Raw genomic sequence first — 67,848 nt, 5'->3', positions numbered from 1 at the left:
AATATATTTTGTGCCAAACATGAGTGAGAGAACCCTGGTGGAACTGGAACAAGAACGGAAGGAAAGTGCACTAGCATAGTTAACACTTGGGGACAGGAAACACGACAATACAATTACAAACTAGTTTTTTCTTCATTTCCAAATTCCAATATCCATCATTTTCTCTTATATAGCCACTCGTGAATATACGCACCAACTCAACCTGATTTTCCAAGTTTCGTGGTTCATGTTGGCCGTTTCAATTTGCCCATAATATATTGGCTTGCGCATGAAGGTTTTGAATTATATGTTTGTAGGTTTCTGTTGCGGCTGCTTTTATTTCACTTTGAAAAGATCATATTAAAATGTACATTGGAAAGACCAATGCTCCACTTGGAAAACACCTTGTTCAACGTACTAACCTTAAAGATTGTATGTTCGTCGGTGCCAATTTCGTTTAAGAACAAAAAGTAAGCCAAGTACAGTATAAAAAAGAGGTGGCTGTGGAGTTGTTCGTCGCTTTCGCTAAGAGATGCATTGAAAGAGTGACATTGATCAGTTTCTCGAATTTTTTTGTCCAAACTAGATAGGTCAATGCATGGAAAGATAAATGCAACATTAGATGCTTTTATATAATAAAAATTCTTCTCATCAGTCACTATTCACCATCTCACATCTCGCACCCTATAAAAAACATCCTCACTTCCTATAAAAAAGTTATAGGTGCGGGGTGTATGATATGAACAGTTGTTGATTTGTAACAAAACTCTATATATAATCTATATTATCCTAAAATCTTACACGTTAAATATCAAGGGTGCATTTGTTTCACTAAAAAAAGATAATTTTTTTATATTTAGATGCGCTCGAAACAATAAGCGAAACAATAAGTAAATGGACGATTTCAATAAGTAAAGAAGTAAATTATCTAATTTGATTATGTAATTACAAAGATCTCTAGTATGCATTGACATAATGATCATGGAAGAAAAAAAAAAAACAATACCATCTTTAATGAAGGAATTGTTTCTCTATCTCTTCTGCTACATCCGGCCGGATTGAAGTTACTCTTGTTTTTAACAATTGGACTGAGGGAGGTGTACTGTGACAAACAAAACAAAACAAAAAGCAGGAGGATTAGGCATGAAAATTCAGACTTCTTTGATTGCCACATGGCATATAGCATAGCGCATATGGTCTATCGCATTCGCTGGGAGTAGACGCCGGGAAGATACTGCCACCGCCGGATCGGATCATGTATATATCTATCCACCTTTTTGGTATGACCAAAAAGTAGTGTTCATTTAATTTTTGTTTTTAGTTTATGATAATATCTTATTAAACCAACTTTTTATAAGGAGTATTGCTATGTATGACATTTATACTATGTTTTCATATGATTATATTAAAATTAATGTAGTATTTTTATTATTCTCAGTTCATTTTTCATTTATTCAAGTCCAAGATGTGCAAATTCTTTAAAAAAAATAAGTCCCCGTTGAAAAAAATTCATTTTTTATAGTATGTCTCATTTTTTTTTTTTTTTCAAAGGGTTCACTCTAGACTTGTATTTAATATTGTTCTACGTTAATAACAACATTACCTTCCCTCCTCATGTATATGCCAAATTAGTTCAATCCTTTATTTCTTTAAGTCATAAAAAAGAAAATGTAAATTGCTTAATAAAATCCATAAAATATTGATGAACCCAATCTTTTATTGTATATGTCTTCAAATTTAGATAAGAACTCAAGAATCTTAATCCTACGTTAACAACCACTATAAAAACATTTAAATTTATAGAATTCCCATTCTACTACTCTCTCTCTCTCTCTCTCTCTCTCTCTCTCTCTCTCAATACGTATCCATATTTTAGTCCTTGAAAAAAGAGGGTTTAATTGCTGCATGCAATGGAAGGAAACGACTCAAGGAATGACACTTCCACCACCAAGCAGAGCGGTGGTTCAAGTATAACTACCAAATGCAATCGAAAGGTTGGAGAAGGCCTTGAAAAGGCAAAAGCCAAGGCTTCCCATGGCAAGAAAATGGTGGAGGAACTTTGCACTATATATGGTAATTTTTCTTATTATCTAACTTAAATAATCAAACTTTACTATTAATTTGTGGGCAAAAATAAAAGTAAGAATTGCATATTTCTACATTAGAAAAGTGCTATAGATATAAATAAATTTCACAAAAATAAATTTATAAACTAGCTTGATTTCATGTGATCCGTTAGATCTACTTTACAATAAAAATAAATTTGCAATCTCACATCGCTCATCAAATTATGTCAATTTATAAATTTATTTTAATGCAGTTGATCTTTTGGGTCAAAAATATCGCTTCTGACATAATTCTCCTACTACATTTTAAGTTAAAAAGAAGGCGAAGCAAGGGGTTTCCTCGAGTATTCGATGGATGAAGAAGAAGTATCATAAAACTACCCAGAACTCAGATGGCCAGAAGCACTAAATTTGTCACCTGCAGCTTCTACTTTGGGTCAAGTGGGCCGAAGTAAGTTATGATAATGGGTCAGTCCAGTTATATAATTGAGTTCAATTGTCCAGTTAAGTTTTGGTGACCCATGTAACCCCAGTCCATTTATTATTTTAACTTGGTACTTGCAAATTAGCTTCAAATTTGAGCAATATTATTTGAAAAAATCTATACAACCTCTTACTATTCATACAAACTCCACATATCACATTTTTTTAATTTTATTATTTTTTTTCTTTTATCAAATATTTAATATATGAATAATAAATAGAAAAATTAAATTAGTTTAAAAAGAATAAACTTGAAAAAAAATATTTAAAAATTTAAAAGAATGCGGTGTATAGAGGTTGGGGAGGTTGTGTAGCATTGCTCATATTATTTCTTCGTTCGAAATTTTGTCTCTTTCAATCACATTAATTAATGTGATACATTTTAAATGTTTGACATAAGAATTTAATTATATTGTGTTAAATCAATTGGAGTGGATGTGGATGAAGATAATACATTTAAAATAAAGAGTAACATTATTTGTCATGACCTGAGGATAAATGGAAGATGGGAATGGGAGTATACAAGTTTGTAAAGGGAAGTGCAGTGGCAGTGGATCGAAGTGAAGAACAGACGAGTGCAAGGGAGCATGTGGGAAGCACATGTTCATTAATTGGGGGGAAATTACTTAAGGACCCTTTCATTGTAACGGAATAAACTGTCATAGTAAGTTGTATAAAAGGGATGTCATTCCTATTGCTATAAATATGTGACTCAACAATCAGGAAGTGAAGTGCCTTCTGAGGGAAGGCACGAACGTTTTCACAATTAGGAGTTACAACCCCTGGAAGTGATGAAATTAGACAATGACATATATAAGAGAAAGCGACCAAGCAACGGATGACGGATAATGTTCTGGCATCTGATTCACGATTCAAGGAGAAGGGAATGGCTTTTTTCCTCCAATTGCTAGCTTTGCCTCTCCTCCCGTGTCTGCTTCCTGGTATTCTTCTTTTATCATACTAAAGAAAATTCATCAATGCAATTTGCATTCTTGGAGGCCCTGATTCCTCGAAAATCAGAAGTATTCTTGAGTTCTTATTTTGACATTTTCTTTCTTTCTTTACAATTTTTCTTTCTTATTTGCGATTTGGATTAATTATGGGTTGAGGGAGTAGCAACGAATGCACTGGTTCTTAACAAAGTCGCATTAGAGCAGTTCTTTCTTGGAGAAATGGCAGACATAACACTTTATAAATATTTGGAAAAGATGATGCTTGGGTTGAAGCAGCACCAAGAACAACAAGAGAAAATGGTGGAGGATCATCAAGGGGTGTTGGATGAATTAGTTTCAAAATGGATTTGTTGTTGGAAGTAGTTAATGGAGGTAGAGTTGCATCTCAAAATGATCACGTGAGGGGCCAAGGGGGAAGTTTTTAATGTTGAAAATTCAGGTATGACATGGATGATGTAGTTCAGATCTATAAAGTTGGATTTTCCTAGGTTAGATGGAGAAAATCCTACAGGTTAAATTTATAAAGCAAACCACTACTTTGCTTTGAATCCTATACCTAATGGACAGAAGATATGGATGTCATCTTTTTATATGGAAGGAAGTGCTCTAGTAGGGGTGTAAAAAAAAAAAAACCAGTGAACCGGTAAACAGGACTGGACCGAACCGGTGGGTTTAGTCTTGTGCCAAGTTTGGTTCGGTCTGGTACCAGTTTTATTTTTCTTAAAACCGGTCAAAATCAGTCCGGTTCTGATTTTTCTTTTTCTAAAACCGGATCAGACCGAACTGGACCGGTTTATATATATATATATTATAATTTTTTATATTGTATATAATTTTATATATAATATATAATTATATATAAAATAGTTTTGTATTATATGATAAATTACTAATTGATATAATATTAAATTTTAAAATCTTATATTAGTATAGTCTATTGCATTAATAGTTACACTAATATTATATCACTATATATTATAATATACTACAATATATTATCACTATAGTATTATATACTATAATATACTATTATATATATTATATAATATATAATATAGTATATTAAAACCGAAAAACTGGACCGGAACCGATAAAACTGGAAGTACCGGTTTAGGGGGTAAACAGTGTGGAATCAGTTTTTGAAAATGTAAAACTGGTGCATACCGGTTCGGTTCCAAATTTTGTCCAAAATCGAAACAAACCGAACCGGTTACACCCCTATGCTCTAGTATGGTTTCAAGATTTTGAAGAAATTGGAACTTTTCGTTCTTAGGATTATTTTATAGAGACGTTGCAAATCAAGTTTGAGAGTTCATCTTATGATGACCCAATGGAAGCAATCACAAAGCTGAGGCAAACCACTATAGCAGTAGCCTATAAGTCACAATTCAAGGTTTTGTCAAACAGGTTAAGGAGTTTGTCTCAGTTTTACAAACTGGGTTGCTTCCTCAGTAGACTCAAAGATGAAATCAAATTGTCTATTCATATGTTGCATCCCAACAATTTGAATTCAGCTTTTGGGTTGGCAAAGATTCAAGAGGAGTATGTCACATGCCTTCGTAGCAGTAGCATAGCAAGGGGAAGTCACGTTCCATTTCTTCCATTGTTAGTAAGAGGTTCCAATTCATCTGCTAATGTCAACAAAAAGAATGTTGTTCAAGGCTATAGGGGTAATAATTTCAAAAGCTCCCTTCCTATCCAGAGGGCCAGTCATATAGAAATGAATGGGAGAAAAGAGAGAGGATTACGTTATTATTGTGATGAAAAGTGGAATCATAACCATCATTGTAAAAAAAACTAGAATTTATCTCATGAAGGGGATGGATTTGTTTTCTAATATTGAGTATAAAGAGGAGGAAATTGTTGATGAAGTAGAGGGAATTGAAGATTTTAGTAGTAAAAGTGGGGAGAAACTCCAGGAGTTTCTTTACATATAATAGTAGGAGCCTTGAGCCCAAGAACTTGAATGGGTAGGCACAAGGCTATTCAGTGGTAATCTTGCTGGATACAGGAAGTACTCATAACTTCCTGGATCCTTTGATAGCCAAGAAAGCAAGGTTACACATTACTATGGGACAACTTAGTGAAGTTTGAGTAGCTAATGGTGATCAAATGAGAAGTGAGGGAGTGATAGAGAAGGTGAATTTCAAGGTGCAAGGAAATCAATTTGTTACAGATTTTTTCTTCTTACCTTTGGAAGGTTGTGATGTCTTGTTGGGCATGCAATGGCTGAGAACTTTGGGGCTTGTATTATCGGATGTTAATTCCCTCACTATGTCCTTTAAGAATGACAAGCATTCAGTTATTCTAAAGGGATTGAATCCAAGCTGTTCTGAGTTAATGCAGGATATTAAAATCTATCAGCTTACAACAGTAGAGAGAAAGGGAATGTTTTTACAGATTATATAGCAAGATCAAGGTAGGGAAGTGAGGAACATTGATTAGAGCATATAAGATGTACTGAAACAATACAGGGTTTTTAAAGAGCCAAAAGAGTTGGCTCCAAGGAAGAGTAGATCAAACCATCAGATTAACTTGAAAGAAAGGGTAGTTCCAATATCTATAAGACCATACAAATATCCCTTCTATTGAAAGTCATATATTGAGAAGATTGTACATGAATGCTTGAGGCTAGGGTGATTAGAAGCATCCAATCTCACTTCTCTTTTCCTATGTTGCTAGTGAGGAAAACTGATAGCACATGGCGTATGTGTATTAATTATAAAGCCCTGAATCAAGACATTATTAAAGATAAGTTTCCAATTCTTGTGATTGATAACATTTTAGATGAATTGTTTGGAGCCACAATATTCTCAAAATTGGATTTGAGATTTGGTTATCACCAGATTAGAGTAAGAGAATGGGACATTAAAAAAAAACAGCATTTAGAATTCACCAAGAGCACTATGAGTTCTTAGTTATACTTTTTGGCTTAACTAATGCCCCTGCCACATTCCAAGCACTCATGAATGAAGTTTTCCAACCTTTTTATATAAATTTGTAATTATATTATTTGATGACATACTAGTTTACAGTAAGTCCAAAGAAGAGCACTTAAAAACTCTTTATATGGTGTTGGAGACCTTAGCTAAACACACTTTATTTGCTAAGAAGAGCAAGTGCAAGTTTGGATGTGCTGAAATCGATTATTTGGGTCATTTGGTCTCTATTGAAGAAGTTAAGGTAGATCCTTCTAAACTTAAAGCTATGGTAGAGTGGTCATTGCCTAAATCCATTAAATCCTTGAGGGGATTTTTTTGGATTGACTGGTTATTATAGAAAGTTCATAAAAATTTATGGACTTATTGCTGCACCTTTAACTGCTTTACTGAAAAAAGATGCATTTTTTTGGAGTGTGAAAGCTTCTACAGCCTTTGAGGCATTGGAATAGGCTATGATTAGTGCACCTGTATTAGCTTTGCCAAATTTTGTGAGACCATTTATAATTGAATGTGATGCATCTGATTTGGGGGTTGGGGCAGTTTTGATGCAAGGAAGAAGGCCTTTAACTTACTTTAGTCAAGTCTTGAAGGGAAAGGCTTTGGATCTATCAACTTATGAAAAATAGTTAATTTCTCTTGTATATGTTGTGAAGAAATGAAGACCATACTTGTTGGGAAGAACCTTCTCTATTAAGACTAATTAGTAGAGTCTTAAATTCTTACTTGAGAAGAAGATTGGAACACCCTCACAAAAGAAGTGGATTAACAAATTGCTTGGGTATGACTTAACTATTGAGTACAAAAAAAGCAAAAAAAAAAAAAAAAAAAAAAAAAAAATGTGGTTGCATATGCCTTATCGAGGAGACATGAGGTAACTCAGTTGGAACGTCCTACAATTCATGGCGTTATAGTGCTGGATCCTATCTGGTTGGAACAACTTAAAAGTTCTTATATGCAGGATGTGGAAATTGCTTACATTTGTAAAAGATAGATCTTAAAAACAGTACAATTTTTTTTTTTTTAAATTAGTCATTATTTGGGCAGTAAAGTGAAAAACTCAGTAATTGATCTAGGATTTATATTATACGTGTAATTCTCTTATTCAATTGATGAACTTCAAAATATATAGAATAAGTTTTTTTTAGGGTTCTCAATATATATTAATGATAGGAGGAAGTAATCAGAGGCTGCTTTCTTATCTAGGCCGTGTGACTGTAGCAACACCCTACTTATTGAGAATCGGATATGATGAGGGGCATATTCATCCTTGAATTCCAATATTAATAAAGTTGTTTCTTTTTCTATATCCACTATTTTTATGTAGTTACCTATTTATAGTCTTTTGGGGTTTTCATAAATCATGATAAGATGAAATATTGTCATGTTCGTGTCGTTTAGACCTTTTATAGATTGGTACTTATGATTTAAAAAGTTCTAAACCTGTCCTGGTTGATACCTTAAATTGATCAAATTTTTAAATGGAAAATTATTAGATGAACTCAGAGTATAGATGATTAGTCAATACTCTAATACTATAATAACATGTCGTGTACGTATAAAAAATTGATTATCCAAGCATCAATTTTTATTGACATAGCATCCTATGATAGGATGATTGTAGTACCACATGTCTGTATTTCGAGAATACCTAATAATTACTATCTTTAAAACTTCGTTAATTCAGCGACAAAAAATATTATTATGACACATAATTGTCACATTATAACCAATTAAAAGAGAATATGTGTCATATTTATATACAATCAGCTTATTAGAAGTGATAAAAAAATAAATGCACAACCAACAAATCCAATCTGCATAAATATCAAAAATCATAAAACTAAATAAAAAATGGACACCCCCGCTTGGTGGCCACCCAAGGCACCCCCAAGGGCGGCTTGATCATCATGTGGACCATCTAAGGGGTCATGTGCGAATGTGGTCCGCCCACTAGGTTGACACCCCGCAGTGGCTCCTTGTAAGTTGCCTAAAGAAATGCGGGCAATTGACTTGAAGGGCTGGAGAGATGGCAACATAGGGAGGGACTTTGACTTATGCGGAGGGGGTGAACCAAAGGGTTACGTTCCTGGAAAATCTTTCCTACCTATTTCTATGGGAGTGATTGTAGAGAGTTTAGAGAGGACTAAAGAGATTGTGTTTAGGTCTATTATAAAAGATTTTTCATCCAAAATCCGAGAACGTAGGCTTTAGTGTCGAACTACGTAAATCATTTTGTACCTTATTTCTACCATTTGTTTTTATCGTGCAAGCCATGAATGTCTACCACCAAGCACCACCACATAGAGAGGAGATCTAGGGTCATTCTACAGTAGTACTACTGTTGGGTCTCCATAGTCAAAAATAAAGTGCACTAACAGACGGAAACATGCATGATATGCATCTAACCATTTATATACTAAGGTCGATACAATATATATATAAGTGCCTTTCCAAACACATCTAGTCAAATGCAAGAGTTACGTACCTCAATAAATTAAGCTTACCTAGAATGATCAATGGTCGAGGCGGCCTATACTCATGTTGAATGCTTGACACCCTATGATCTACTTCATATATCTCCATGACATTGAGACTTCATTCAATCAAGAAGAATAATATAATGGAAACATTGATGGCAATCAAGACGTGGAATTAGACTGTAGCTAATTTGATCATCATATTCTTGGTGAATGCATGCATGGGGGCCGGGCAAAATATATATGTATGAGATCAAATGCATGGGTTAATCGATCTCTTAGAAAATGTTTGGAATTATGCAGTACTCCCAAATGAATCTTATTATATGTAGCTTATAAATATTCTCAGCTTGTTCGATTCTTTCTCTACAAATTAATTTATTGTAACTGCATATATTTAATTTTTAACATTAATTTCTTTTGTTCTGTACTACGTACGTACGTACGTAGTGCTTCAACGTACAATATTTGATCAATACCTAGAGTACTCCATATATATTTATTATTTATCTGTAATCTATATATATATATATATATTCAAACAACCTGTATACAATTATATATATATATATATACTAGCGGTAGTGTAACGTCCAAGGGACGTTTGCCAATTTTTTTTTTTTTTTTTTTTTTTTTTTTTTTTTTTTAGCGTAGTGATTAAGGAAGTGTTTTTTAATGATGTTGTAAATTTTTTATTTTTTTAAAAAATGTTTATGATGATTAAAAATATACATAAAAAAAGAAAAGAAAAATAAAAAAGTAAAATACATATTCAGGACACATTTTCAGGCTACTTTTTCGATAGCTGTAGCAGTTTCTTTTAGTTAATTAAGAATATTATCATATTTAAATTATGTTAAAATTTTAATTATTTATATGGTTTTACTTTTTTAAAAATATTTAACAAAATTTCATCATTTATTTAATGATGAAAGATTAGTATTTTATAAATTAAATTTGATAGTTTATTTATGATATGATATTTATATGTTAAGTATATATTTTAAATTAATTTAAATCAGTATTTAAATTTTCATCATTGGATCTAATTTGGAGAGTTATGATGAAATGTTAGGTTTAAATTCCAAAAAGTTTTCTTTTCCCCTTACTTGCAATATATAAATTGTAGAATTCAACCATACTAATCAATGACCCGGAGAGCACTAAAAGAATACAGAGTCTTTTATTTCTATATTGTTCTCACATTTTTTCATCACTAAAGTAAGTCTCTTCTATTTTGAAAAATTAAAAAATATTATAATGGTAGAAAATCATTTTATTTAAATGATTTTAATTTTAATTAATTAAAAATATTATGAGATTTAAATTATATTAAAAATTCTAATTATTTATATGATTTTACTCTTTTAAAAATATTTAACAAAACTCTTATCATTTATTTAATGATAAAATATTAATGTGTGGTTTGCTTGCCATTTAATTTTAGTCAGTGCTAGAATGACTGTTTAGTTACTTGTCACGTTAAATATGGAAGGTAGACATCAACTAACAAACTATTTGTGATTGTTTTAATAGCCTGCTCTTTATCTTGAATCCAGTATACATAAAGTGTGGGTGTAAACCTGAAAGGGTATTTTGTGTTTTGAGTTTGGACCAAACAATTCTAATAATATCATTAACTGAAGAGTGTATTGTACATTGACAAGGCATTAACTAACTGAAGAGTCTTTTGATTCTACTACCTTTCATCAAGTTATGTTAATAATTTAAAGTTCCTATTAGAAATATATATAATATTTAGACAGTCTTATACACTATATAGTGTTCAACATATTTTTCAAAAGACCTAATAATCTGATATTAGGTCTTTCAAAAAATAGGAATTTACTATTATTAATTAAAATAAGAATTTTTTTTTACACAGTATTAATTTTTTTTTAGTGATTTTATACCCTTTTTTTTTTCCTCACGGTTTTTCTCCTCTGGTGCCCCGATTCATCCAACGGACCGATGTGTTTCAGCCCAGCCCAGCGCCGCCGTACGCCGGCCAGCCTCACCGCCACCACCGGCAAGTCGCCCTCACGCCGACGACCAACGCAGCAACCACGGATGTCCCCCACGCGCAGCCGTCTCTCCCCCGCGGAAACCCATCCGAAATGGATTTCTCCCATTTCTGTCAACGTGGGCCGTCGTACGCGGCCATCCAGGCCACCTCACCTCCACCACTTCACACCGGCGACAACCTCCACCAGACCCAGCCACCACGAACTTCCCTTTCTCTCTCCGTCGCACACTACGATTCGCACACACACGGCAACCTCTCTCTCTCGCTCTCTTCAAACCAAAGCAAACGAAGAACAAAGAAAACACAAAACAGAGATGCCAAAATAATTCTAAAACGAAGAAGAAATTATACAGGGAAGAAGGGAAACGAAGAAGAAAAATAAGAAGAATTGCCGAGAAGAATATGCGAGAAATATGCGAGAAAAAGAAAAACAAACAGCACTGGAAAAATACAGAAAGAAGATGTAGAAGTACAAATAGAATAATTTTGCATACCAACGGCGAGAAGAATCCTCAAACAGCACTGCAAATTTTTTTTCTTCTTTCACCTGAGTTTGAAAAGTCTGCAAATGCTTGAAAACCACGAGATGTATATACACTCCATCCCTTCTATCGATAGCTTAGATATTTCCAACCGCCACACAATATTGCTAATCAGATGTTGGTACTCAACGAAGAATAAAATTGTGACTGAAGTCGGTGGCTAATCAGAGGAAGAAGGACTGCTCGGTGGCTAATTAGATGTTGCTAACCAGAGACGAAGACGAAGTCGGTGGACGTAAGATATACTGTTTACGGTTACTGTTCATTACTGTAGATGTTATAGGCACTTTTAAGATATAGGCAGATATATTTCGAAGAAGGTATGACAATATTGGCCGACGTCATGATCATGATCCCAAAATTAAACCATGGTGGATTATGATCTCTAGATATGATCTAGAAGCTTATCATGTAGTTTTGATTTTTGTGTGTGTTTATTTTATTTTTAGTGCTTGGTCTTATTATAAGATTGGTAGGTGGGAGCTAGGTGTATTTTGACCAACCAAAAACCACGCGGATGAGCCTTGAAAATCCAGATGATCAACTATACATGTTAACGACTTTTTTGATACATGATTAATAGACAATATATAAATAATTAGCCCGAGAATCATCGCCAAAGAAGTTTTCTCATTTCTGGATGATTCCAGAAGCTCCTGATCATGATGTAATTAATTAGCAATATATTACCCTTATGCATATTGATTAAGCCTCGTTTGTTTTTACAGATGATATGAGATAATATGAGTTGAGATTAAAGTTAAAAGTTGAATAAAATATTGTTAGAATATATTTTTTTACTATTATTTTTGTTTTGAGATTTGATAAAGTTGAATTGTTTATTTTATTTTGTATGTGAATTTGAGAAATTTATAATGATTAAATGAGATGAGTTGAGAGGAATTGTGAAAACAAACAAGACCAAGTTTTTTGGATACAGGCTTTAGTCTTATCCTCTTGATCAAATAATATTTGAGAAATGAATTTATTTATTTATTTATGTATTAATTATTATTTTATGTCGAAAGAATAATAGTTATAAGAAGATCATCATGTTGAATAACATTAATGCTTTTAAAGCCACATATGTTTAAAGAATACGTGACAATTAATACAAAAATTATGTTTTTTTCTCTATGATCATGATTCTTTTAAAAATAGAAGGTTGTCGACCTGGCCGCTTCTCCGCCTCATGCAAATGGATCCTATATACGCTCTAGCTCGAGATTAATAGCTAGGGTTTTTTTTTTTTTTCTCTTTATTATGTAAATGCATCGTGATTCTTTTCCAGCAAATTGACGAAATGGATTGAAAAAGTGAATTAACGTGAGATCATAACAACATTAAAAAATATATATAGGAAGAAAAGAGTAAATGAAATTGATGACCACGTACGTACATGATATTTTTGTTATTCTAAGAACAAAGAACAATTCAAGAAGAGTTTTCCATGTCCATCAAGGGAAAAGAAGTAAGCGAGGCTCGATGTTGACTTCTCGTATAGCCTTCAATTCGCATGCCCATTTTTCAACAAGACAACAACCATGGCATTGCCTTCCCCTCCCCACGCGTCAATATATATATATATATATATATATATATATATATATATATATATATGTGTGTGTAGGTTGATACAATCATAGATTCCCATTCCACTTCTCCTATATATTTCACTCAGAAACCATTTTGTACGTGCTCCTTATTCACAAATTAATCTCGCATTTTAGATCATAAAAAAGAAAGAAGAAGAGGGGTTTGCTTGCTTGCTTTCTGCAATAATTAATGGAAGGAAACGACTCATACGGGGCATCATGGGCAGAACAGTATGACTCCTCCGGCAACCCAGAGCCGGCCTTTGCAGGCGCCACCACAACAGCCACCAAGACGGGCGGCAATTCGAGTAGTAAAACTGCAAAGTACAAACACATGGTTGGAGAAGGCCTCGGAAAGACCAAAGCCGTAGCTTTCATCGGCGCCAAGAAGGTCAAGGATGGGACTTCCTCTGGCCTTCGATGGATCAAGGACAAGTATCATAAAACTACCCAGAAGCACTGACTAATAAAATTATATTCATCTCATCATGATCTCTCCTATATATGTGTGTGTGTCCCTAGCTAGCTTCTTTAATTTCATTCATTCAGTTGTTGTTTCTTTCTTATATTCATTTTTTTGTATATATATATATATATATATATATATATATATATATATGTGTGTGTGTGTGTGTGTAGCTACATATGTATTATACAATAAAAGTGACTATCGGCATGTGAATAGGAATCTACAGTAATTTTGTTTGACACTTTTTATTCCGGTTATATCCCTATATATGTGATTGAGTATAATTACAGTTGTGCCCCTAATGATCTGTTCTGATCCCCCTCGCTCTTTGAGTCTTTTCCCTCGATATCTTTGTCTCTCTCTAATCGAAATGGCAAAATGCACATGCCCTCCTTGCAACCCAGCCACGCCAACGTCGACAGTGCCACCTCCACCGTTGCGCCTCACCGGTGACAACTCATCCTCCCTTTTTTGCCTCGGCCTCAGACCCTCTCTCTCTCTCTCTCTCTCTCTCTCTCTCTCTCTCTCTCTCTCTCTCCCCTCATCTCTTGTTTCTCTCCCTCCTAATCTCCTCATTGCCCATTGTCATTGCAGTCTACCAGCCACCTCCGCTACCATGCCTCGCCAATCGACTACCTTTTCTCATCCTTCTCAATTCCTTTATTTGTATCTCCCGATCTCTCTCTCTCTCTCTCTTTCCACATTTATCTATGATAATTTTTTTATGTGATTTTTATCACTTTTTTATTTATGAAAAATATCATTTTCCCTTCAATACTAGTGATTTTATTTTATTTCTATATATTTTTATTTATTTTCTTGGATTTGAAAGAATGAGAAGATTTAGTGCAAAAAGAGAGCATTTTGGTACAAAAAAAGAGAATACGGATCCAAACCGATGAGTGGCAGCGAGATCTGAAGAGAGCCGATAAGATTTGAGCTAAGAGCCTTGTCCCGTGGGCAGCAAAGAGATTTCTCTCGTCCAAATGTGAGAAGACTTACTTCTTGGTAGGCGATGAGCCTTGTACCATGAGAAGCAAAGAGAATAATCATTCATTTTGGTAGGCGAGGAGACCCAATGACGATCAGAATAGGCGAGAAGACTTGGCGACCAATCTAACCGATCAAAGACCAACATCGTGGGCAACACCAGCAAAGGCGAGCAGCTTTACCGCTCGGTAGGTTGGCGAGAGGAGTCTTTCCACTCGGTAGGCAAGAAGAGGGTCATGTGGTCTTTGTGACCTCCACGCCCGTTCATTTGTGACCTCCACGCCCGCCAGATATATTCAGCGCACACATCATCTACCTAATGGGATCTTCCCGAGTCTCGTAATCAATTTATTGACTACCAAATCCTCTCGAACTCTGCAATTCAAGCTGCATATAACTGAATCTTCCATTTTAGATAATTCATTTATTCTTGGGATAATTTCTTTTTATGTAAACATCTATCTTTAGAAATTATTTTCTAGATTTTTAGGCTAGATTGTAGCCGCAATTATCTTGTTTCCAGATTTGAATTTCGACATTTATTTAGTCCCGACTTGTGGGACGAATAGGGAATCTGGGTTCGTAATCTTAGTTTTAGTTTTGAGTTTTCGAGAGTCTAAGTTTAGGTTTCGATAGTTCAAATTTTATTATTTGAGTTTCTTTCAAGGAGGCAGATCTAGGGGAGCAGAAACTAATTTTATTTTCTAGAGTTTTGATGCAACCTAGCATTGAACACATAGTTTATATTCCAATTTATTTTATTTTCAACATTTCCATGATTGAGTGTTTATTCCTTGTTCTTAATGCTTACAATTTTCTAACTAACTATTGTTCGATCTTTTGAATTGCAATGAGACCGAAAGGTGATTTGTGATTAAAGTTTTAGGATTAAACACCATTAGTTGAGCGAAAGTAGAGATGCTTTACTGCGACTAGTGTGATTTTCAAGAAAAATTCAAAGAACTTAATGAGTTTCCAATTAGTTAAATTCACATCGAGGTATGAAATTATTAGTTGGAGATATTTTTGGTATTATTTGAGAGAAAAAAAAATATTGAATAGTTAAGGGATTTTTATCATTAACTTGGGATAATTGAGATTCTATAACAAGAAAGAATAAATTATGTGAGATTTGTTAGGTAAAATCAAACGCTCTAGATCTATTCTTATTATCTTTAAAATCTTAATTTTGATGCTTTTGTCTTCAGTTTAATTTAGATAATCCATTTTTCAAATTTCGGTTTTCTAAATAGTAATTAATTTAGTCAATTTCAATAATCAATAGCATAATTATTCCCTGTGGGTTCGATATCCATTTTCTTTAAAACATTTTACTAGTTGTTACGATTATGTGCACTAGCAACTATATTTTTATGCGAACACTCTATTTCTCTCATTTCTTGGTCGCTGCTAACCATCGCATGCAACGCCTCCATATGCAACCCAACGCACGACTACTACACTGCAAGCTGCCGATATTTTTCCCTTCGGCAGAACCCCTCTCTCTCTCTAGATTTCTCCTTCTCCCTCCCAATCTCCTCAGCCATGTCAGCACCACCACGGCCAGCTGCACCGCTGCAACCCACCTTAAATCGCCCTCACCCACAGCCACACCCACGGCACCTAGTGGAGAACCACCATAACCCTCCTCCAAACAACCCTTGCTTAGCCCAGCTCAACCACCATTAGGCCAGCCCCTTGTGTCTCGTTGTTGTTGGTGGACCCTCGGCGAGATGGCGATGGTGGAGGTTGTTCTTTGTTTGACCAGCCATAGCTTGATCCACTGACAGAGGGGGAGAGAGAGAGAGAGAGAGAGAGAGAGAGAGATTTATGGTTTTATGTATAAACGGCGTCGCATAGGATGAAGGGGTTGGGCTTGTGTGAAATTTCGGGGGTGGTTTAGCTTTTGTTGTTAAGTTTTGGGCTTCCCATATGGAAAAATAATATCACTTTAAAAAGTGGCCCTTGTAAAAAAATTATCCTAAAAAATACTAACTCTTCGTAAAGTTTTTATGAAAAATACTGAAGTCTTAAGAAATAAACTTTAATCTTGCACAGTATGTTATTTTCTTCAGTTTTAAACTTTGTTATTATTGAATTTATTTGTTACATTTTAGTATTAGACATTATATAACTTTTGCTTCTGAGTATTTTACATGTGATTAGTTAAAAGTTTAGATTAAAAAGTGCCCCTATTTTATTAATGTTTTTTAAAAAAATATTATTAAAAATTAACTTATATAAATCCATGACTTTTTTTTTTTTTAACTTTGTTTGATTATTTTTCTTCATTTCCTCATATCTCATTGCCTATCAATTTTATTCTTCATATTTTTACAAGTGGGAATACATGCATGCCCTTACTGGTGTGTGTGTGTATGTGGCTTTCCTGCCACACCCTTTCAAATATATTATATATATATATTTATTTTAATAATTTTATATTTATATTAAAAACTCTGGATAATTAAAATAAAGATACTACTTATTTAAAAATCAACAGTTACATTCATTGATGGAAGGAAACAACACTTAGAAAACAGTTGATAAAGGTCTTGGCCTATCTATATGTAAAGGCATGTAATTCTCCATCAGTCACATTCATTAATGTAAATAAAGATAGGCTGAAAACCCTACCAAATACTCTCTTTTAGAAATCTATGATGGTTCCCAATCCAAAAACAATCAATTCCTGCGAATACTTTATTAACGATAACCAGAGGTAAGTGTTTTAACGATAATTTTATTATTAGATATTCTCCCAAATCTTACAATAGTTGTATCAAAGAAAACTCTTGTGCTAAGTTGTTTAGTATGAATTTCGATTGTTATGTGAATTGTTTGTTGGAATACATCTTTGGATATCTGGAATTGTTTTTAAGACATAAAGGGTTGGAGGGGGCAACTAGAGATGGCTTCCCTACCAGAAAGTGACCGTAGTAGCACCCAACCCACTAGGGAGCCAGACACGAGGGGCCTAGATGGCGAGAACCACAGGCACTCCCTACATGTCAGACTTGAGGCATAGCCTAACCCTAGCCCCATGAGGGCATCAATGGTCCATGAGCCAATGGGTCATCAATAATCTTGAGCGCTTCCCGTTGCGGGATTAGACTCCAGGACTGTTATGTATATAAATGTAGCTTAAATTTGTAATGTGTAATATCGTGGCAATTTGAGGAACCAAGTCCCTCCACACACTAAATTTGTATAAACTTCTGCATTGAATTCATTAAGAATACGACAGGAAATAAATACAAGTGCAAAGGAACTAAAATGGGCTCCACTAGCACAAACACATCGTGGCCCATTCTAGCCCATGTGACACTGATAACACCCAAATTGACTCAGTCTAATACAAATTGCAAGCCAGTCCACTACTTGAACGTAAAAGACAGAAATAACCTTAGACAATATAATTAAAGACATAATACATGTATGTCCTAAACAAACCCTAGCTTTAGACATCACCCTACAACCACGCCGCACATAATAACACTCTCCCCCTTAAAAGATCTTGCCCACAAGATCGAGATATCATCGTTTCATCACCGTGAGGTCGTTCCACATCACATCCTCTACCGTCGCACCCTTCCACTGGATCATCACTTCTACGCCAGCACTACGGCCTTTCTTCAAGAGTTTTCTCTGCAACACACATTCTGGTTCGGGTGTCGGGAGTGACTTGAGGGAGGGATCGGCTGGACCTGAGCCCTGAGCTTCCTTTTGAGACAAGATACATGGAAAATATGAAAGATTTGAGAATCTTTGGGTAAATCGAGCCTATAGGAGACAATTCCCACTCTTTGAAGGATTTGAAAGGGTCCATTTTACAGTGGTAAAAGCTTCAAATTCTTCCTCATGGCAACTAATATTTGACGATGCGGCCTCAATCTTAGGGATACCCACTCCTTTTCTTTGAACTCTCTATCTGGTCTCTTAAGATCTGCATAATATTTCATCTTGTTTTGTGCTTTGTGTAGGTTTTCACGAACTAGCTTGGTAATGAAGTCTCAGCTTCGCAGCTCCTCTTCCACTGCTTGTACACTAGTTGACCTTGGCTCATAGGGCAGCAACCTTGGTGGGGATTGTCCATAGACAGTCGCAAATGGTGAGATCTGTGTTGAATTATGTCTTGATGTATTGTAAACATACTCGGCCAATGAGAACCACTTTGACCAATCTCTGGGCCTGTCACTAGAGAAACATCGTAAGTAGCATTCAAGACTTTTGTTGGTTACCAATTTTTGTCCACTTGTTTGAGGATGGTAAACAGAGCTCAAAAGGAGATATGTACCACATATCCGAAACAGCTCTTTCTAGAATTGACTAGTAAAAACTGGGTCCTTATCACTTAAAATTGTTTGTGGCATCCCATGTAATCTAAATAAATTATTCATGAATATTCTTGCTACTGAAAGTGTTGTGTAAGGGTGCGTGAGGGACATGAAATTGGCGTATTTGCTCAATCTGTCCACCACTATCATTATCACAGTACATCCCCTTGATGGTGGCAGTCTTTCTATAAAATCCATGCTAATATCCACCTAATTTTTTTCTAGTATTAGAAAGGGTTGAAGCAACCCTACTAGATAGAGGGTTTCAACCTTATTCTTCTGGCAAACATCACACTACCTGATAAAGGCTCGAACATCACTGTGCTGACTAGACCAGTAAAACTCTCTTTTAACCCTTGCATATGTTTTGTACTCCTGTGTAGCCATCTAATGAACTGTCATGGAACTGTTGCAAGATCTACTGTTGAGAAGGCACTAGGGTTCCTAAATGCAACCTACCATTGTAAAAGCATAGCTCATTGCGGAATTGGTACAAAAACGAGTCCAAGGTCCCTTAATGGTAATGGTTAACAAGCTCCTGCAACAGGGGGTTTTGGGGGTAAGACTTCCTCAAGTCCTCCATCCATTTTGTTTGCATCATACTAATTGCTTGTACTGCCATGGTTGTTGGTTTGGATTGAGTGTGTGAGTTGGTTTGGTTGTTGGTTGGCCTGGTGTAGTTGTGATCTAGTTGTGATGGTGAAGTTATGGTTTTTGGAGTTAGTTTGGGATTTTCTATGTAAGGGAGTCGGGATAAAACACCAACCACTATATTTGTTCTGTCACTCTTGTGTTCAACTGTAAAATCGTAACCAAACAATTTTGAGACCCACTTTTGTTGGGCTAGAGTCCCAATCCATTGCTCCAATAAATACTTCAAGGCCCGCTAATCAGTGAGTACCTTGAAAATCGGGAAAGCAACATTCAAACGTTATAAAGACAATGATATATGCTTATTCTGCAAGAAAAAATGGCATAAAAAGAAGATTGGATAAGTATAAATCATGGCTTGAAAATAAAGATAATCTCAATTCTCTTGTGTGCTATGAGTACAATTTTGTAGACTCTCATCATAATACATGTTAGATTGATTTGGGTACCTCAATTCATGTTGTCAATATCATGCAAGAGTTTCTCAGCCTAAGGAAATTGATGGAAAGTAAACAAGGCATCTACTCAAGAAATGGGATGTGTTCGCATGTCAAAGCTGTAAGAACTTTTAGACTTATTTTAAATAATGGTTATATTTTGGATCTTGAAAACACATTTTATGTACCTTCATTTTCTAGAAACTTGGTCTCTATATCTAGATTAGTACTTTTGGGATTTAAATTTAATTTTGTGAATTCAAATGTTTATGCATTTAAAAACTCTACATTTGTAGGCTCTGGGACCTTGATTAATGGTTTGTATAAATTAAATTTAGATTCTTCTTTTAAAAATAGTTTATTAACTCTACATGATGATGTTGGCACTAAACGTAATATTATTGATGAGTTTTCCTCTATATTATGGCATAGGAAATTGGGACATATCTCCATAGAGAGAATTAAAAGATTAGTTAATGATGGAGTCTTAAAGACTTAAGACTTCTCAAATCCTGGAACTTGTGTGGATTGCATAAAAGGTAAGCAAACTAACAAAACCAGTAAAGGTGCCAAAAGGAGTGAGGAAGTTCTTGGGATCATACACACTGACATCTGTGGACCATTTAGTACCCATTGTTTGAATGGTCAGAGATATTTTATCTCATTTATTGGTGATTATTCATGATTTATAGATCTTTACCTCCTTTTTGATAAATCTGAAGCACTAGATGCTTTTAGAATATATAAAAAGGAAGCAGAGAGATAATTAGAAAAGAAAATAAAGATCGTAAGATTTGACAGGAGTGGAGAATATTATGGTAGATATACATGGCAGCGACCAGGTCCATTTGCAAATTTTCTCAAGGAAGAAGGCATTATTGCTTAGTATAGAATGCCAGGTTCATCTCACCAAAATGATGTTGTTAAATGGCGAAACCATACTCTTATGGATATGGTAAGAAGTATGCTCAGTAATTATAATATTCTTCTATATTTGTGGAGTGAGGCCCTAAAAATTGCAGTGTGTATCTTAAATAGGGTTCCATCTAAGATTGTTTCCAAAATACCATTTGAATTATGGAAATGATGGAAACCTAGTTTAAGACATGCGCATATCAAGTTGTCAAGTTGAAGTTAGGGTCTATAATCCACTACTAAAGAAATTGGATCCAAGGATATTCAGTGGTTATTTCATTGGCTATGCAAAAAATTCTAGGGGCTACAGATTTTATTGTTCCTCACATACACCTAGAATTGTAGAAGCCAAAAATGCAAAATTTATTGAGAGTTTTGGAATAAGTGGGAGTAATGTTCCTCGAAAGATAGAGTGGGAGGAAACACGAAATTTGGATATTACATCTGTGAGTGAAAATGAAATGATTATCATTCAAGAAAATCAATCTGATATCCTTGACGATCAACCAATTCAAGAACCACCAACAACTCATGAGGAACATACCAACTTTGACTCTACAGTCCAACATCCACATAATATGGATGAAATGTAGAATTAAGAAGATCCTCTAGAACAAGGAAGCATGTTATTTCTTATGATTATTATGTGTACCTACTAAAGTCCAACTTTGATGTGGGACCTAAAGATGAGCCTATCTCATTTTTACATGTCATGAGTGGAGAAAATTCAAAATCTTGTCATGATGCTATGATAGAAGAAAGAGAAAATCTTATAACCGGTTGGTCTTATAACCCCCAAAAAACAGCCCCCCAATTCCATAATGACACATAGACATCACACCATATGTTTCATGTGGCTGCACATCAGGGAATTTCCATTAAGAATCCTCGCATCCCTCCCATTCAGAAGCTGGGCATCCTTCGCTGGCACCCCTTGCCGACATGGCCACGCCTAGACCATCGCACTGCCTTGCCGAAACGGCCACCCCTCGCACTGCTTGCAAACCACAGCTTTTGGCCACGCCCAGAGGAACACCATCTACAACAACAATACTATGACCAATCTGGTTTCTGTGAGAGTAAGGTATTGGATTCTTCATTTCATGAATGTGATTTCCGATAAAATCTATGAGAGTGAGGTATTGGATTCCGTCTGTTTGGTTTTTGTGAGAGGGAGGTATTGGATTTCGTCTCTTTGATTGCTGATAAAATCTTGGGATTGAAACCTTCTAACATGCAGCTTTCTGATAATAATGATTACAATTTGGAATGATTTTTGAGTTTGGATGATTTTTTGTGATATTTCGTGTAGTTTGGGTTTGGGTATTTTTTATGATAAGAGAAATTGTGAATCTCCCAATCCATTAATGTGATCCATTAACAACGACAGTGTCCAACGCGACAGTGGGCGACAACCAATCTAGTTCGAAACGAGGAGATGGGCGACAGAATATAGGCTACTCTAGATGGGAGATGGCGACTGGAAAAATAAAAAAAAACAAAAAAAAAACCATGGGAATGACAAGAACGACTGGAACAACAGGAACGATGGGAGAAGTCCAAACTAGCGACGGCAGAGAGATAGGCAACAAAACGTGGCGGCGGAGTTGAGGAGAAGATGTAGATCGTGTGAGGTATTGTTGGCTGAGAAAGTTTACGAAGGGGTGAGGTTTTTTGTGATAAGAGAAAATCTAGTACAATGAGTTTATTGTAAAGTCTCTACAATTGCTGATATGGCACAATATTATTAGTGGTTATTTATCCCTCAATAGCAGCCGAACCGCTCAAAAGTGGAACTCTAGAAGAAATGGAATACATGGCTAAAAGTCAAGTTTGAGAAATTGTCAGGTTACCTAAATGAGTTAAAGCCAAAAGCTATAAATGGGTTTATAAAACCAAGAGAAATACAAATGCTAATATCGATAGATATAAAGTCAGATTTGAAGCTAAAGGATTTACACAAAGAAGGTATTGACTACCACGATACTTTCTCTCTAATTTCTAAACTGTTAGAGTGATCATGGTATTAGTAGCTTACTTTGATTTAGAGTTACATCAATTGGATCTGAAAACATCATTTTTGAATGGGACTCTTGAAGAAGAGGTATACATGAAGCAACCTGGAGGGTTTCATTCTAATAAAGGTGATTATTTATTTTGCAAGCGAAATAATCCAATTTATGGACTAAAACAAGCAACCCGTCAATGGTATCTGAAATTTCATGATGTTATTACTTCATTTGGTTTTATAGAGAACATCGTGGATAATTGCATATACCATAAATTTAATGGGAGTAAATTTATTTTCTTAGTCTTATATGTTGATGATATTTTGCTTGCAACTAATGATTTTGGTTTACTACATGACACTAAAAAATTTATATTCCAAAGCTTTGAAATGAAGGGTTTAGGTGAATCCTCTTATGTCTTAGGCATAGAGATTCACCTAGACATGTCTAAAAGAATTTTAGAACTTTCTCATAAAGCCTACATTGAAAAGCTCTTAGAAAAATTCAAAATAAATGAATGTACACCCAATGCAGCAACCATATTAAAGGGTGATAAATTCAGTTTAAGTCAATATCTGAAAAATGCTTTGGAAAAGAAGTAGAAAATATTCCATATGCATCTGTTGTTGGAGTTTAATGCATGCACGGGTTTGTATAAGATCTGATATTGCATATGCTATGGGAATGTTTGGAAGATACTAAAGCAATCCTGGAATAGAACATTGGAAGGTTGCTAAAAAGGTTATGAGATATTTATAAGGAACCAGGAATCATATGCTTACTTATAAGCATGTTGATTGTCTGGAAGTGGTTGGATATTCAGACTCAGATTTTATGGGTTGTCAAGACTCCAGAAAGTCCACTTCAAGGTATGTCTTCTTGTTAGAAGGAGGTGTCATATCATGGAAGAGCACCAAACGGACAATCTTTGCATCATCTACTATGGAGGCAGAGTTTATAGCATGCTTTGAAGCAACTTCACAGGCGAAAGGGTTAAAGAGTTTTATCACAGGACTTCAAGTTATGGATTCAATATCTAAGTCTTTAAGAATTTACTGTGATAATTTGACAGCAGTTTTCTTTTCTAAGAATAACAAGAGTGGGAGCAAGAATAAACATATTGACATAAAGTATCTTTCTGTCAGAGAGAGAGTCAAGGAACAAGAAGTCTCAATAGAACATACAAGTACATCCTTTATGATTGCAAATCCCATGACAAAAGGGCTCTCAATAAAAATATTTTTAAATATGTAGAGAGCTTGTGGTTAATGAGCTCATTTTATATTTGATTTGTCTATTTTATACAGTACTTGTTGTTGTCAAGAATAATATTTTTATTTGTACGCATAAAGTATTTGCTCCTAACCTATAATGTATAGACCCAGAATGACTTATAAAAAGTCATTCATAAAGAAATATATTACATATGAAAATTTATTTAGAGAGGCTAATACAATGTAATACATGGAAGGAAATGTTAATATAATAACATAACCGCCATGATTAATGCATTATATCTTTCTTCTTAAGGTTATGGTTTGAGTAGTTTTATTTGTGGCCATATTTGGTTTTGGTTACCCAGATGATTTTAAATGACTGTCACGTAAACCAAGTGGGAGAATGAAAGATCACGTCTCCTTGCGAGAGACTAGACTCCGTTTGGATAGTGAGTTTAGATAGTTTGTAAATATTAATGAGATCATTGAGTTGAGATAAGATGAGATGGTTTTTGAACATTTTGTATATTTGGATTTGGAAGTGAAATGAGATAGTTTTAACTTTTTGGAGATTTGATAGATGTGGGTCCCACCAATCATTGTATAGTATTTGTAATGATTTTATTTTATTTATAAATAAGTAATAGTAGTTAATAAATTACCTACCCAAAATTTCATTTTTATAATATATTTTGTAATAAAATTATAAAATGACAATATTTTTATTAATTTAAATTATTTTTAAGAAATATCTTATAAAAATATTTTTTATTTAAAATTTAATTAATTAAAATATTATAAAAAATATTGTGCGTAAAATCATTTTTCATTTTCAAATACTGGCGTTCTATACCAAAATCGACAGACCTGGCTTCTTGGGTTGAAAGTTGGTTCAAATATGTGCTTCTTGTAAAATTGCAATTTCTATATGTGATATGGGGGCAACGGCGTTGCCATCGGAGTTAGGTGGGAAATGTGATATGTTGGTCGCCTTGGATGGACTGTGAGGAATGCAGGGATGCCGTGAGGTTTGGGAACGATGTGGAGTGAAGGGAAGGTGTTCGAAAGAAAATCTGAAAAAGCCAAAAACGATGAGATGGTTTTCTACAGTGCTTAAGAAAGTTGATCCCGTAACCATCTCAACAATCTTAAAACAAGCATTTGGATACAAAAGCAATTGTTCATACGATCAGATTTGAGATGGTTTCATCTCACCTTCGTATCCAAACCGCACCTTAAAGGTGGCTTACATGCCATACCATTTCAAATATTATATATATATATATATATTTAATAGTTTTATATTTATATTAAAAATTTTGGGTAATTAAAATAAAGATATTATTCATTTAAAAACCAACAGTTACATTCTTGATGGCTTGTCTTGCGAGGAGTATAAATGTCTTGTCTTTTGAATGAAGCAACATAATGTCTTGTTTGTATTCAAAATATACATCAACTCATCTCATCTCATCTAATCATTACAACTTTATCAAATTTTCACACAAAATATAATAAATAATTCAATTTTTTCAAATTTTCACACAAAATATAATAAATAATTCAATTTTTATTCTATTATTCACAAACCATCTCAACCAATCTCTGAATACAAACCACTCTTTACGAAACAGTAGATAAGGGTATTGGCCTATCTATATATAAATGCATGTAATTCTCCAACAATCACATTCATTAACGTAAATAAAGATAGGCTGAAAATCCTACCTAATACTCTCTATATAAAAATCTGTGAACGTTCACAATTCCAAAACAATTGGTTCATGTGAATATTTAATCAATGATAACCAAAAATAAGTGTTCTAATGATTCTTTTATTATTAGATATTCTCTCAAATCTTACAACGGCTTGTTTCTTGTTTCTTTTCCCTTTTCGTCTTGTTATGATGGGTCTAGATCTTTTTATTGGAAAAAGATTGTATATTGTGTAAATAGAAACAAATTAAAGTAGATCGATTTTATTTGCATGGTGAATTGAGAGATCAAAATCTAACATGTGCCAATGGGATGGTTCCCGAAAAGGTTCACTTTCGAGAAACCTTCGAGTATTTTTTTTTATTTTAACCATTGAGGATGTAATAGTACGTTGCTTTCTCTGCTAAATAATAATAAGTTAGAAGTTAATTTTATTCTCAAATTTGTATGTGAAGTATACCATTCACGTCTTTTAAATAGTAAAATTTTAAATTTTTTTTTTAAATCAAATAATATCATGTAAGTACTTTTCTGAATATATTATCTATATATCGACTTATAATTAATAAAATTTTCCTTCGTAAAAGACTTATTGCTAGAATATATATATATATATATATATATAGAGTATTGAGATTTACATATAATAATATCACGTACGTCTTCCCTCCCAGTTGATTCTTTGTCAAAATTTGGTTGTTGATTTTTATTTTTACTTCTTAATTTGCTTTCTTGGCCGTACGTAGATGTTTTCCTTCTTTGATCCAAAAGAGCATCCTTAACAATCTCGACGTATGCATGATAAATAGAATCCTCTTCCTAAGAAAAAGAATGGAAAAGAAAAAGAAGGGCATAAGATTGTACGTCAACTTACTTCCGATACCAATAACTACCAATTCAGATCAGAATTTACGATGCAATTCGCGTGGCATTAATTTACATTAAGGCTGGTTTGGATAGAAAGGTAATATGGTTTTTTCATCTCATCTCTTTTAATTTCAATTAATAATCTCACTACTATTTATAAATCATTTCGACTCATCTCATCTCAATATCTAAACGGATCATAATTCTATGTTTGTGGGATTCTCAAAAAAATCAAATTACCTACAAACATGATCGAGAAACCTCCGATAGACCACAAAATACAAATTATATATATTATTATTAAAAAAATTCCTCTCATCAGTTACTATTTACTACTTCATACCTCACATCATATGAAAAATACTTTCACATTCTATGAAAAAAAAAATATATGTGTGAGGTGTGAAAGTAAATAGTAGTTGATGCATAGAATTTCTCTTATTATTATTATTATTATTATTATTATTATTATTATTATTATTATTATTATTATTATTATTATTATTATTATTATTATCTCTGATTAAGAAATTACTAGATATTATAAAACAACATAATGTGGATAAGATTGACAATTATCTTATCTACTGAGAGGTGGAACAACTTTCAGCACTGTCATGACAAATATTTAGAGAAATCTAAAGCAAATATCATATCAATAAACGAATAACACAATTTCGATTAATAAAATTGTCAGATTTACTATTTTAATTAAAAATATAAACTCTAATTTGTTTACTAGTAACAGTTACAATATAGATGGAAGATGCACATTACAATTTATATAAGACAAGACAAGTGCTATAATAAATAAAAAAATTATAAAAAAAAATTTATAAATTAACATGATTTTATATAAATTTACTTTTGTGAAATTTTAACTAAAAATATTTCTTTATTTTAAAATATTAAATATAATTTTCTAGTAAAAAAAAAAAAGAAATTCAAAGAGCACTGTATTGGAAATGTGCTTGACACGACAGTTGGAGGACTTTTAAGAAATTACATTACCAAATTAAAAAGAGCAATGCCTTTCGATTCATAATAGGAATCTTGCAATTATCTTATAATGACAATAATATTATTTACATTACCATTAATACAACAACTGTATGAAGACACGACATAATTCAGAAGAGAGAACAACATGAAGGTTACATTTGAATCTCTCTCTCTCTCTCTCTCTCTCTCTGTCTGTGGGATAGTTGCATTCGGAATAGTAATCAGGAAGCCCAAATATAGGAAACCAGATTCTCCAACTAGATTTTGACTTTTCTTAAAAAGTTGAAAGGTTAGTCCGTTTGACTAAAATTCAAAATTTTAAAAATTTTGAAAATTTTCTTATTATTATAATTTTTTTAAAATTTTTATATAAAATAAAATAAATAATTTAATTTTTTTTAAAAAAAATTAATATTAAAAAATATACTTTAATAATATTTTATCCTAACATTTTAATTTTAATCTATCTCATCCAAACAAAGCACAAACGAAGCGTTAGACTTTCAGAAACAAACGAAGCAGACGTTCATTTCATACAGTCTCTGAGACAGCCAAAGAGTGAGAGACTGAAAAATAGTGTGAAAAATGGCGATCCCAATACCATCTCGGCAGCTATTCATCGACGGCGAATGGAGAGAACCCACCCTCAAGAAACGTATCCCCATCATCAACCCCTCTACCGAAGAGATCATCGGTCTCTCTCTCTCTCTCTCTCTCTCTCTCTCTCTCTCTCTCAGTTTGTTCCGATTTCTGCAAGTTTGTGATCATTCATTCATTACAACGTTAGCTTATATGTCATGTATTTTTGGGTTTTTTTTTTTTTTTTTTTTCTGTGCTTTTGGGTTTTGAGCTCTGAAGAAAATCTGATATTCGAGTTCGTGGGAATAATTTTTTTTTCACCCAGGAAATATTCCGGCGGCAACTGCGGAGGATGTGGAGCTTGCGGTGGATGCCGCGCGGAAAGCTCTTGCTCGGAACAAAGGCAGAGATTGGGCCTCTGCTTCCGGGGCCGTTCGTGCCAAGTATTTGCGTGCTATCGCCGCCAAGGTATTGGATTGTCTCAGAAATTGAAATTCTATTTTTGTGATCCATTAGGGTTGCTATGCAATAGCTCAAAATAAAAAGTGTGAACTTGACTCTAAAGAACAGAGGACAGGAACACAATTCGTGCCTTACATTATTCATCATTAGTTTCTTAAACTTCACGAGTTGCATACATCTTGTGTGAATTTGGATTTCATTTCGTGCGAAGTGTGCCCAATACGTATTAGATGCTGACTAAATATGCATTCTAGAGATGTCTAGACCAGTTATCTGGTTCAAGATCACTGTCGATGATTAACAGATGATTTGAAAGCATGATCCCAGAGAAATGGCTCTGTGATGACTGGATATCAAAGCGGGTTTTTTGTCAATAATGTTCTGATATTTGGTGTCGTGTATGCATGCAGATAACAGATAGGAAATCTGAACTAGCTAAACTTGAAGCAATTGATTGTGGAAAGCCGCTGGATGAAGCTGCATGGGACATTGTAAGCTTGTGACACTTTGTGGAAACCTTCTGTCAACTATTGAGTATGTTGCCTTTCATGCTTGTTAACGTAATCCAGGATGATGTTGCTGGGTGCTTTGACTACTATGCGGACCTTGCTGAAGGTTTGGATGCAAAGCAAAAGGCACCAGTTTCCCTTCCCATGGAGACATTCAAGAGTTATGTTCTTAAGGAGCCGATTGGGGTGGTTGGGTTGATTACTCCATGGTATTTGCCGCTTCTATATGTTGAATGTTTATGCATTCCTATTTGTTCTTTCTTAGTGTTATATTTGCTGGCTTGATGATTGCAAAAAATAGTACCTTATCTTTCTTCCTTCACACGTGGATCTTCAGTATCAATTTAAACGGGCTGTATTTATATTTGCATGTCTTGCATTTCATAGTTCATTTGATATTCCTACATGATTGTAAAAGTAAAAATATAAGCTGAACTCAGGTGCTTAATCTGAATTTCTATATACTTTAAGTTGTAGCTTCACAAGGTGTCTTTTCCTGATTGCTGCTCAAATTGTTAACTTTAATGGGTCAATGTATTACATTTAGCAACCAACCATCAGGTCACACTGCTTTAAGAAAGCAAAATAGCAACAAGAATCACAGATTTAAAAAAAATATATATATATTTCCAACTCTTTTGGTCACTATGCTCTTGGTCATCAATGTCTTTGATTTTCTGCAATTGACATATCATTTTGGTATTCCTCTACGATCTCAAAATTGTGTGTTTTGTGGGTAATGATTCATTGGAGTCTTCATATTAGTAGTGCTTCAACTTTTTGGAATACTTGTTCAAGTTGTAAGTTTAAATCATTCATTTGTAGTTTCTGGTTGGGAAGCCAACTCTTTTTTTACTTATCAAAAGAAAAAAAAAAAAAGGAAGCCAACTCAAATTAATAAATATTCTCAGAACTATTGGAGTTTCAAATTCTTTGCCACCATGGGGCCCTCTAGTCTTGATATTTTAAGTTGCCTGCCTTACTCAATTTGTTTGACGTTGTCAACTTAAATCAAATTGTTCCTTGCTAATTTAACCATTTGTTTTCTTTGTAGAAATGAATCTTAGCTTATCTGTTTAATTCTATTGTTAATATCTATACTCCTCAGGAATGCATGTAATTTTAAGATTGTGCTTCCTTTTCTTGCCTGAATTACTCATCTGTAACCCGCTAGTGCACACTCCATTTCCTTTGCCTTTTTTCAAAGATTAGTGGAACAGGGTCTCAACTGTTTTATAGAGCGGGGTAGTTATTTGATGGTGATCCTTAGTCTTTACAGTCTGCATGGTTAAGATTATTTTTTATTGATGACCTACTATGACTACTGTGAACAAGAATGCCAATCATTGATAAAGTGCTTGCCTTTTATTGTGTTAAAGGAACTATCCTCTGTTGATGGCTACATGGAAAGTGGCTCCTGCCTTGGCTGCTGGGTGTGCTGCAATACTGAAACCGTCTGAAGTGGCATCTGTGTATGGCCTCATTAATTTATATGAACTTGTTCAGTTTTGATTTTGTTTTGGTCTGCTGCATGTCATCATCTTATACATTTCAGGACCTGTTTGGAGCTGGCTGAAGTGTGCAGAGAGGTCGGTCTGCCTCCTGGTGTTCTTAATATTCTGACTGGATTCGGCCATGAGGCCGGTGCTCCTTTGGCATCCCATCCCCATGTTGACAAGGTCCATTTAGTAATTTTCCCATTGGAAATTGTATGAAGCAGAATCATCTTACATATTTCATAACTCAGTGTCTGTGAAATATTTAGGTTATTTTAGCTACCTGGCTGTGGCAGTTAACATGTTAAGTTGTCAACAGATTGCATTCACTGGAAGCACCATCACCGGTAGTAAGATTATGACAGCTGCAGCTCAGTTGGTCAAGGTAATTTAACCTTCGTATATATTGATAATTTTCGGTGACATTTTAGCTTGCCATAAAAAAATCTGTGACATTTATTTGTTTTGCATGATCTTTCATATGTTAACTTGTGTTGTTTCTTGGCAGCCTGTTTCACTGGAGCTTGGTGGGAAAAGCCCAATTATCGTTTTTGATGATGTTGACCTTGATAAGGGTCAGTGCCTCATGGATCATTAAATCTTTTATATCGGAAACAGATTGTATATAGAAGACAGTTTGGCATGCAACCCATAGAACTAGAAAAACACATGCTACTGTTGGGTTTTATTGTATTGATAATTATTCTTTGCTTGTCCATGATTCAAACAGCTGCTGAATGGACTGCTTTTGGTTGCTTTTGGACAAATGGTCAGATTTGCAGTGCAACATCCCGTCTCATTGTGCACGTAAGTATGATCATTACAAGATTTTTACACGTATTAGACCATCCATGTAAGATCTCTCTCTCTCTCTCTCTCACACACACACACACCCATATTCTAGCTACCCTTTGTCTCTGTGTTACGAATTGCGTAAATGAGGGGAAAATATTAGAATTCAGTGCATGGTTAAGGTACATGAGTTTTACTAGCCATATAGTATGACACCTAATAAGCTCACTGCTGGTTATGTGTGGGCTTGTGATTGCTGATAATGGGAATTGCACACTTAAAAAATGCTTCTCAGACCAGGATTTGTCATGTTTCCTCCCTCCCCTTCCTCGAGAAGTTATGATGTGGTCAATTACAATTGTTTCAGGAAAGCATTGCTGCAGAATTTTTGGATAGGCTCGTAAAATGGATAAAAAACATCAAGGTTTCAGATCCTCTGGAAGAAGGCTGCAGACTTGGCCCCGTTGTTAGTGGCAGTCAGGTATGGCTGAAATTTATATTTTCTGCACGTATATATAAAAATATATATGTGCACATATATATATATATATATATATATATTGGGGGGGAAATGTTAATAAAATTTTCATTCTAGTTAAAAAAAATTGTTGGGGAAATGTTCGAAAACACTTCATTAAAACTGACCTCATTAGTGCATCATAATCACTATGAAATAGGTTTCATTAGTAAACCAAACTATCAATAACATGTTTTGACTTTTGATTGACTTATAGAACAGTGGCAATTAGGGAATTGGGATTAGTTTGTTTTTCTCAGCCATTCTCTAATGCATAGGGCAGGAAAATCTAAGAATTATTATGTATTAGATCTTCTCCTGATTTGGTCTCTTTCTCATAAAGAAATTTTGTACTTTGTATGCAATATGTTAAAATTTCATGGTTTTTGTGAATGTTGAGATAGTTTTGGTTTTTTAATGCTTTGTTTACGAAGGTTTTCCTATAAAAAACATGGTTATCAAAATCAGTAATTGTAAGCTGTTTTATCAATTCCAGTTTCAGTAGCTATTTCGTCAACTTTTATTTTGTGTTTGATATATGGGTATACATTATCTTTAAGCACAGAACATGCTTAGAAAAAATATAAAGTGGGAAGGGTGTCCCCTCCCAAAAAGAAATGCAAAGAAGAAGAAGAAAGGCGTTTTGGTATAATGTGTGATTGTCATTGGTTGGCATGAAATCACTAAAGCAGTTTCCTGTGTATTCCCAGTAATGGAATTTTTCCCCAAAACCATCTCGTCAGCTAGTTATCATTAACTAAGCAACATTCAAGGCATGCATGTTTTGTGGGACATTTAGGGGAAAATTCTTCCTTGCCTGGCCTTTGTTATGTTGTCAAATTTGTGGGTTTAACTACTCTGATGACTGTTATGAAGTGAAAAATTTAAGAATTTCACCTATATATTGAATCATAATATCTATTTGATAATTATTAAACTTAGTTTATTTTTGTCAGTAGTTTTGTACGAATTTGGCTTCAGTTCCAGTGATATAACTTGGAATTTCTATCTAAGTCTACTGATGCAACTTTTTAAGGCGTGATGTGTTATTAAATATTTTTTCATCGTCCTCAGTATGAGAAAGTATTCAAGTTCATTGCTACGGCTAAGAGTGAAGGTGCAACCATAGTATGTGGTGGGGATCGTCCTGAGGTATAATCCTTTGCTTGGACTTATCAGCATTGTCATGTTTCTGAATTTGTCGTGACTTCGAATTATTGTACATGTGAATGGCAGCATCTAAAGAAAGGATTTTTCATCCAACCAACAGTCGTAACTGATATAACTACCTCTATGCAAATATGGAGGGAGGAAGTTTTTGGACCAGTTTTGTGTGTGAAGACATTCAGTAGCGAAGATGAAGCCATTGAGCTAGCGAATGATACCCAGTAAGCCAATAATTTTGTTCAATTATGACAAACAAATTTTCCTAAATCTAGGGCACTTTTTTCTTTAATGGAGAAGAAGGCGGGTTGTTTTGATTTAGGAGATTTTGTTTTGATCTCTTATTGGTCTTTCACAGCTATGGTTTAGGCGGTGCTGTGATATCAAACAATCTAGAAAGATGCGATCGCGTTAGTAAGGTGAGACTTGATTTGAACTCAAAACGAACAAAGAAACCACCAGGCCCAAATAATCATTGAAACCATCATTTAATTGAGTTTATCTAGTTCTGGGACTGAATGTTGTTTTTTTAATGCTTTTCTGCAGGCTCTTCAGGCAGGAATTGTTTGGATTAATTGCTCACAGCCTTGCTTCACTCAAGCTCCATGGGGCGGCAACAAGCGTAGCGGTTTTGGGCGTGAATTAGGGGAATGGTATGACCCAAATTCTCAAGTTAGAGATACAAAATGAGATTTAAATATATACTTAAAATCGAATCTGATGAATAACACATTTAACAAAAAAAGAATGGAAAAAGGGAGAAATAACAGTAGGTGATATTCTTAGCCTATGATAACATATTGTCAATTTTGTGTTAACAGGGGCTCAACAATTATTTGAGCGTGAAGCAGGTTACTCAGTACGTGTCTGATGAACCATGGGGATGGTACCAGTCTCCTTCAAAGTTGTGAAAAGTGTACCATAGCAGTTGTACCGAAGTACACGAAATAAGGTTGAGAACTTGAGAGGGGGTTTCATGTGCTGAACTCGGTGTTTGAAGGACAGAAGAAAATAATATAAACTGTTAGAACCAATTCTCTATTTTGTTTGGTCTTGACTCTTGAGCGTGGATTATTTTGGCTGGTTTTAAGTTTCAGTATCATGCATGATATCACATGGGGTTATGGTTATCGAACTGACACAATGCCATTTGCTACTATTAGCACCTCTGCAATCCTATTGCTGCCATGTATCCAGTAAGTGGGGATGATATGGTCCTAAATCCTAGAAGGCTCTTCAACTGGATTTGAGGCCTCAGTTTGTAATGGAGATGTTCTCTAGTTGCTTGACGGAATTGAATGTTTCAATACAAAGAGATTGATACAATATTAAGGAATGATTTGGATAGTGAGTTGAGATGGTTTGTAAATAGTAATGGGATATTTGAGTTGAAATAAGATAAGTTAAAATGTTTTATAGGATTTTGGGAAAAGAGAGAAAAAGTTGAATAAAAATATTATAAAATTATAATATTATTATAATATTATTTTTTAATATTATTTATGTTTTGGAATTTGAAAAAGTTTGATTTGTTTTTTGTGTTTTATTTAGAGTTTGGAGTAATAATTAAGTAATGATTAGATGAAAAAAATTAAAATTAAAAATTAAAAAGTGTTTGTGTTTATAATATTTGGATACTAAGATGAGATGGGATGAGATGAAATAAAAGTATCTCTCTATCCAAATTAGGCCTAAATATTGGGATTCACATTGTCTAAAAATTATATATGGGCGGCATTAACTGCCGTAGGATTCACGTGATGAGTCTTATCTCTTTCTAAAATTGAATCATCAAATGTAGATGAGAGAATCTCTGCTCAATTTCAAATGCACAGGATGTATATTCCTAGGATTTACATTGAGGGCTTCAGGACTTGGGGAGGGGTATCCATTGGGATCCAACAAGGCCTAAAATATAACTAAAAGTCTAACTAAAAGTCTAAGATTGTGTTTGGTTGTTAAATCAAATTTAATTTATTTTAAACTAATTATTGATAGGATCTATTATATTTTTAACTTTCTATAAAAAAGTTAAACTTATCTCAACTTATTTAATACATTTCAACTTAAAAAGTTAAATTTATCTCAATTTTAAAAAGCTAAATCCATCTCAATGAGACTCACAAAATATTATTATTTATAACCTAACTCAACTTATATCAACGTCCAAACGTAACCTAAAACTCCTTTTGCATAGGACTCACATGGCATACCTTTTTTACACATAATAATGTAGGCTTTTACCGGCGTTGAAGAGCATATGAGTCACATGACAGAACCTCCACCACGATTTTCTCACCTCCATTTTCTAAATTATAACCCTTTTCATAAAATTGTTTAATCTTCATTTTTTCATTATTGTTTTAATGTATGAAAAATGGTAGTTACAGTCGTGAGTACACAAGTGCCGTACAATCATTTTTAAAAAAATGAATAAATATGAGACTTACATAAAAAAAAATTAATTTTTTAATAATAAATCTCATTCTTTTTTAAAACGACTGTACATCACTTACACATTCTCTAACTGTATGTAGTATTTACTATGCATGCATTGCAGATTTTCTTTGGGGATAAAAAGATGGGGGAAGTTCCGAACCGCTTAGGTGATAATCTTTGCATGGCAATAGGTTTCATTCAATGGGCCAACGGTCTACCAAATTTTACGCGGATAATCCTACGTCACTTATTCATCAACTTCCTTTGCTGTGATGAATTTGTATAAATTTAATTACTATATGATTTTGGAGTTAAAAATGACTAGAAGATCAAGATTCTTACGATTATCTTCTTTGAAAATCAAAATGTTGAAAACTATTATGACCTCAAAGGCTAAAAGTTTAGCCAAATCAGTATTTAACAATCCTCGAACTTTAGTTAGGCTTTTAATAATTGGTATCAAGCTAAAAACTATGTCACTAAGTCGAGCATAGATGATGCAACTTATAGGCTGGACTAAAATGACTTGATAGTATGCATAGACATGATATAAAACCATGATACAACATCGAGTCACCATCGGTAAAGTCTTAGGTCTCATTTGGATTGAGAAATCATCTCATCTCATCTCATCTCATCTCATCATTACAACTTTCTCAAATTTTCACATAAAATATAATAAACAATTCAACTTTTTCAAATCTCAAAATAATAATAATATTAAAAAATAATATTTGTATAATATTATATTTAACTCATCTAAAACTATCTCATCTCATTTCTTAATCCAAACAGAGCCCGTTGTCCACAGAAAACATTAAACACGATGGGGTTTACATGTTATATCTATCTCTCTCTTAATTACAAAAGTATTTATCATAGAAAATGGAAGCGAATGTTAATTCGGCCATTCCATGATGTCCTAATATTCCGACTTTGCTCTGAGCTGGATTTGCTCCAACCTTTGCTACTGTTGACATGGCTTCTACCAAAAGTAATTAACTGATAAGGTAAGATACTCACATCATGTGGTCGTCTTTCTCAAATTCTGAAGCCGATTCATCACCTTTTCTATCTTCTTAGATTTAAAGCAATCCTTATAATATTCCAGTGATCTCCTTATAAAAAAACTCAGAGGTGTTATTAGAAACAAAAATAAGCAAAAAGGAAAGGAACCTCAGACAACTGACACAGGCCAAAAACATTAATTGATTATCATGCTAGGCACCCTCTGTCATGTGCACATTTGTCAGTACACACCTGTGCCTCGAATCAAGCAACATGTGCTTGTTGCTTCGTAAAATAAAAAGCAACACGTGCTTTATAAAATTGGGGTTTTAGCTGTATATTTATATAGGGATGGATCTACAGAAACCCATTTATTTTTATCCGCACACAGAAGCGTAGAAAGTGCTTGCCAATGGTGGCTATTTCATGTTACTCTCCAATGTCAATGTCAAGGGAATGGAATCGAAACATGTGTTTGGTAGGAAGGAAAGATGAGAGGATAGACAATGGTGTGGAAAAATGGAGGAAATTTCTTTTCAGTAATAGAATAGGAAAAGAAAGGGGAAAAGGTGGACATTCTTCCTTTGGGCCTACCATTTTTCATCCTCCCAAGAAAAACAAAATGACATGAGCAGGGAGATGATAAAAATGATTTTTCACCAACAACTTGTGATAAAAATAAATAAATAAATAATAGTAATGTTTTCTTTCCTTTCTTTTATTAAACTTTTCTATCCCTTTCAATCATTTTTTGCCTTCACTTGTCATTCCTACCAAGCCCAAGTTGTTTGACACTGACTCCTAACTACTTCCTTTCTCCTTTATCTCTTCATCAATACAATGATAATGAATTGAGCATGATTTTCTATTAAATACCCTGCCTTTTACATATACATCAAGCAAATGAATGGGACCAACCATTTATAAGTTAAGCGACAACAGGAAATGAACAGTACTCCATACACCAATGATTTTATTCAAAGATTAAATAGCAGCTTGAAAATTAAAGTCTATCGATCTCATTAGGACTATATCTACTATTACTCATAAATATTATAAATTGGTGTGAATCATGTCTCTTAAGCAAGACAAGGAAGTGACTGCACAAATGTAGCACAACTGTTTAGCCAAGTATCTAGTTACTTTTCCTGAAGACCCCTCCTTTTATAATTGGTGTACACACATCCTCAAATATATTGAATGTGTTTATTTAGAAAACAAGCCTAATGCATCTTAAACATCATGTGTAGATAAAATCCTATCTATGTTATCGATGCAGAAGACTTCAACATCAGTTAGCATAAAAAATTAACAATGCCTGACTAAATAGTTGAATATTAGGAAAACCCATTGTGTATCATTGTCCTATTTGAACCACTTGATGTATCACCTAAAAATGAAAAGAAAAGAAATCTACCAGCTAAAGGAACCGAGCACGAATATCCTTTCTACAAAGAATAAATATTGATAAAAATTACTATTGAGAGCATTTATTTTATACACATGATATGACATCATGTAGACTATACATCTTTTCAAGTGAGTATTAAAAACAATTAATTAGAAATAACTATACAATGAATATAAAATGTATACTGCTACAATAACTTCTCTACTCTTTTACAAATTGAAAGAGATTTGATTTGGGGGGGGGGATGGCACTTAGGTATAATAACAACAAAGTGGGCCACGAACAGGCCGATCTGCTGACAACAGCTTGTCTCTCCCACACCAAAGTCGGTCCCAAAGGGAAAGAGCCATGTGGGGGGGGGGGGGAAAGAGGCGGAAGCTTCCCTGTCTTGGCTATGTCTTTTGCTTGCTTATCTTGAGCGAGTGGCTTTCGTACCCTATCGCTTTTTCACTGCATTAAAACTTAATACCGACACATAGCCAGTCATAAATTGTACGTTTGGGCTCACTGTATGAAGTGTGAACCAGCTGCGTTTTATAAAAGGATTTAGCTTTGTGATATAGGAGTTGTGGACAAGTTGAGGCGTTGGGGATCTGAATTTCCGTGGGTCAAGAATGGGGAGCACAGATGAAAGAGTGGTTGCCGTGATCATGGTCGGTGGACCCACTAAAGGTATGATCTTGTTTCATGATATCTGGAATTGGAATGAGAAAATTGCCACCCATTTGTTATTCTCCCTGAATTTGTCTCTTGGAAATTGTTTAATCTTGATGTTAAAACTTGGGTGTAGGATTAAATTATGAGACCCCTTTTCTTATTTTCATTAAGTTTTACTGAAATTGCTGAAAACTGCTGTGGTTCCCATGGAAACTTTTGAATTTGTAAGTCGAGTGATGAAGCCTCTCTGGCATTTTGTTTTAGTTTTGAAACCAGGATTTCCGATGCAATGGTCAACCCGTGAAACCGTGACATTGTCATATTCCTTAAATGCTATTAGTAGTTTTCTAAATTGGTTTGATTATTATGGTGAATTCTGACTTTGGTTCTTGAATGAGAATCATAACACCTCTGGCTTTGGTTGCTAATTTTGAATTTTGCAGGTACTAGATTCCGACCACTCTCATTGAACATTCCAAAGCCGCTATTTCCTTTGGCTGGACAACCAATGGTTCATCATCCAATTTCTGCTTGTAAAAAGGTATATTCTTTAAAAAAAAAAAACTTATAATGTGAATCTGTATATGTTTAGCTTCTATCTTTTGAGTATATGCTGAGTATCAAGTGTTCTCCTTCCATTACAGATTCCGAACTTAGCTCAGATATTTCTTATTGGTTTCTACGATGAGCGTGAATTCGCATTATATGTCTCCTCTATCTCTAATGAGCTCAGAGTCCCTGTTAGGTATCTTTTTGTCTTGATTATCAACTAAATTATGAGCAAGTTTCTCTAAATTATTGTCTGGATCTGAATTTTGGATGTTGCTGTTTATTTTTGTTGATGCTGGTATCACAGATACTTGAGGAAGACAAGCCACATGGATCAGCTGGTGGGCTTTATAACTTCAGAGACCTTATCATGGAAGACAGCCCTGTATTTGTCTTTACCTTTGGCTTTGTCTCTAGTTGATAATTACAAACTTTTGCTTTTTTAAAAAAAAAAAAAAAAAAAAAAAATTGTTTGATTGAAGATATTCTGTCTCTCTATACTTTGACATGATGTGTATTCACATTGTGTTGATATTGATGCTTGAATTGTGTTTGGCAGTCACATATTTTCTTGCTCAATTGCGATGTTTGCTGCAGTTTTCCACTGCCAGAAATGCTTGGTAATTATTTTCTTCTTGCTGATATATGATGGTATCTTTTCTTTTTGTAACAATCTTACCATTTGATGGTTCCTTTGTTCTTTCTTAATGTCTTGTATGGAAAATTTGTTGTGTAGCACCAGCTTCAACATTTTCTGGTGGTTAGGGGTCGATTTTCCTTGGCTTGCAGAATAATTTGATCACTTATTTTGCCTTCTATATTTGCAGAGTCTCACAGAAGATATGGTGGTATGGGAACTATTCTAGTAATAAAGGTAGGTTAACACACGTACAAACAAAATTCTGCAAGAGCTTCTTTATGTAATGTTATCGTTTACGTATTCTTCTTTCTTTGCGCAGGTTTCTGCTGAGTCAGCAAACCAGTTTGGAGAGTTGGTAGCTGATCCAGCCACCAATGAACTGTTGCATTACACAGAGAAACCTGAAACCTTTGTATGTAAATTATAAATCATTCTCCTTAACATGTTCTTTAGCATTTGGTATTGCCTTGTTCCATTAACTGACTTTTGAAGTTCTTTCCTTCTCCTGGTGGTCTTTTTGTTCTGATGTAATATAGGTAAGTGACCGAATCAATTGTGGTGTCTACATATTTACCCCAGATATTTTCACTGCCATCCAGGGGTTTCCACTCAGCGGAAAGACAGAGGTTGGTGATCCAGGTCTTTGATTAAATTGTCATGCCTCACTGTGGGCTTAACTTAGGAGTTCTTGAAATAGCTTGATCTATATTCAAGTTATGGTTAAAACTCAAGATGGATACTTATCTTGAATTTGCTCCTCAGTTATTTGTTTTGGCTTTTCAAAATGTAATAAACTTGGCCTGGTGATAAAATGAAACTAGTTTTTTCATCTGACTTACCATGTTATGTATGCATGGCATTGATATTCATCATGCTGGAATCTGAATTCTTTTTTGCTCATTTGCAGCGAACCTGAGACGTTTATCCAGCTTCGACGCCATCGATTCAGCAACAAGGTTTTACCTTTTTACTGGTTTCAAATTTCTGTAGCTGTTTTCTTGATTCTCAAGAAATGAAGTAGTGACAGCATATATACAGTTCAATAGGACTAGAACATAAAAATAACCTGTTCATTCTATTTAAACTGAGCAAAATGCCTGCAGTATGTCCTTCTGGCTGTTGTGGTGGATTTGCTGCTTTATGGTGATGAAGCATAGCATAAGAGGCCCATTATGGATTTCAATTTATCATGAGTCAGTTTGATTGTAAGAGAGTTTGAGGTTAGTTAACAAATATATAGGAATATTGGCCCTGATGAGAGAGAGAGTGGTGAGTAGTTCAGATAAATGCAATCAAGGTCATAATGAAATATTCCTCTCATTAACTTGGAAAGATATAAAATAAGAAAAAGAAAAAAAGAAAAGAGTCAATTGGTTGAGTAGTTCAAATTATGTGAGAATAGTGATAGAAAAGAAAGTGGGGCGTGGATATTCTACTTTGGTGTATATACATACATATTGAATTGTGGATATCAACTATTTTGTCAGTTTTCAAATCTATTATCTGATCTGGACAAGTCCTTGACCTATTCTTGACAAATTAGTATCTGGTGATCCGCACAATACATGCTTCCAGGACCTTTCAGAATGATGAACTGACCAGAATAGTAACCATGCACAGAGAATTATTTATTAAAACTTTCATTTCTAATATGGGAAGGTGATTGACAATGCCATATTGGTTTGAGTAAATTTAAATATTTGCTTGGGCAGGATTGAAAGTCATCTATGATATGATTTTATGTATGACAAAGGATGGTTGTTATATACATATTGTGGAGTTAGGCATGTGTATGGTGTGGGTTTTGCCAGGATGGGTTTGTTGGGGTCAAGTTGTAACTCATGGCATACTTTCATTTCTAATATGGGAAGGTGATTGACAATGCCATTTTGGTTTGAGTAAATTTAAATATTTGCTTGGGCAGGATTGAAAGTCATCTATGATATGATTTTATGTATGACAAAGGATGGTTGTTATATACATATTGTGGAGTTAGGCATGTGTATGGTGTGGGTTTTGCCAGGATGGGTTTGTTGGGGTCAAGTTGTAACTCATGGCATACTTTGTTATACACATATCGTTATTTCCACCTGTTAATTATAAAGTTAAATTTAACAAGTACAACTATGTCACTGCTGCTTAACCTTGGATTATTATTGATTTCTCTCCATTTCCTGGTCCTGACACAAGTGGTCCTTCAGCAGGAACCTTCCCGCAGATTTTGTAAGATTGGATCAAGATATTCTATCACCTCTTGCAGGGAAGAAGCAGTTCTATACATATGAGACCATGGACTTCTGGGAACAGATCAAAACTCCTGGGTAAGCATAGCACCAGGGTGTTGAAGGCTGTAGGATGTCCTTGGTAAATAATCATTAACTTAGCCCTTTCAATCAGGACCATTGTGTGAATTTTTGGATTGATTATTGCAGGATGTCCTTGAAATGTTCTGCACTGTATCTTGCACAATTCCGGTTCACTTCCCCCCATCTTTTGTCTAGTGGGGATGGCACAAAGAGTGCTGCCATTTCTGGGGATGTTTATATTCATCCATCGGCGAAAGTGCATCCAACTGCTAAGGTGATCATTCCATTATCAGACCATGCACTCTGGATAGTGTTACCAATCTATGAATATTTTTTAAATTGTAGAACCGCATTATTGATCTGTAGTTCTAATACTACTAGAAGGGAAATTTAGCTGTGATTCCATTGAAGCTTTTTGATGTTTCACCGTGTTCATTGTGTGTGTGTGTGTGTGTGAGAGAGAGAGAGAGAGTAGGTAATGTGCATGAGTTGCAAGTTTGCATGCCACAGAATGCTGTCCAACTTAACCTGGAAACATATACTACCTTGTCCTCAAGTCATGGAGTGGTTTTGCTTATTTCCATCTAGTTGGACTGACTACAAAATTCTGTATTTGTAACTATGTACTTTTCTGCTGTGGTGGAACAGATTGGTCCCAATGTCTCGATATCTGCAAATGCTCGTATAGGAGCTGGCGCAAGGCTCATCAGTTGTATCATCCTTGATGATGTTGAAATTAAGGTACATAATCTAGCCAAAGGGTATGAAGTGCATGCATAAGTCTACCTTAAATGTGACATTTGCACTTGTGGTTTTTCAGGAAAATGCAGTTGTTATTCATTCTATTGTTGGATGGAAGTCCTCTATTGGGAGATGGTCTCGTGTCCAGGCAAGTTCATAACTTCGTGTTTTGTTTTCTTCTAATATGATACAACTGGAGGATTTGATTTTTTTCCCTAGAATGTTGTTCAAAGTGTGCATTAAGCACTATAGTTGAGTTTGGAACCACAGTAAATATGGTTCCATCCAGCACAAAAGGGTTCCAATAATTGAAGGGACCATGGCACATGCGATGTCATCCTTCACAGAAATAGTTCAATAATTAATACCTTTTAGTTCTTCTGCCGGCATCAGGAAAGGATTGACCTTTATTCTGATAGATCCTATGGCTATGCTTTTTCATAGTTTGATTCGAATATGCAGACCATCTGTTGATCAATAGTCAATAGGTTTAAACAACCAATGTGCAGCTGGGCTGTTGCTTTTTTCAGCTGCTTCCGAGCTCCAGTAATATCACTGCTGTGATGAAAGTGGGGCATTTTTTGCAATGTCACGTTGCATAACAGGACTTCAGTTCCGACTCCCATGTCACAATCGTATCTCTGATTAAGCATCATAGTTGGAAGACAATATATTCTTGTTACTTGCACGAGACTTATCAAGTTCATTTATTTTCGTGCTGCCTTTTCCAGTTTTTCTTTTAAATTCTGTATCGTTTGCGCATCTCTCTCTCTCTCTCTCTCTCTCGTAATTGACCAAGTTTGTCAATTGATTTCAGGCCAGCGGAGACTACAATGCAAAACTTGGGGTTACAATACTTGGTACTGTTATGCATTCTCCCTGTATTTCTATACAAGAAAATCAGGATCACACATTGCACCATCTGACGTTCACTATTTTGTAATGCAGGTGAAGCTGTGTCTGTTGAAGATGAAGTGGTGGTGGTTAACAGCATTGTTCTACCAAACAAGACTCTCAATGTCAGTGTTCAAGAGGAAATAATTCTATGATAAAGCAAGCCGAGTTCTCAAAGCTATTGCTAAGCTTTCTCACTAGTGTTATTTCAATCCTCATTGCTGGATTTCTAGTACGGAAGCCAACATTAAATAATTTATTTTCCTTTTGTAAATTGGCATTTCTCTAATAAGAATGAGTTCCTTTGTTTGGCTGCTTCATTAATCATTATTTCTGTTCTGTCAAAAAAGGCGCATATGAATCCTTTCATGCAAAACGGGTGAGTTATTTTATATACTATACTTTCATCTCATTTTCACCATCGTATTGACATGTCATAATACATTGTCCATTAGACATTAAATTAACTATTGGGTTTTAAAATAACTTATTCAATGAATTGATGGATAACGATACATCAACATGACATTATAGAATAGAATCACAACGAGAATTTAGTGTCTAACATTTTTTTTTATATATAAAATAAGAATCAAAATAAAAGACTAGTGATGTTACTCAATCCCTATGTTTTGCAGCCTTTCCACGCAGCCGGGAGTGGGTGCCGGTGGGCAGAATTCTATGAGATGGTGTCATCTACCCAAACAATCACAGTTTAATATAAGTAAAACTAAACACATAGTTTGTGTCCAGTGTTAAGTGTAAACAATATCATTTGGTCATATCAGTCATAAGGGACGCCATTTACATTTTCAAATACCTCTCAGGCTTAGGGTAGGCTTTAGGTGTTGGGAACTTCTAAAATTTATTGAGTAGGAATGAAAACTTTTTTAATGGAGTTTTTAGTAGAGTTTAAAGATCTATCGAGAAGGTAGGGAAAAAAAATATTTAAGAAGAGTTCCTATGAAAGATCTAATAAATAATAAAATTTCATAATAGCTGCCACCACAAAATGGTCAGCCCTGCCAAGCTCCATTTAGATAATGAGATGAGATGAAATGATTTTAAATAAAAGTTGAATAAAATATTTTAGGAGAAGATTTTTAAATTTATTTATGTTTTAAAATCTCAGGTTAGCCTCTCATTATTTTCTGGAAAACAATCGAAATGCCCAGAATCATCCCAAAGTAACTAGCAGCCTTACTTCTTGCAAGGAGATCAACTTTCATTTCATACTCAATTATCTGGTGTCTCTTTCATAATCATTCATAGAAAAATAGAAATCAAATAAATTTTGTGATGCAAAGTGCTTGCAAGACTTGTGTTGGGAAGGAGATGCTAACTTTTGGAGACATCCAGCTGCAAGAGCCATGGTGGCACTGTAAATTCAGGAGTATTCAAATCTCAAGGATTATCTAAAGAAAACGTCTATCTAAACTTATGGTACGAAGTGGAAAAACCTTTAGCTATCAACTCATGGTATAAAGTGCTCGCTTTCTGGCCTTCATTCAAATATCAGGGATTCTCTCAACATAACAAGATCTTTGGCTGGAAAATTTGAAGGGTTTTTTCGGTGATGTGCATTTCAAATTTGTCAGTATAACAAGATCTTCTAATTGAAAGGAATGATATACAAAAACAACTGGGGTTACCTTACTTTATAAGCTAACGTGCCAATCTCTAATTGGATAGTGTTATTAACTTATACCTGCACTCTTGACCATAGCACTAGGGGGGGAAACTGTCTGATGTGTCAAAAATCCCTCTTGACAACCACAAGCTCTGGGACTAAGTCGCTCAATCGTTGCAAAAACAATGATAAATATGTTACATGGAACATTAATCCAAGAGAGGCTAGGTATGCAACTTGTTCAGGGTGCTGAAAAATCGCACAAACTCAGTTCCAACGACTTCTTGAGTACAAGAGACTCTGATAGTAACAAACAAACCAAGCCATGTTAATGGACGACCAAACCAAAGCGCACAGGAATAGAAAAAAAATGTGTAAGGCTATAAAGACCGTAAGGAATGAATATCTTCATGGGAGTGGCCGTTCTAACTTGTCGCATTGAGAACATGCATCCATAACGGAGTAAGCTCTTTCTTGTCAGATCACTAGAAAAAAGAATGATATTTGATTGCTGAACCTTTTTAGTGCTCGTTGGTGGGAAGAATTAGGAAATTTGTAAAGACTTTTTCCCGGAAACTTCAGAGTACCATGATTTCCACGCTTCGACGTAATGAGAGAAGAGGTCTTTCAAAGCTGCATTGCCAATACACCTTTGCATTACTCATTTTGCAGCATCAAACGAAAACAGAAATCGGCCTAGCAGAATGTAAAAGACAACTATATAAATGGCAAAGGACATCAAGGAGAACCCATTTCCTAAGTATTGATACTTGAAAGATTAAAGCTTGTTAGCTTGATATGACAATATGAAGAGGACATATTGTATGATAAAACTGCCTCTACCATGGATTTGCATATTTCAAATTAGCTTGTCACTCTGACCATAGTTATATGGATAGAAGATTTTTTTTAGTGAAATATTGATGGCAGATTGATCAAGGCTTCTAAAAACACATCAATGAGAGCAAAAAGATCATGCAGAATAACACTGGTGAGAGAATGCCACCTCTAGAGATTTAATAACTGTTAGACAACCTTATCACTCGGTACCGTAGCTGAACCTAGATCATTGACAACCCACTTCACTTGTGGGATCTCTGATGGAGAGTCAATAATGAAGACTCTAAGCCCAAGAGAGATGCCTTTCCTTGACCTACAAAAGAGCATGAAATGATACCTTCGTTTTGATACTGAGGACGATATGTAGAGGCAAGATTCTCCCAATCATGAACTCGCTTTACATTGTTGCTCTCATGAACACCAACTTTGGCCACACTGGTGGGAGCAAAGGGACCAAATTGGTAGCTTTTTGAACTCTGTCTCAAGTCATGTTCCAAATTCCTTCTATCTACCTCATCTCCCAAATTGCCATATTTTATTTTATTTTGTGCCTTCGGATCCCCTTTTGAATTTCCATCAAATAATGAGTCAACTTTGTTCCTCTTAAAACTGATGTTTGTGACATCACTTCCAAACATTCGTTTCCTAGAATCATTCGGAACAGAAACACTGTCATCTTCGCCTCTGCATCCTAACCACCTGAATGCAGGCTTCCTAGTGTCTGACGTATGGGTCTGCACGTCATTCAAGAAACGCTTGAGATAAGCAACTGATGTAATTGTATCAGACATCGTCTTAGTAGAATCGTAGAGAACAGAAAAGATCAAGTTTAAACAGGCCTCGCACTTTTGCACTACCGTTTTACCTTCTCAATTAGCTTCATTGAAGACAACACATTTGCAATATCGTATAGGCGTCTAACTTTTGCTGCAAAATTTCAATGCCAACTAGATTTTAGATCTTTTTCAGGTTCATTGCAGTTAGTAGATAAGAATAAAGAAAGCAATAGCATTGATTACTTCTCATTAACGAAGAATTGTGGCCATCCCCAAGCAGTAACCTCGCAGCATCATCAAGGGAGATCAAATCTGCCTAGAAATTATTAAAGAAAAAAAATCAAACAATGACTAACTAGAGAGGAAATCAACGACAAAATTAAACAACAAGAGAGATAGTGTTCCCACTCACATTAGAGCAGACAAAGAGCTTGACAAAATTCTGGGTAAGAAGTGCCAGAGATTTTTCCCTCCGATTATCTGTGAAGAATCATACAAAGCACATTCAAAATTCTACTCCAATTTTATTTTAGTTTTTATACTATTGTTTCTAAATAAAGATCGATTTGCTACACGGGTTTATGGTATAACATTCAATTTCTATTCCCAAGAAGATAAATCTACAAAATCATCGAAGATGTGAAGGACAACTTATAAGATCGCATCGAGTCATCAAGTTCACAAATGTCCACCTAAATTGCTGCTTAGCATGAACTCTGGCCCATCAAAGCAATAAAGTTTCATTGATATTCACAAATATTTTCATACATAGTAGTATCTAAGCCAAAAAAATATAAAAGGAAAAAATAAACGGAATACCTTTTGTCAAGGATTTAACAGAACTAGTGTTGGGCTTGTCATTTTGACTTCCGGTACTGGGATTAGAATACATGTCGTCCTCATCCTCGTCATCCGAAACCTGCCTCGATTAAAAAAAATTATTTCTATCAAAATGCTTAAAAAAGGAATAAAATACGGAAAACTTCATAACACTCTTAACTTTGACCTACTTTTGCGTAGTCGTTGCCGTCAATGGCATTGATATTCTCACTCAAACCTTCTTCCTGTGACAGCACTAGAACGCAATATTAGAGATACGTTCCAAATATACATTTCAACCATATCTTTGACCTACTAAAACGAATAGAAAAGATTTAAAAAATCATTAAAAAAAAATTAAAGAAGAAGAAGAAGACTTGCAATCATAAAGTAAAGATAAAAATCACCTTAAGTTCAGCCAAAGCCTTAGGGATTGCCGCAAATCCTTTCCAGTTGTATTGGTTCTTCGCTTTTCTTGCAAGGACCTAAAAAATAAAGTCAAACACCCATTCAAGCTTAAGACTATACACACGCACATTTATATTAAAAAATCCAAAATAAGATGGTCAAAGTTCAAAAATCTCACCCCAACACTCTCCAAGACATTTACAATATCGTAAATTCTTCGCCTCTCGACACCTGAAAATTCCAAATCTCATTAGATCCACAATATTCAAAACTTAGATAAATACATGAAAAGGTTAGAAATTGTACCTAATCTCGAAGCAGCGTCGTCAAGCCCAATGGACCGGACGTCGTCTCGATCGTACAGGCTCAAGAAACTGAAAGTTGCCAATGAACGAAAATCAAAAGAAGAAAAAGAATATATTTTTCAGGATGAAGAGAAAAATTAGAGAGAAAGTACTTGGAGCAAAGGAGGCCGAGGGACTTCTGCTTTCTGCTATAGGCGTGGTGCCTCGTCGAGGGCTCAGCTAGAGTAGAAGACGAAGGCAAGGCCATTGACGGTGTGAATCCGAGGGGAGAATGGCCGAACCAAGTGTTGCAAACCTCAGGGTTGAGAATTGGAGGGAAGTGAAGCGAAGGTAGGATGAAGAGAGCGAGAGGTGGAGGCTGAGGAGAAGTGACAGTACCGTTAAGAAAGGGGGAGAAAGAAGGGGGAGGGTTAGGGGAATGGCGGGGTCGGCAATTTGAAATTGAGGAGAGCTTGGACTTTGGACTTTGGTTTGGATCCAAATCTGTATTTGGTTTCGAATAAGCGGGAATTTGAAATTCTCGGTTTTTTCTGACGCGCCTCCGAATCCGCCGTCCACGTGCAAGTGGTCTCCCGAATTTGAAATAACACCAGCGCCTTGCTGGGCTGGGCCAGGCCACACTCTTACAGTCTGGGATATTATTCTTAAGCCGGTTTGGATAGACAGAATCATATATGAGATAAGATATTTTAAATAATAATAAAATTTTATCAATTAAGATGAGATGAGATGAGATAGTTTATAAGAAAGTGTATATTTAGATAGTAAGATGAGATAAAATAGTTTTTAATTATTAGAATTTGATAAAAGAAAATGCTAAAACCACAACTAGGTATTCCCAAACTAGGATCCCGATTAGTTTTTTTTTTACTTAATGATTATGTAATTATTTTTTTATTAATGTTGTGAAATTTTTTTAAAAATATATATTTACAAATAAAAAAAATGCATGAAAAACAGCAAAAAAAAAAAATACAATGGGCGGGATCCCCCATGTGTGGGTATAGAAGCACTCTTTGATAAAGGAGTGGGTCTCACTAATGATTGAATAATAATGATGAATATATTAATAAAAAATCATATTTATGAGTAATTAAAAAATCTATCATAAATAAATTTAAATCCCAAAATATATTAGGAAGTTGTTGGCCGAAATTACTCTATAATTTCAAAAAATAATTTCTTTTTTTAAAAGATATTATTTTTAAAGATATTATTATTCTAAAAAATAATTTAAATCCCAAAATATATTGAAAAATTGTTGGCCGAAATTTGTAATTTCTCATTTTTAAAAGATATTTTTATCTATTTATTTTTCTATATATAAGAGATTCGTCATTTTTATTATAATTATAAATTATAATAATTTTGATTATTGTAATAAATAAGTATATGAATTATGTTGTAGATTTGTTTTAAATAATTTATTAATTTCAAATTTTCTAATAAAATCCCAAAATGCACTTCTATTCAATATTTACAAAATTATCAAATTCTTTGTGAAAATATATTATTCTAATAATGACTTATTGATTATTCTATTTTCATCACAAAGGAATTTTTTTTTTATTGTGTACGATTCTTTTTACTATATATGTCTGATTCTTTTTACTATTTATGTCAAAAGGTAATGAGATGAGTTTGAAAACTTAGAGATGAAATAAAGGTGTGAAATTAACCGTTTAAATAGACAAAACTATATCATTTATATAGACTAGACTCTCATCTCATCTAACAAACCAAATTGGGCCTATTTTTTTTCACCGACAAGTCCAACATTAAAATAAGGTAGGAAAAAATATAAGAAAATGATAGTATGTCTTTCAGATAAGAAAAACTTTGAATCGGTTATGGTGTAAATTATAAGTTTACACTATCCAATGAAAAGAGAACACATAAGAAATTCATTTTATTTAGCATGGGTGTGACTGTAGAATATTACCCTCTATTCTATCTCATTATTCACAGTCCTCTCTTTCTTCACTCTTTCTTCCTTTCTCTAGGGTTTCCTTTTCCTTTCGATCTCTCTCTCCCATCTCCAACCCATCTAGTGAATCTTCACTCTCTCTCCAGTCGCTCTCTCTCTCTCTCTCTCTCTCTCATCTTGTGGATCTTCGTTCTCCCTCCAGTCCATCTGATCTTCGTCTCTCTCCAATGCAAGAAAACGATTTTTCTTCCCATCTCCCTAACCTCTATAAGTGGTTTAATTTCATAATGCACTACATTATTTTAAAAAAATTAAAAGGGCATCCTGTTGAATTTTTGCATAAGCTCGCTGCATCAAACCTAAGTAGAGGTTCTTGCTCTTGCAAGTCGTTGGTCCTGCTGCTTCCAGTGCCTTTCTAGTTTCACACCATGCAAAAAAAAATATTTGTTTAATTTCCTTATTTATTGTGTTTTATTTGGCCAACAATTAATTTATTAATTTTGACAAGAAGTACGTGATAATTCGATTCTTTATAAGCACGGGAATTGGCAATTATTGAGAGAGGGAGGAGAGACATAGGAATCGGGTATGGGGAGGGGAGAAACACAGGAATCGGGAAAGGGGGAGAACTACAACTAATTAGATTTTTTTCTACAACCAATTCTATTTTACATTTCTTAAAATTCCTACACGTCAAATTATGATTGGACGGTGTACAATTCTATTTTTCACCTAATCCGGCGCCCAAGCACTCCCCTTCCAAATATATCCATCACATATACCCACTCATATTTATATATATATATATATATATATATATATATATATATATATTAATGATTAAAAAAGGAACTGTTAGTAAATTTATATTTTTTTTTTCTTAATGATCAAGGATGTTTAAAAAATATTTTTAAAAAAAGTCATTTGCATTGGTGTACACATTTGGTGTGCACCCTAGTATTGTCCAAAATATATAACTTTTAAAGAATCATTCTATCTAGATGCCTACACTACACACCACTACTATTTTAAATTTTTTTTTTTTTTTTTTGCTAAACTAATTGAGCTCTTCTACTCATCATCCCTTAGGGGAGGACTCTTACTTCAACAAAGTCGGAAAACCAAACTTAGAACTCCAACTCCAACAAAAATCAAAATCGAAATTGGGCTTCGACTCCAATCAAGAGTGGACTTTGACTCCAATCGTAGTTTTCGGAGTTTGAGTCGGAGTCGAAGCGTTAGAGCAACACATTGGGGGGGGGAGAGGGGGGGGGGGGGACTCGATGGGTAGCCACCGTCGAACGATGGTCGTGTCATTGTGGTATAATCGATGCTATTGAAGCCACCATGATGATATAGAGCCTGTAAATTCCAATGCATTTCACAAAAGTATAAAAGGAAATGGGTAGAGACACGGTGTTGCGGAAGAGCTCGGATACTAATGAATGATGATATGAAGCCTTCTTGCGTGTTGGAGTAGTTGAAGAGGGAAATCTATTTTTTTTTTTTCTCTATTTTTTATATTCAAAGCGAGAGGGAAGTCTTTATGCCGTTGGTGATTTCGAATCTCTTCTAATATCAGAGGGAAGTCTTTCAACTGGCACAGTTCCTTTCAATGTTTGGAAAAGGAGACAACTTGTTGCTTACAGACCCTTGCAATTTGCACCAGCTGGCTTGTACCCAAAATTTAAAAAAAAAAAATGAAAAACGATGATGATTTCAACCAAATAAGTGAAAGCATGTAAAAAGTAAATTTGATAAAGTTGGTTCAGGAGAAAGACACTTTAGGCCGGATTTGGACTCAAGAATTACTCCAACTCATCTCATCATATCTCATCATTATAAATTTATCAAATTTTCACATAAAATATAATAAACAATTCAACTTTTTCAAATCTAAAAAATTTAATAATATTAAAAAATAATATTCTAACAATATTTTATTCAACTTTCATTTAAAACCATCTCATCTCAATATCCAAACCTCACCTTAGTCTTTATGCTGGTTCAAAGTCGGGTCGGTGGAGGATTTGCATAGCCCTATTATCCCTACACCACATACTTGATAAGAGAAAAAATAAAAATAAAAGTATGTGGTGTAGAAATGATGAGTATAATTATCCACTTTTAAAGTTGTAATAATTTTTAATTATATTTGTTAATGTAGTACACTTTAAATGATTTCATAATTTAGTCATTTAAATCAAAATCACTTAATATCTGTCATAAAACAGATGTTGTTGTATTATATATACTTTTGCTATATATTTAATACATATAAACATGAAAACTGCTATGTACAGTCAGTTTCGCGCACCTTGACTGACGTGGCGGAACTTGTTTTATTAAAAGAAAACAAATTGAAAAACACATTGAGAAGAAGACAACTGATGCAAACCCCTGACAAGCTTGGTTCCATTTTTCCCCCGCATTCAGCTTGGCTCATTATAGTGCGGTTGGGCTTCAGCTTCCATGGCAGGAAAAAGTTGAGAATGGGTTAATTTGCCTAGGATTTTCAGTACTAGTACTACTCCTGAAAACCCATTAAGTTAAGGCTCCCATAAACCTTCTTTCCTTTCCCTAGCTCACATTCCTTGTTTCCCTCTCTTTCATTCTACCTCCAAGCCCTTTCTAAAAGCCGAAATTGAATCTATTTCCCACTTGTATAATAGCTCTCCCAACTATGGAAGCTTTCAGCTTGCTCAAGTATTGGAAAGACCTTCCTTACGCGCCATCGGGACTCCCACTATAGTCACCACCATTGTTTAAAGTAGTGTTGGGGAGGTCGATGAAGACGACAGACCTTTTTTCAACTTAGAGTTTGTTGTTCACGACGAAGAAGATGATGTGGAAGATGGGGACGAAAACAAAAGCAGAGAACAAGAAGGAACCAACCATGAGAACGAGAGCGAAGAAGACAACAACGAGTTTGATGGCAGTGGGGACGTCGACAGTGAGGGAGAATTCAACTGTTGCCGCTGTCGCTGCTCCCAAACCAAATCCAAAAATACAGAACATGGAACAACCTATTGAAACATCCTAGGCAAATCAAGAGTTTGCATGACTTGAGACATAAGACTTGCCAACCCCAACTTGCTTTGAAACACTAGTCAACAAGCCATTCAACGAAAGAGTTTGCATGACCTGAGACATAAGACTTGCCATATCAATTGAAGAGGGTAGTTGCTCTGGGGCCCATTCATTTGCATTCATATTATTTACAACAGAGCTACGAGATGCTATAGAATGTGATCGTGGAGGAGAGGAGTGGATGGAGGAAATGGAAGGAGAACCGCTTTGTTTTCCCCTATCCCATTTTCATTTCCCGCTCATATGAAAATGCCCCATTTCGCAACATCAAAATGCCCCGTTTCATTTTTTGGGTCCTATGCCAGGCAAACGGGGTGCGCGAAGTCGCTTGTGTTTAGAGTTTTTCTATAAACAAACCACTTACCATGAAATTCATTATAGTAAGAGGGGTTATGAATCACATAGATCCACCATCTCAACCTACTCAATTTGCCTAGCCCATTTAGTTGTTTCTTGTTAATATTGTGTTTCGTACATCTAGGCCTAGTTCCAGCAACCCGAGATGAGATCCTCTTATCTGTACACAAGGGAAAGCAAATGAGGTTTAGTGGGGTCCGGGGAGCCTCTGATGTTAAAGTTAGTCGATCATCTTAGTAAGTCATGTTGGAATTTCCAAGTTTAGAGAGAGACATTTGTACCTGGAGGACGGCTTTTATATGAGGTTCCTCGCGAGAAGGGGGCATCCCGTACTCAGGTTCATGTCACCCTCCCACTGTAACCCACTCAAGGTCTTTTAATATGGCGTGGAGCCTGGGGTGGCGCCATCATTGCGACGTGGAGTCAGGGAGTGGCGCCATTAATGCGGCGTAGCTCCCATAGTGACATCTTGTCGGTAGATGATTGATGTTGTTATTCTCCATACCCTTTGTCAGAGAATGGAGGGCTACCCGCGTTTCCCGCCTACTTGTCAGTACAAATATTTTATTGCTAGGTGTCGCAGGGGACGTCAAGGGCGGCGAGTCCCGTTTGTCCCTGTCAACTGGTTTTCCTACAGTATGCCCCCTCTATCTAGTTGGCATAATTCAAGGAACAAGCTCCTTAAGCGGCATCAGGGCCATTTGGGGGATGAGGCTTGGGCTAGGATGGGCCTCAGATGTCCTACCCAGGCCTTACCCATGGGCTGGTAGGAAATTCCCCTTCCATATATTCTGAAAAGTGGTTTTCTAATAGAAGAATGAAATGAAAGTCAAAGGTATTTGAAAAAGAAAAATCAAGATAAGTAGCGATTTAGTAGAGGTCTTCCTTGTAATAATTTACTAATGGTTCCATTCATGGTAATTTGGTAAATAGGGAAAGTAGGGATGGGCTGTAGCTTGATAAAAAAATCGATAGAGAGAAGGAAGTTTTAGACGCCAGCCATACGGGGACTCACCAACCAACACAATCAAACCACGACCATGACCAAACCCCACGTTTGCTCTTCAATCAAGCCATAATCTTGCATGAGACGAAAGAGATAAACTCAAATGTCTATTTTGAAAAAACTCTTGCACGTCAAGAGACCGCCATGGATCTCTCGGCTTCCAACGTTTACTTTTCAACAATGTCTACTTCCAAGAGAGGCTGAGAAATGAGAGGAAAAGAAGAGGGAATAAGAACATGGAAGAAGAAGATTAAAGTCTCATCCAGAGAGTAAAGTGAAGAAATGTGAGGTAAAATATGGTTTTTTACTAGGCAGGCAAGTTATTTATCCGTTGACTTGCCTGTTTGGAACTGTTTCATTTCTTCTCATCTCATCATTATAATTTTTTCAAATTTTCATACAAAATATAATAAACAATTCAACTTTTAAAATCTCAAAACAATAATAATATTAAAAAATAATATTTTATTCAACTTTTATCTTAACTTATCTCATCTCAACTCACTATCCAAACTTTTGTATCAAGACTGGTGAAAATGGATCCCGAACATTTGCTGACAGCAAATGGATATGAAATTTAAACCTATGTTAATATGTTATCACTGAACAACGCATTAATCTTCTTATCATCTCAATCAAATACAGGAGAGAACAAACTGTTGGACTGAATGGTTGAGCATATATCATACATAGAATAACTATTTATTTGATGCCGAATCAGAAAAATTGGGTGCCGTCACCTGAAATGGCAGTGATCATGCAGCAAGAACATGAGATAGCACTATGAAGGATGAACAAACCAACCTCGAAGGTTATCCCAGTAACCATAAACTCCTCTTGTCCTGTATCAATTGCTCCCCCAAAACGCTATTTGTAGGGGCCGTTGGACTCGGAAATTTTCTATTTGAATTATCAGAAGTGCACTCACGATAAACTCACTTCTGAAGAGGACCTGTGCACCAACAGGATTAGTGGATTTTATTCCAGACACCCGGTACCAATAATAAATAAATAAATGCAATGTGTTACCGAGAAATGGCTGAAGATGAGAGGATTTCATATTCTCAAGAACTTCCCAACCACACCATACATAATATAAGTCCTGGTCCTGCTGTGTGGACTGATTGCAAAAAGGCACCCAAAGTCCCAATTTAGGAGCCAACTGAAATCACTAATGTGATCGCGATTGCTGTTGAAAGCCAAGGCAGCAGCACATCCTCAAAAACCATTTATAGACAGAAACAATGGCACTCATCATCAAGCACGATCAGAAGCCCTTGGTAACATTGCAACATTGGCTCTACAGTCAAGGAGGATTTAAGAAAAATCTACAAATGAGCCAATTCAGACGCCAGTACACTTTCACAATTCGAGCTGACGAGGAAGACGGCCACATCTACTCTGCAATCTCAATATCTCTTTTGCAAAACCTTGGTTGCCAGTTAGCAAAAGCCCATTCAAGACCCGATTGAAAGTGAACTTCCGGGGCAGAAATCCTCTGTCCACCATCTCGGTCAACAATTTCCCAGCCACAAGCAAATCATCTGATTTCTTCCTCACAAACATGGCACTTATCAAAACATTATAAGTATCTAAATTGGGCAAGCAATCCTCACTACCCATCTTCTGAAATACATCCAACCCCTTTTCAATCTCTCCGGCATCACAAAAGTAACGAATCACAATATTGTAAGTCTGAACATTCGGCTCACACTCATCATCCTCCTTCATTCTTTCCAGAAATATTAAAGCCCTATCCATCTGATCTGCATGACACAATCCTCTGATTATCACATTATAAGTAGTCCAATTAGGCGCATACCCCTTCCTCACCATATCCTCAAACACCGAGATGGCATTTTCAACACTATCCTTCTTGCACAAAACTTGAATCAGTGCATTGTAAGTTGCGACAGAAGGGAGCACACCCTCCCCAATCATGTCATCGAAAACTCTTCTAGCTCTCTTAATCTCGCCGGCGCAGCCAAACCCATGAACCATGGTGGTATAAGAAACAACATCGGCCCCACATTTTCTTCTCTTCATTTGCAAAAAGAACTCCCAAGCTTCGTTAATCTGACCAGCTCTAACATAACCTTTAAGCATTGTATTAAACGTGGTTAAACTCGGTTCCAATCCTCTCTCCACCATCTCCTTCAACACCTCAAGTGCCTTGGGTGTCCGCTTAATTAAACACCACCCATTTGAAATTATATTATAACTAACGCAATCAACCTTAAACCTACCCTTTAGAGCCTTAAACAAATTATACGCCATTTCGACGCGTTTCGATTTACACAGAACATCAAGAATCGTATTGAACGAATTCAAATCCTGAAAACAACCGTGCTCGTGCATAGACAAGAAGAGCTTCACAGCTCTATCGGGTTTGCCGGCAGCGACGTACCTCTCGGCGATGATGGCGAAGGTTTTCGGTCCCGGGCCGAGGCGGCGATTACGCATCCGGGCCACGAGAGCCCATACGGCCTTGTAGTCGCGCATGCGGGCGGCGATGTCGATGGCGAGGTCGAAGGAGGAAGAGGAGTGAGCGAAGGTGGGGTGGTGGCGGTCCAGGGTTCTGAAGAAGTGGATAGCCTTGGGTCCATGGTTCCAGAGGCGCTTGAGGACACTGTCGGCGAGCTCCGGGGTCCATTGAATTGTTGGGTCTACTAGTGTTTGCGTTAGGGTTCGTGGGTCGGAGCAGAGAATGAGTTTCGCTATGATGGCATCTTGTGGTGGTGGTGGCGGCGTGGTGGAGAGGGAGTGGTATGGGAGTAAGTAAGAAGGTTTTGGAGGTTGAACTTGGGTGTAAGAAAGAGATAACAGTGCTGAAGAATTTCTACGAAGAAGCAGAGTGAACATTTTCCCTCTCCCTCGTTTTCCTCCAGCCAAACACTATTAACTCCAACGACTGTCATTTAATTGGGCTCTTTCTATATAGGCCCGGCCCACTAGGGAAGGAGTAGGGAAGGACCAAAATCAGACTTGTTTTCCCCCTATGTTCTTTGTTGATCAACGATCATAGCGATGGAATGTTTTTGGTAGGGTTGAGGCCGTAGGGGTGGCAGCGGAGTCCCACATGCGCATTGTGGGGCGGGGCGCTCTGTATATTTACATGTATTTTATATAAATATATATATTTATAAATATACGTTAATAGTTTATATATATAAATATAGTAATATACTTAATACTTTGTTCAAGTTATAATATTTTATAGGTTGACTTTTATATATAAGTTGACTTTTATATAGGAGATTAAGAAAATACAAATATCTCATTTAAGCAATGTGGGACTCTCACCTCCGGGATGAGATGGGGTGAAAGCCCTACATTATTTCGTTAAGGCCGAAGAAAAGTGAAAAGAAGAAGAAATAATACTGCAAACCGCTAACTGGTGTCTTTAGAGTGAGTTATCAAGAACACGCAAGAATGCTACAACTGATCCATGTGGATTTATCAAATTGCAAAAGCTTTTACGGGAATTTGAACAAGTTGAAGCAATATTTGAAGAACTTCTAAGAAATGATCCTATTCCTTATCGAATTGAAGACATGGATATGTATTCCAATGTGTTCTATGCGGAATAATGTTTTTCCACCCTGATTGACCTTGCCAATGGGGCTTTTATGACTGACAAATACAGGCCTGAATCTTGTTGCGTTATTGGGAATTATTACAGTTTGAAGGGGCAGCATGAGAAGTCGGAAGAGGGCACTCAAACTGAACAAAAACTATTTTATCTGCTTGGACACTTACGGGTCATGAGTTTGTTGAGATGAAAACATTCCAGCTGATGTTGATGCCTATTGACGTGCTGTAAATATAAATCCATGTGATTATTGAGCCTTATATGGATTGAGACAAACTTATGAGATGATGGGCATGCCATTCCATGCTCTCCATTACTTCCATTAGGACACATTGGCAAAATCAAAATTTTGGAAAGACATTGCAAATTGAATGATATTTTTAAAGCACGTACATGGGAGAAGAGTTTCATGCATTTTTCATGGGACTAACTAAAGACGGAGAGATTTATTGCTGGGGCTGGTGTGGGGATCTTCTGATCTCCATTTTTCTGATATTGTCTCTTGAAAGATGACTGCCCAACTTGATGAGCAATAAGAAATTTGCTAGGCTGTATGTTCTAACAAGCTTGGACATACAGAAGAGAACATTCAATATCAAAAGAACAACCAGCTGATTACCTTTCTATATCATATTGGCAACATCTACCAATTCCAGTTAAAACAGAGTAGAGAACAACATTCCATTTTCCAAGATGACATCATCCTGGTTTTAAAAAGGGGGGTTCAAAACATTATCCACCCAAAACTTTATTTAAGTTCAACCGCATCTGCCGGATGCAAATTCAATGCGATTTCCAACTGCAAACCACACCATTCTAGAGTTTACATCTCAACTTGAGTTCTCTTTACTTGGGCATTTAGTTTCTACTTGGATCTGTGAAGAAGCTGTTGAGGGATGGCATGATTTCTGGGGTCTTGTTGCGGACAAACTTCCTCAGGAAATGCTCTGAATACTTCTCCCCCTCAGCAAAGTTATCCAGCACTCCTGCAGTCCTGTTCTCCTTGTTCACCCTGATAAAAAAGAAACAAGATTCTTGATATGATCTACATAGGCTAATTACCTTTCTATATCACAAAACTAGTCATGTTTCAAGTTCGAATTGAAATGACTAGCCATCCTCTTAACATACTTAACCAGCTCATAAGAAATCCAATCTTTCCATTATAACAACCGGCTACTCACGTGGATATGACTAATGGACAGGATTTAAGGGAAGTAAGTAATCCATACAAAAAGGTTTCTGAAAATACAAATTGCCATCATTTTTATTATAATTTTATCATTGTAACTTCAACCTTTTTTTCTTTTACAAGCCATTCATTGTACTTTCAGCTACAACCACGTTTTTCAGAACAATGATTATCACACAGGTCTTACACGACGAAGCCAAGTGCGGTAGAGTCCGGCATAAAAATAATAATTAAGACCAAAAAAGTAATAAAGATCACGATTACGATTACGAAATCACGGTGTGAATAAGGGACACAAATCGTGAATTCGAGAAGCCCATACCTATTTAGCCTACGTACACTCATAATCCTACACACAAACAGACACAGAAAGCATAAGCGCACAGACAGAGAGAGAGAGAGAGAGAGAGGACCTGACTTCAGGGTTGATGCAGATATTGCGGACAAGCTGAAACCCGCAGATCCCTACAGCAACTCCTACGGCGGCGAACAGAGGATACACCTAAACGTATACACACAAATACACATAAATATAGAGATTAAGATCTAAAAACTCCTAAAAGAACAAAATCGATCAAAACAAGGCAAAGAAACAGTCGGATCCAGAAGACGAAGAAAGAATCAAAGATGGATCTGAGCGTACCTCGGGCCTCAGCCATCGGTTCGGAGCCATTGAAGCACTGTACGAGAGGAATCGAAGAGGGAGCGGAAAGAAAAGATGGGGTACGCGAAGAAAACGAGGCGACTTATCTTTGAGTAGAAGGGTTCATATATTTTTTATTTTTCCTGATCAGTCGAGTGTTTGCTTTTTTAGTAACGACGCAACCTGATTGGCTGGAATGATAAAACAGCCGCCCACTGTTTTTCTGTAAAGTGTAGACTATTAATCGAATCAACAGTCGACACGTATAGAATAAGGGAAACGATAGCTTCACTGGGAATTTACATACGATTTTCACGCACGGTCTCACATGAACTCGCTGTGTATTGTATCATAACCCATTGAATAATGGTTTTAAAGGCTCGTTGACATTTGAGCACTAGCATTAGATTTATCAAATTCATTTTTAAATTTTTATAAAAAGTAAATATTTTTTATATATCTAAAACTTCATTATTCATAAATTCATATTGAATTCATCAAAATAATAATATAATATTATTTTTTTAATAATAATTCTTTTTTAATTTTTTTCTTTCATACTTTACAATTACTAAATATATGTTAATTAATAATTTAATTTGATACTTAAATTATTGCTTTTCAATTAATTTTTTTTCTCAATCTAATTATCTAACAAACACATTTTGACAACTATTCTTCTCCCCAACAATCATATATAGAATTTCTGAAACTAATACACACATTTACAATTCTTTCATTCAACAAACATATTATGACAATATTTCTTCTGCTCAATAGTCACATCTAAAATTCTTGAAACTAACAAATACTTCCACAAACCCTTCTTTTATACCCAAACTTCACATCTACAATTTTAAAAACTAACAAACACATTCATTCCACCATGCACAATACCAAACATTCATATCTATAATTATTGAAACCAACTAGTAAATGTAGCCAATCATTCTTCTTTTGCCAAGATTTTTAGTTATAGCTAATAGTCTCAAATTAAGCCCTATAAATAGATTAATCCTCTCACTATTTTCCACTCATCAAAAACCAATCTTTCTTCTTCCATTCCATCAAATTTTGTTCTCTCAATTCCCTATGGATCCCTTTCATATTGATCATATGGAAGATGACGATTATTATGATCACGATGAGTATATGATACAAGCAATGACCCTACATAGACAATAACATGCAGCGGAGGGAGCATTTGCTTCACGTCATCGTAATTCTCAACCTCGTATGTCCATTCGACGTGATCCATTGGAAGGTCATGAATGCCTTTGGAATAATTACTCTATTGAGCCGCCAATATATCAGCCAAACGTTTTTAGGAGGAGGTTTCGAATGCATCATAATGTTTTTTTACGCATATATTTTACAATTGAAGCTCATGATGATTATTTTGTTAAAAAAAGAGACGCCAGTGGGAGACTTAGATTGTCTTCCCTTCAAAAGATAACTGCAGCAATTAGGATGCTAGCATATGGGGTCACAGTAGATCTTATGGACGAGTATGTAAGAATTAGAAAAAGCACAGCACGGTTGTATGAATAAATTTGTTAAGGTGATTGTGTCAATTTTTAGGGGTGGTTGAGTACTTGAGATCTCCAACCAGCAGTGATATAGCGAGGTTACTAGAAGTCGGACAAAAGCGTGAGTTTCTAGGAATGTTGGGTAGCATTGGTTGCATCCACTGAAAATAGAAGAACTATCCAAGTGCTTGGAAATGTATGTACTCTGGTCACGTAAATGAACCAACTATTATTTTGGAAGTTGTTGTGTCTTACGATCTTTAGATATGACATGCTTTTTTTGGTTTGTCTAGGTCTTATAACGACATCAACATACTTGATCGATCTTCTATTTTTGCTGCGTTGGCTGAAAGTCGTGCTCCTCCGTGCAACTATACAATTAATGGTCACGAATATACAATGAGATATTATCTTGTTGATGGTATATATCCTTCATGAGCAACATTAGTGAAACCAATTCTTACTCCACATGAAAAAAAGAAAAAACATTTTACTGTTTGTCAGGAGTCTGCAAGGAAAGATGTGGAGCGTGCTTTCAAAGTACTCTAAGCTAGATTTGCAATTGTGCTTGGACTTGCTAGGTATTTCCAGCCCCAAGTTCTAAAAGCCATTATGTACGCATGCATTATCTTGTGCAATATGATCGTTGAAGATGAGCGTCATTTATATATCAGGGCTGACCAGTTCATTTACGAATCCAATGATGATACTCCACATGAGCCAATTTCACGCGATAATATACCCGAATTCATGGAGTTCATTGCGCACTATCATCGAATTAGAGATAGAGGCACTCATTCTCAACATCAAGTTGACCTTATCGAGCATTTATGGAATATGCATGGCCGCTTATAATTTATGAGCTAGAATGTGAAAAGACTTGTGGTTATTATGGAAGTTCTATTATTTAGGATTTCCCTTTTTATTGTTTTAATGGACATTAATTTCTCAAAGCTAAGATGACTATTGAAAGTTTATCATTGTCATTGTTTATGATAAACTCAAATGTTAAAACTTTGAAATCCAACTAGATTTCCCTTTTTATTGTTTTAAAGCTTTTTATTGGAATATGCATGTCATCTAGAGTATTGATGGGAATGGAAGGCCAAAATGGGAAGATGTCTTTAATAATAACATCTCTATGCACATTCAGATTTTTATTTTTTTATGGATATGCACATTTAGATTAATCTTTCACAACATGCTCTAAGTTCAAAATGTTGTCATCTAATCTATGCACTTTCAAAATGCTCCAAGTTCAAAATTCAGATTAATCTAATAACATGAATCCTGGGCATGTAAATAACAAGCATCTGAATAACAAGTTCCTAAATAACAAGCATCAAATTACAAGTGTGAAGTTCCCCTTTCAAAATCAGGTCACAATTCAGATTACATCAAAAGAACAATTCAGATTACAAGTGTGAAGTTTTCCTTCCAAAATCAAGTCACAATTCAAATTACATCAAAGGAACAATTCATATTACAATTGTGAAGTTCCCCTTCCAAAATCAAGTCACAATTCAGATTACATCAAGTGACAATTCAGATCAAGTGTGAAGTTCCCCTTCCAAAATCAGGTCACAATTTAGATTAACCTTTAAAAAATGCAATCATCTATTAAAAAAAAAAAACAAATTCAGATATCATAGTGGCTACCTAGCTACATGTTTATGCAAAACATGTGGCTGGCAGCCACTAAAAGCTGGAATTTTTTTTTATCATAGCCAACAGTTACACACCTCCATGAGGTGTGGATAGAGATGTGTTGAGTGTACCTTCGAAATTATTCAAAGAGTCCTCATAAATTTTCCTGTAAATATTAAGGAAGTAGGCTTGTTACATGACAGTCATGCTAGAAAGATTCTTACTCATGATCTCCGCCTCAAATTTTATCTTATTGGAATTTTTTTTTATCATAGCCAACAGTTACACACCTCCATGAGGTGTGGATAGAGATGTGTCGAGTGTACCTTCGAAATTATTCAAAGAGTCCTCATAAATTTTCCTGTAAATATTAAGGAAGTAGGCTTGTTACATGACAGTCATGCTAGAAAGATTCTTACTCATGATCTCCGCCTCAAATTTTATCTTATCAAGTTTCAGTTGTGTACCTCTAACTTCATCTGCTTTCATCACCCACGCTCTCATCTTTGCCTAGAACAACCGTCTATCATCGGTCATTTTTTCTAACGCCATGTTGAATTCGGCATCATATGATTCATGGGCCTTCCGCTTCTTCAAGTTATCTTTCTCAGCATTTTTGCCTGGAGGCCTCTCAACGTTTTCCTCCACAACATCATCGGCAACTTCACTTGACTGCTCATTGGTAAGATGTTTATCGTTTGGCTTTCTCCTCGTATTTGTTGAAATTATGTGTTGTTGCCATTTGGGTTGGTGTCTCAAAAGATACTAACAATACTCCAATGTGAAGTTTCCCTTCTCCATCTCTTTGTACATTACTTTAGCCTTTCCAATATGAAAATAACAATGAATATTGTTAGAAAATAAATATTAGATAAATTTATACATTATTAAAGAAAAATAGTACATACCTTGTCTTGCTCGGTCGCACCACTCGGATGCAACGATTCTACTTGCGCTAGAAATGCACAAAATAAGTTTTGTGCATTTTTGAATCATGGACCAACGATTGATCAATGAACCAATTGAACGGTTTGCAGTATTTGATTTTTTATACTCATGATAAAACTTAGAAATTCTGTCCCATATTTGAGTGGATTTTTTATTAGTTCCCTGTATGGCATCAATGCTGATGTTGAGTCAACCGGAGACAAGTAAGTTATCCTCCTCTACAGTGAAAGATGCACCTCTTTAAACTTTTTTTGCCGGATGCCTCTTTTCACCGTGAAGGGGAGTTGATTGTACCATAACATTATAATGCATTGGGTATATTGGAGTGCTATTAAAACCTTCTCCTCCATTTTATAAGAGAGTGGTGAAGAATGGGTCCTCCTCAAATGGAGTGTCCATCCTTTAAAAATCGTAATGTTTAACTTGTTAGACAAAGCAGCACAAGAAAATAGATACAAAACAGTACAAGAAAATAGATACAAGGCAGCACATTTAAAAAAAATTTCAACCCCTACTGCATGTTGCTTCCCCAAAGTTCATTTAGATTAAACTGTTAAGTACTAACAGTTTTCTTCAAAAGATTATGACAACTTGGGCAGTATCTAGAATAAATTTAGACAATAAATATCTAGAATGTGAAAAAATATCAACAAAAACAGAGGCGGTCAATAACTCAAAGGAATTTAGTTAAAACAATCCATCCCAATTAGTGTCAGTAATTTTTTTTATACACAATGGAAAATTAACTGTTACTAAATGAGATCAGATAAAAAGTTCAACAAGATCAAACAATGGCAGTAGTTGGCTAAAGAATCAAGGGTGGAATATACATCTCGTTGATTGCAATTCCTATTCTTTCCATGAGATGTTCTTTTCAACAGTAAAGAGAAGAATCAGCCCATCATATTGACATCTGGATGGTTGTCTAGTGTACAAAAGTTGATTTATAAGAGCCTTACCAATCAAGGCATCATATATCTAGAGATCAAGACATCACATTGACAATAAGTTTTCTGTATGAACTTCATTTTTATACGTGTTCATGTGAATAGAATAATCCCTAAAAATAAGTTTTCCCCCCCATAACATGAAGTTTCTACCTCCTTCCATTATTGAGAAGTTGAAAGGTCTTCTTTTTTAGTCATATATATACATATACAAATTGGTAAGTATCCTACTAGTAAAAGTTACACTAATGATCATACTGTGAGGAAGCTCAGTACATGACATTAAAGACAAAGGGAAGTTTGCAGTTGAAATTTTAACTTCATGTGAAAGGATGGCTCATTCTGGACAGTCATCCACAACAAAATGCATTGAAATTTAGATTAATCTAACTCAATAACAAGCTACTATCATCACACAAAATGCTGCCGTCCCACTAAATAAATAGCAAGCATCTAAACATACCCAACATCAAGTCACAATTCAGAAACCAATCAGTCCACAAAAAGTTAATCTTTCTAAAATACAATCATCCATTTAAAAAAAAAAAAAATCAAATCTCAATAGTGGTTGTCCAAGGAAAGATGTTTAGTAATGTTGTAAATCCAGAAGTGATGATAGCTAAATGTAATGCTATCGACCGAATACAAAGCTCTAAGAAAATGAAATTAATTGAAAATACTCGTGAAGAAACAACATAATGAATGAAAAAAAGGCTTGAAAAAACAACATTTTGTTCAAACAACTCAAACAATAGAAGGATTGAAATACATACATGGAGTGCAAAATTTCTTCACGGGCAAAAATACATACATAAGCATACAAATCTCTTATCAAAATTTCTCATACATGCATATAAATCGCTTATCAAAATTTCTCATACATGCATATAAGATTAATATATAAAGACAGGGAGAGAGTGAACTCACGGAGATAGATCACGTTCAAAGCGGAGAAACTTAGAAATTCGTCAAAGATAAGGGAGTTGTAACAGCTTGCCTGGAGGTGATGGAGGTATGTACTCATAGAAGAGCGAAAAATCTAAGAATCAAAGAAGAGAAAGGACCCCGTACTCGTGGGAACTTGAACTTCAGTGGAGGTTTAATTTCAAATGGACAAAGATGAAGTGCTTCACATTCACGACGAGAATGGTTAGCCTGGTGAAAAAAAAGAGAGAAAAAAAAAGAGAGGAAACAGAGGGAACAAACAGAGAGAAAGAAAGGAAATCTGGAAATCGAGAAGAAAGGGAGAGGAAGTAAAAAGAGATTGGGGATCTCGAGGGGAGATGAAGAAAGGTAGAGGTTGGAGGATTTTTGGGGGAGAGGAAGAAAGGTAGTGAAGGGGATTTCGGGGGAAGATGAAGAAAGCAGATGAAAAGAAAGGGAAAAAGTAACGACATCACGGGCGAAATGAAATAATTCTTCTAATAAAATAATGTGGTTAGCCATGAACAGAAGATCTTCAAATTTGAAGATGAAGGGAAATATACTGTAGCTAAAAACTTGACATTTGAACATACGGTGAATCCAATGCCAGGATTTTAAAGTTAAAATCATCAAATTTTGAAGATTGGACTCATTTGATGACTCCAATGCCAGTGCTCTTAGCATGTTTGTCTCCGAATTTGTAAATATTTGATGGACGAAGCAACTTATTTTCATTTAATTCAAAGAGATTTTTATCCTTGATAAGGGCCATATAACACTTTTATAATTAATTTATAATTTATTTTTGAAATAAATGACACTTTAATAAAATAATAATAATACACTTATAACTTTGTTTTACATTAAAACAAGTGAATGACACAAAAACCACGTGATAAAATCACAAACCACCCCTCATCAAGTCACTCCTTTGATGAGATGGCCTAAAGAAGTGATCGAGAGCGACTTTCACAGGGTGACTCTGCACTCTACCGCAACCCTAAGAAAGTAAGAAAGTGACTCAGAGAGGTCTGCCTCCCCACCCCTCCTCCCAATAAAAGGGTTGCATTTCCTTGTTACCAAATTTAGACTATTTCATTATTATTTAAAGAAAAATGCTAAATATACGGATAAAAAAATATAGAGTTCCTCATGTACTGACATGGCAGCTGCCTTTTCATTTTTTTTATCGAGGGGCAAAAGTGTAAGTTTCATTTTGGTCAGAGCTACCCCCTCTCTCATTCTACATCTTCTCCCAATGTCTCTCCCAAGGCCTCTTCTTTCTCTACTGCGTCTTCTCCTAATTGAGTGCATCTGCTTTCTCTTTCTGTGTCTTTGCGTCTTCTAGATTTTTCCAGGAAGAGAATATATTTTTTCCCATTGAAGGCGTCTTCTCCCATATGAAAAAATTCATATAAGACGAAATCTAAA

General features: G+C 35.2%; 5 protein-coding genes across 6 annotated transcripts; 2 read left to right on the top strand and 3 right to left on the bottom strand.

Annotated features, from left to right (window-relative positions):
• Window positions 1-28,206: 28,206 nt before the first annotated feature.
• LOC121235192 (betaine aldehyde dehydrogenase 1, chloroplastic) lies at window positions 28,207-34,226 on the top strand. Its single transcript, XM_041131474.1, has 15 exons — window positions 28,207-28,367; window positions 28,578-28,720; window positions 29,125-29,205; window positions 29,284-29,432; window positions 30,603-30,695; window positions 30,779-30,902; window positions 31,039-31,104; window positions 31,228-31,294; window positions 31,450-31,526; window positions 31,879-31,992; window positions 33,103-33,180; window positions 33,265-33,416; window positions 33,551-33,611; window positions 33,739-33,845; window positions 34,013-34,226. The coding sequence occupies exons 1-15, from the start codon at window positions 28,259-28,261 to the stop codon at window positions 34,101-34,103; spliced, it is 1,512 nt and encodes a 503-aa protein (XP_040987408.1). The 5' UTR covers window positions 28,207-28,258; the 3' UTR covers window positions 34,104-34,226.
• A 4,293-nt stretch (window positions 34,227-38,519) lies between these two features.
• On the top strand, window positions 38,520-44,157 carry LOC121235191 (mannose-1-phosphate guanyltransferase alpha-like). The gene is given in 16 exon segments (XM_041131473.1): window positions 38,520-38,722; window positions 39,151-39,248; window positions 39,352-39,462; window positions 39,573-39,641; window positions 39,816-39,876; window positions 40,084-40,130; window positions 40,216-40,308; window positions 40,433-40,490; window positions 40,493-40,522; window positions 40,804-40,852; window positions 42,101-42,217; window positions 42,329-42,476; window positions 42,851-42,943; window positions 43,023-43,091; window positions 43,761-43,803; window positions 43,892-44,157. Coding segments are annotated over 16 exon segments (1,245 nt in total). The 5' UTR covers window positions 38,520-38,664; the 3' UTR covers window positions 43,993-44,157.
• A 1,569-nt stretch (window positions 44,158-45,726) lies between these two features.
• LOC121235189 (E2F transcription factor-like E2FE) lies at window positions 45,727-49,077 on the bottom strand. 2 transcript variants are annotated; one of them, XM_041131471.1, is made up of 11 exons: window positions 48,768-49,071; window positions 48,617-48,684; window positions 48,489-48,541; window positions 48,310-48,387; window positions 48,094-48,147; window positions 47,903-48,002; window positions 47,496-47,563; window positions 47,327-47,399; window positions 47,173-47,234; window positions 46,645-47,041; window positions 45,727-46,100 (listed from the first exon to the last, which is right to left on the bottom strand). In XM_041131471.1, the coding sequence occupies exons 1-11, from the start codon at window positions 48,860-48,862 to the stop codon at window positions 46,012-46,014; spliced, it is 1,137 nt and encodes a 378-aa protein (XP_040987405.1). In that variant the 5' UTR covers window positions 48,863-49,071; the 3' UTR covers window positions 45,727-46,011. The 2 variants fall into 2 exon arrangements, with proteins under 2 accessions (XP_040987405.1, XP_040987406.1); XM_041131472.1 differs by having other exon boundaries at window positions 45,991-46,163; window positions 48,768-49,077.
• Window positions 49,078-55,598: 6,521 nt separating this feature from the next.
• LOC121235188 (pentatricopeptide repeat-containing protein At1g74900, mitochondrial) lies at window positions 55,599-58,004 on the bottom strand. Its single transcript, XM_041131470.1, has 2 exons — window positions 56,025-58,004; window positions 55,599-55,947 (listed from the first exon to the last, which is right to left on the bottom strand). Exon 1 carries the CDS (start codon window positions 57,855-57,857, stop codon window positions 56,358-56,360), a length of 1,500 nt encoding a protein of 499 aa, XP_040987404.1. The 5' UTR covers window positions 57,858-58,004; the 3' UTR covers window positions 55,599-55,947; window positions 56,025-56,357.
• A 1,178-nt stretch (window positions 58,005-59,182) lies between these two features.
• Window positions 59,183-60,599, bottom strand: LOC121235187. Its single transcript, XM_041131469.1, has 3 exons — window positions 60,423-60,599; window positions 60,193-60,281; window positions 59,183-59,599 (listed from the first exon to the last, which is right to left on the bottom strand). The coding sequence occupies exons 1-3, from the start codon at window positions 60,450-60,452 to the stop codon at window positions 59,446-59,448; spliced, it is 273 nt and encodes a 90-aa protein (XP_040987403.1). The 5' UTR covers window positions 60,453-60,599; the 3' UTR covers window positions 59,183-59,445.
• Window positions 60,600-67,848: the final 7,249 nt, after the last annotated feature.

Source organism: Juglans microcarpa x Juglans regia, chromosome 6D (genome assembly GCF_004785595.1).
Source record: "Juglans microcarpa x Juglans regia isolate MS1-56 chromosome 6D, Jm3101_v1.0, whole genome shotgun sequence".
Lineage (NCBI taxonomy): Eukaryota > Viridiplantae > Streptophyta > Magnoliopsida > Fagales > Juglandaceae > Juglans > Juglans microcarpa x Juglans regia.
Note: the sequence above shows the minus strand (reverse complement) of the source record. Positions and strands in the feature narration are given on the sequence as shown.

Excerpts from the sequence above, each read along its gene's own strand:
- LOC121235192 (XM_041131474.1), top strand. The coding sequence starts at position 28,259 with ATGGCGATCCCAATACCATCTCGGCAGCTATTCATCGACGGCGAATGG. Across the intron at positions 31,105-31,227 it reads CTGCAGCTCAGTTGGTCAAG|CCTGTTTCACTGGAGCTTGG; the intron begins GTAATTTAACCT and ends GTTTCTTGGCAG. Across the intron at positions 33,181-33,264 it reads GTGGTGGGGATCGTCCTGAG|CATCTAAAGAAAGGATTTTT; the intron begins GTATAATCCTTT and ends TGTGAATGGCAG.
- LOC121235189 (XM_041131471.1), bottom strand. The coding sequence starts at position 48,862 with ATGGCCTTGCCTTCGTCTTCTACTCTAGCTGAGCCCTCGACGAGGCAC. Across the intron at positions 48,542-48,616 it reads CGACGCTGCTTCGAGATTAG|GTGTCGAGAGGCGAAGAATT; the intron begins GTACAATTTCTA and ends TGGAATTTTCAG. Across the intron at positions 47,042-47,172 it reads CAATGAAGCTAATTGAGAAG|ACCCATACGTCAGACACTAG; the intron begins GTAAAACGGTAG and ends AATGACGTGCAG.
- LOC121235188 (XM_041131470.1), bottom strand. The coding sequence starts at position 57,857 with ATGTTCACTCTGCTTCTTCGTAGAAATTCTTCAGCACTGTTATCTCTT.
- LOC121235187 (XM_041131469.1), bottom strand. The coding sequence starts at position 60,452 with ATGGCTCCGAACCGATGGCTGAGGCCCGAG. Across the intron at positions 60,282-60,422 it reads ACCGATGGCTGAGGCCCGAG|GTGTATCCTCTGTTCGCCGC; the intron begins GTACGCTCAGAT and ends GTATACGTTTAG. Across the intron at positions 59,600-60,192 it reads TGCATCAACCCTGAAGTCAG|GGTGAACAAGGAGAACAGGA; the intron begins GTCCTCTCTCTC and ends CTTTTTTATCAG.